This window comes from Monodon monoceros, unplaced genomic scaffold (assembly GCF_005190385.1).
Source record: "Monodon monoceros isolate NGI ecotype Baffin Bay Population unplaced genomic scaffold, NGI_Narwhal_1 Super_Scaffold_7, whole genome shotgun sequence".
In the NCBI taxonomy this organism is placed as follows: Eukaryota; Metazoa; Chordata; class Mammalia; order Artiodactyla; family Monodontidae; genus Monodon; species Monodon monoceros.
In genome coordinates, this window is record NW_021703784.1 from 97194425 (window position 1) to 97256519 (window position 62095).

Consider the following 62095-nt stretch of genomic DNA (forward strand, 5'->3'; position numbering starts at 1 on the left):
CCACTGCTAAGTGCCTAAGGAGCTGATCAATTCCAAAGCTTGGACCCCAGCCCCCGAATTATGTCAGAGGAGGGGCTGGTGCTTCTCCAACCATGAATGCAATGCAGTGAGTCCTGCTGCCCGCGAGCCACATCAAACAGCTGCAACGGCATCCTTTGGACCCTAGACCCAGGATCCCGTCAAGGGAAAGAGCTGGTACAAACACCCCACCACCCACCCACCACAAAACATGGAGCTGGCAGGTTAGGGTCTGAAGCAAGGTTCTGCTACATCGTACTGTTACTGTCTCCCTTCCCCTGAGGACAACAAAGGAGAAGCTGTGCTTCCCAATCGGGCAGCTCAAAAGCACCTTAGCCCGATGGTGGGAATCGTCCCCCAGAGCGCCCTGCCCAGGATGAATGCGCGTGTGGGACCTGCACATCTGTACGGCCGCCCCCCGTCTCTGATGAATGCTGTTCCAGCAACCTGGGGGGAGTTCTGTTTGGCCATTTGCCTTTGTTGGCACGACAGTGAAGAACTACAGCTATGTGTATCAATACAGCTAAGTCTTAGGAACAATGCTGAGCAAATGAAGTCAAAGAAAGCAAGTTGAATGATTTCATTTATACAAAGTTCAAAGATAAAAAGAAAAAAAAAAGGAAGAAAAATATATAGTGGGCTTCCCTGGTGGCGCAGCGGTTGAGAGTCCGCCTGCCGATGCAGGGGACACGGGTTCGTGCCCCGGTCCGGGAAGATCCCACGTGCCGCGGAGCGGCTGGGCCCGTGAGCCTTGGCCGCTGAGCCTGCGCGTCCGGAGCCTGTGCTCCGCAATGGGAGAGGCCACAGCAGTGAGAGGCCCGCGTACTGCAAAAAAAAAAAAAAAAAAAAAAAAAGAAAGAAAAATATATAGTGACAAAATTATAGAATCAAAGGAATAATCAACCCCTATTTCAGGGTAGCAGTTTCCTCTGCGGGGGGAGAAAGAGGGATGCATTCCTGGAAGGGCACACAGAGGGCCCCCAATGCTGTCTTTCCTAAGCTGAGTGGTGGATACAAGGGTGGTTATTATCCTTTAAACTGAAAAGATATGTTTTAGACACTTCTGAATGAATGTATCAAAATAAAAAACGAAAAAGCTTCTAAAATGTTGGTTAAAGACCTGTTCCAAATTCTGAAAAACTTCAGATGAGATCTTAGACTTCACGCTGCTGGTTTGAAACCAGCCATCTCCCAACCTGCCTTACGACGACCTGCTGGGCGTTATTCCACCATTCCTGCCCTCCACCCTCCACGCTGTCCGTCTTCCCCTTCTGGCTCTCTCCTCCCTCCTCACTTCAGCAAGGCAGTGGGGCTGCCAGAGCCTCTCCTTCCACAAGCCACCCCTACCCTGGGTCCACCTAGTGAATTTTTACTTCTCCAAAATGTGCCTATGTCGCCTCTCCCCAGATTTACCTTTCATAACAGCTGTACCCCGTCCTCTGCATTGGCACCTCTATGAGAACTCTACAGCCCCACGGTTGTATCACCTGTGTGCTCCCACCTCCCTGCCTAATCACGTTCCACTTCGTGTTATCAGAGCCTTATAAACGTAAGACTTATGAAGGAAGAAGGCCATGTCAGCCCTCACCTTTATAACGCAGGTGTGGAGGGTCACGGACCACCAGGACCCCAGCAGTGTCAGTGGATGCCAGTGCAGACAGGAGCAGGGAAAAAGCAGCCAGCTATGGAGTGCTTCCCATGCTCTGCACACAACAGCCCTGTGCAGTTTTACAGGTGCAGAAGCTGAGACACAAACAAATAAGTCATAGAGAGCTGCAGCTCTGGGATTCAAACCTGGCTTCTGACTCCAGAGCCCACGCCTAACCATAGCACTACATCCTGGAACACCGTGGAGCTGCCCGCTCCTGTCTCAGCTGTTGATGGAGCAGTCAGCTGTCTCTGTAGCCAGACAGCTTAAAATCCCAGCTCTACTACTTATGGTTTCCAGTCTGTGGAACCGGGAAAACAGGGCCCAGCCGTGGTGCTGACAGCTCGGTCCTGGGGCCAGTGTTACTGGGGAGACTAGTGTAACTACAGTGCCCCCAGGTGGCTGCCTTGGTCAGTGCTCCAAGGCCAAGCAAGCTTCAACAGTGGACGGGACAAGGGTGGGTCTGGGGACTGGGTCCTCGGGCATAAACGATCCAGGAATGGATCGTCAAAGGGGTCAAGCTCATGTAGGATGCAATAAGTATTAATTACAAAACTTCATGAGCCTAATAAGGGTCCGGAATAGGTAAGCCCTTTAGAATCTACCAACTGAGCCCTACTTCCAAAAGGTTCACCTGCAAGACAGCTGAGCTGAGATCTGGGGAGACGTGGCAGGGATGACAGCTCTCCATTCCATTCTGGCTGAAATAACGAAGTCTGTCATCCATTCCCCCCCACCCCTCCCCACCCCCGCCTTTTGTTTCTGCGGAGAGACAGAGCCTGGGCTCTGGTCTGAGCTCCAGGTTTGAATCTGTCTGCCCCTCAGCAGCGGTGAATTGAATGCCAGCAATGAGTACACGGTCCTGCCCTCGGGAGATTAAAACCTAGTTATGAGACAAATGCATAAACACCTCCAAGGTAACGTGGTTACAACTATGCCAGAGGCATGAACCCGGGCTGAGTGAGGGCACTCGCCTGGCAGGGCAGGGACCCTGGGGAGAGCAAACAGTGTAGCGGTAGAAGTAAAAGTAGCAGCAGCAGCCGTTAAAATGTGTACGGCGTTCATCACGTCCATCACTGCCCTAAGCACTGCTCACACACTAACCTGCTTACGCCTTACAACGTCCCTAATAAGTGCACTATCCCCGTCTTCCAGATGAAGGCACTGAACAGACGGGAGTTAAATCATCTGACCGAGGCCCCTCACGACTAAGCACCAGAGCTGGGATTCAAAACCCAGAGTCTGTCCCCAGAGTCCCAGAGCCTATCTCCCACCCTGGACTGCAAAGGGACATGAAGCCCCGTGGGGGTGCAGGAAGCTGCCCAGTTGCTGGACAGCTAAAGGCAAGGTTGTTGCAAGCATGAAATGAGAAAATGTATGTAGAGTGTCTGGCACACAGCCCTTCTGCCCGTGAGAGTGGAAAGAGGGCAGGAGAGATGAAAGCACTTCAGAGCCTTACGATCCACATACCAGTCCTTCTAGGGCAGTGGTCTGGAACTGACTGGGGGTGGGGGTGGGACTATAGTCCCTCTGAGATATACTCTAAGCCCCGCCCCCAGTGCACATTTGCATGGATACAACACACGCTTCACACAATCTGAGGGTGCCCTTTCCAACCCACAGGCCCCCCAAGAACCTCTGTCCGTATGTCCCGCAGTTTCCAGTTTTCCTGGAAACGAAGGCAAACCTTAAGAATGCATCTTAGTATCTAGCCAGAAACCATTAGATGGTTTGGTGCTGTGCTGGCCCCAGGACACCCCCAGGGTCCTCAGCCACCCCCACCTTGAATGACGCTGCTCCACCACCTGCAAACAACAGCGGACAGCTCTACAGGTCCATCTTTCACTCAGCAGTTCCCTTCTCCTTTTTGGTCCGGCTTCAGAACTACATGTTGGGTCTTTTCTGAAGAACCATACTCTTCAAATCACAAGAAATACCCCAAATTGGCTGAGGATACATAAAATTACTATCGTCACACATCGAGCCACACCTTCAAATTGGTACTACTTTGGTTGGCAAATGTGGGAAAACTTCCAAACACTGCCTTACCACTCCACTCCTGGAAAGTTACCTGTAAGAACTAACCTAAGTTAGCAAAAGGCTGCATACTTGAAGATGCTCACTGCACACTGTTTAAAAACAGCTAAAACTCTGGGATGTTTTCCAAAAGGCGAGTTCCATGGACACCAGGGGTTACACACACATACACAGAGGCTCTCCTTGTCAAGTATTTATGAGGAAACTGGGTCAAAAAGTTAAATGGTTTCTTTGCTGCCGGAGTTTCAAGGGTTTTACTAGCTAAGAGGCATTCTGACCCTCCTAGAAGACACGGCACGCCCGAACCGACGTGGCCACACGGCACGGACCCAGCGAAGCACACGCGGAGGGCTCTGCTGTGTCAACATGGACTGCTATGCTTTGACCCCACCGCCACCCCAAGGGGACACCCCATTTCTTGGCTCCCCTCCCTGGCACGATTCCTTACCTACCATCACTGCCTCCCACTTTCTCACTTCTCTCGCCCCAACGCTCTACTGGGACCGCTCTTCTCAAGGGTACTGATGATATCCCGGGGCCACACCCAGTGGTGCCACACTCCGGCCACACTGGCCTCCTTCCCCTGCTCCACGCACCTTGACCATTCCATTCCAGCCTTAGGACCTCCCCTCAGTCTGCAACACTCCACCTCCCCTTTAGCTCCCGTCAATCAGGCTTCAACTTAAGTGTCATCTGCAAGAGGCCGTCCCTGACCACCCAAAGCAGCCGCACTGACCACCCTCATTTCCCTAATTAAATAGGGCATTCGCTGACCTTTTGCTTATTTACTGTTTGCTGGCTGTCTCCCCGGGACCAGTTCTATTTCAAATCTTCAAACACCAGAGTTACAGAAACCCTTCTGATTCAAGCTAGTCTGGGACAGATGTTCTGTCACCTCGGACTAAACGACTGAGGAATCCCTCCTGGCGTGCCGGCAGCCCCTCAGCCCTTCCCCCTCCCTTCCAGGTTCGCGTGGGAGCCAACCCCACGAGGCAAGTGACATGAGACCCTATGAACACAAAGTCAAGGCCTGCAGGGACGGGAAGAGTCATTCCGGCAAGTGGCTTGTAGGCTTCTTTTTCTTTTTTATTTCTGTTGTGCAATTGAAAAAAAAAAAAAAGAACGATGGGCATCCTGGTGGTCAGAGTCCTACTTGGTGCCCCTCCCCTTGACTTTCCCTGCTACAGACACACAGAGGAAGGTGGCTGTGTTTGGTGTTTTCTTTTTTTAATGAAAACTAGATCGCTGCTTACAAAAACCTGCCTGAGCCCTTGGCCCAGCCCCTTCACAGTTCCCGTGGCTCAGCCTCACCCCGACTCTGCCCCACGGCTGCTCCCAGCGGGCCCGGAGGCTGCACGGATGAGGGTGGTCCATGCCACCGCGGCTCTCAGCCCGCCGCCCGGACCAGAGGGAAATGATGCGAATGTCCCGCCCCATACACCCCCCACCCCCCAGTAGTCTCTTTTCCCCTGTCCCCACCCCCCACCCCTAACGCTACCCCACTACTGAGATGAGGCCCAGCTCCTGTCAGGAGGGCCGGGGCCTACAGGCTGTAGAACTTGAGGCTCCTGTCCATGCCTGTTGAAGCAATGAACTTGGCGTGGTGCCCAAAGGCCACCCCCGTGGTCAGGCCGCTATGCTCTGTGGGGAGAGACAAGAGACAATGGTGAGGAGGCTTTTCTTCCTCGGGGTCTCAGCACTGACCCCTGATAATTCGCTCCCAACCCATCCAGTCCTCCCCCGTCAGTGTTCCTCATCCTGCGGGCCTCTGCCCGTATGGACCTCCCCGTGGCCTGTCAATCCCCGAGGACAGGGCTCTAGTCTGACCCGCACAGCACTGAGCTCCAGGGCCTCACTCGGTGCTGGCCCACGGCAGGCACTCAGGTTTTTGTGGCTGGGCTGAGTGGAACGCCAGTCTCCCCCACCTAAGCTTTTGGAGCAGCTACAATTCGGCTCTGCTCGGCTCGGTTCAAGTCCGAGAACTGACTGGGAGCTAGGCTGGTTGGTATGTATTTAGTTCTGACTCCCTGTGTGTAACTGGAATAGTCTATCAGCTGGTTCTAGCTCATGGGGTTAACTCCAGGAAACTTGGGCCCCTGGCGCAGGGCAGGGCTGGGGCAGGGGCAGAAGAGGCTGGGCAACCCTCCTCGCCGGGCTCGGGCAGCTCATGGGCATCAGTGCAAATTCCTAGGATCACAGCCGGCCCACCAGCTCCCCACTACAAAGCCACCCTGTGCTTCCAGCCCTCCACTCCACCTAACTCTGCTCCAAACCAAAGCACCAGGGCCCAGTGAAGGTTAAAACTCGTGGGCCACACAGTCAGGCCTGGCCACCTCTGGGACACACACACCGAGTAGAATCTGGGGCGGGAGAAGGTGCTTGTGCCCTGCCCACAACCTGCTAATGAGGACAAGAACTTCATCAACAAAGACAACAGCAGCTGCCGTTCACTCAGCTCCTGAGGGTGCAAGAGGCACCCTGTCACCGCGCAGGCGCCTCCACAGCACCAGCTGGCACAATCCGCAGTGTCAAAACGCCACTGAAAGATGGAGAAACTACAGCTCCAAAAGGGCCAGCCACACACCCGAGGCCACACGACTGTGAGGCTGCCAGCCCTGCTATCCGCTGTCTCAGCATTTCATGCTCGTCTTCTCTAGTACTCAGCACCACACTTGAGTCATCACTGGTGAAGTCCCTCTACATCTGCCTCCCCAAGCTGACCAGAAATTCCGTTAGCGCAAACACTGGGTCTGCCTTATTTATTGCTCTAATCCACCGTGGACTAAGACACAATATTGAATGATACAGCAGCACATCCTTCCTACGTGCCAGACACTGTTCTAAACACATACATTTATGTGTATTGCTATTCCGTATTTATACGTTTATACATTATGTACATTTGTATTTTATATGTTTATATATTTATATAAACTCATCTAAATACATGTATGTATATATAAACTCAGCTAAACCTCACAACAACCCCACTGGGTGTGTATAGTCCTCCCTTGGTATCTGAGGGGTGCTGGTTCCAGGAACTCCTGCAGACACCAAAATCCACAGACGCTCAAGCCCTTTATATAAAATGGTGTAGTATTTGCATATAACCTACACACATTCTCCTACATACTTTAAATCATCTCTAAATAATTTATAATTCCTAACACAACATAAATTCTATGTAAATAGCTGTAAATATAAGATAAATGTTCTGTTAACAGCTGCCAGGGTGTGGCCAATTCGAGTTTTGCTCTATTTTCGACCCACAGTTGGCTGAATCTGTGAAGGATCAGCTGTACTATTATCATTCTCCAGAGAGGTTAAGTAACTTACCCAGTGTCACACAGATTCAAGTGGTAGAGCCAGCATTTAAAGCCAAGCAGTCTGACTCTTTGAGTTCACTGTCTTAGCCATTAAACTCTATTGCCTCCGATAGTGATTAAAAGCGGCCTTGGCAAATGCAAGCCTACCCCTAGAAATTCCTAACACAGTGAGATCTTCCCACTTTCCTCTGGGCCAGGGCACCCAGAGACCTCAGCATCCCAGGGCCAGCCTCTACCTGTAAAGTGAAGAATCTCCGTCCACTGTTTGCAGATGTAGATCTGGACATCCGTGCCCCCAAGGGCCAGGTAAGTTCCGCTCTGGTCAAAGATCAGTGACTTTACCTGCCAGAATCAGGAGAGAGGTCACATGAGAGCAGCAACTATGAGCAACTGGGGATAAACAGAGGCAGTTTAGAGTAATTCAGTGAATAACCAACAAATGAGGAGGAGGGGCGACCAAGAGAGCTGGGGGGAGGGAGGGGGCGCACCTCAAAGTTGTTGTCCAGCTGCAGCGTCTTGAAGTTCTTCAGTTTGCGCAGATCCCAGAGCTTGACAGCGGAGTCGTCAGCCGCCGTAGCCAGGTAGTAGCCGTTCTCGGAGAAGGCGATGCTGGTGATGGGGCCCGAGTGGCCAGGGAAGTTGGCCACGTTGGTGCGCTCCTACAGTTGGGGGGTAGGGAGTACAATGTCACCCACTGGTCAGGGGGAGAAAATGGAGCTCATCCAAGTCCTACTTCTGAGATGTCCTCTTCCGTCCTTCAGGGAGGACAACCAGCAGGAATAGCAGGGGTGGTGCCCAGCCTGGGGCCCCAGACCACACCTACTGTGTCACACACACACACACACACACACACACACAGAGCCACTGTCCACTCCTGGGACACCCCTGGGGCCAGGTGCCATAAACACTTCATCACACTGCACAGTTCCAAGAGCTCCAGCCCTGGGCCGCAGATGGAGGTCACCACGTCCTACCTTCAAGTCCCAGATCTTGATCTGAGAGTCCATGGTTCCTGTCCCGAAAATGAGTCCGTCAGGGTGGAACTGCGCACAGGTGAGGGCTGCGGAGAGGGGAGACGGCCGTGCGTCAGAGCGCACCAGGGGAGGCTAAGACTAAGCGCAGCCAAGGCAGGCTCCTCACTCTTCCCACTGCTCACCGGGCTGGCACCACACCTGCCACTCAGCAGGTACTGGTGGTTAAGTGTGTTTTTAGAACAAATGGGCAAATGACTAAATAAAACATTAAAATACACAAAACATAGCAAATGAAGAGCCCAGCACTTCTGAGGCAACTTACAGCAGCCAGAAGTTTCATCGGTCACCTTGGTGAGCACACGTCCTGTCTGGATGTCAGAGAAGGCCCAGTACTGAAAACACAGAGACAACGGAGCCAGTAAGACAGTGGGTCCCCAGGTTCTGGTGGTCCCTCAGGAAGGCAAAGACTCTAGGCCGGCAGACCCTGGCAAGGCCAGCCCCTCTTGGTAGAGGGAACATTCTCCTTGGGGTTCTGCAGAACCGGCTGTGGTCGGTAAGATGTTCCCTCCTCCCAGGATATCGGAGTTTGGGGACCAGGAGCCTATTTGGGTCCCTGGCTGGGACCACACCTGGTCATCAGAGGAGCTCAGGAGATAGTCACCAGTGGCGTGGAGGCTGAGGCCTGTCACAGCACTCTCATGGGCCCGAACAACCTGTACACAAGAGGCGTTCGGAACAGACCAAATCCTGATAGTGGCATCTGGGGAGGCAGAAAACACCAGCTCCTAAAAGGAACGCAAGGAGACAGATGATCAGAGACAGAGAAGAGATGGACCACAACCATCTTACAAAAGAGGGCTGGGGGGCTTCCCTGGTGGCGCAGTGGTTGAGAGTCCGCCTGCCGATGCATGGGACGCGGGTTCGTGCCCCAGTCCGGGAGGATCCCACATGCCGCGGAGCGGCTGGGCCCGTGAGCCATGGCCGCTGAGCCTGCGCGTCCGGCGCCTGTGCTCCGCAACGGGAGAGGCCACGGCAGTGAGAGGCCCGCGAAGAGGGCTGGGGACAGCCACAGCCCTGCCCTGCCTGGAACCACCCATCCACCCCTACGATGCCTAAGAGGGCCCCAGGGTAAACGCTATTAGAATGGGAAATTAAGCAGCCTTTGGCCAACGGCAGGAGGCCCCGCCATCTAGTGGTAAAAAGGATAACTGCACCAGAGGGAAATTTCCCACAACCCTTTTCCAGGACCAGAGAGAAATGTGGCTAGTGCAATTGAGAAACTGAATTTTAAATTTCAGTTTACTTAAATAGTCTGGGGTGGCACAGGTCTGAACAGTACCAGGCCCGGAAGGGGCTGCAAGGGCATGTTCCAGTGCATCCCACACTTAAGGATTCCGGGGGCAAGTTAATTCCCAGAAAAACTTACGTGGTGTCACCAACCAATTATTTTGGTTAGTTAGGATGTTAAAAACTATAAGGTAAAATCAACTACCATCTTCCATCAATGCACTTGCACGAGAGAAATAACATTAACTTGCAGTAAGCAGGAAAACAGCGCTTCAATTGGAACGTATCTAGTTTAGTGAAAAGCTCACCATGTTATTTTTCTATTTCTAATTTCCTTAAAGGTACAGAGAAAAGACTCTGGGAAGAGCTGATCCATCCAGCCACTTGTTCTACAGTCCCAAACTGTCCTAGACGTAAAAACTCAAATCCCATAATGTCATTAATCTGGTCAAATGAGCTGCTTACCCTCTAAACCAGCAGCTCTCCATCTGTTTTAACCCACACCCCTTGCAGCGGTTAACGTCAAGTTTTCACCCTCAGCCTGGAGGACCCTAGGAATACAGACCCATCTGTCCTCCTCAGATACATGAGGCAAGATTCTGTTGAGCTTTATTTACTACAGTCTGTGTTATAAACACTGTAGGGTTTTTTCCCTTTTCCTAACATAAAACATTTCAACGAATATGCTTTTCAAACTATACAATTCCTTTCTCCCCCCCACGGTTTGAAGGCCACGCTTCAGGAGCTCTGACGCAGAGCAGAGGGCAACCCCACGACCCCAAGCCCAGCCCCTAAATGCCAGAGCTGGAGAGTCGGCACTCCTTCTCAGGCCCGTTTCACTTCACCAAGGAGGTAACGGGGTGGGAGTCTGGTCCTGGGCCCCTAAACCACCGAAACAGGGCTCAGGAATGAGGGCTGAGGGTGCTAGGAGAGCCCTTACCTGGGAAGGGTGAAAGACCACGCTGGTGACTTTCTTGGTATGGCCTTTGAGAGTGGCCAGGATTTGCTCAGAACTCTTGTCGAAGACGACGACATTTTTATCTGCCCCACCTGAGGAGGACCAAAATGAGATCCAAAAATGCGTCAGCCCACCCAAGTCCCTCTGCTGAAGAAGGTACTTTTGTCCCCAGGCCCGCTCTCACCAGTGAGGATCTTGTTGGTGTCGGAGGGGCAGAGGTCCAGGGCAAGGATCCCAGGAATGCTAGCACTGTGCAAACCCTGTGCAGAGAGAGCCACATCAAACCCAGTCACGGCCGAATCAAGGCAGGCCACAAAGCCGCCCAACTGCCCCGGCCTCGGCCCCCAGGAACATAAGTGACTCCTGTTCCTCATCCACTGCACTTGGACTTCTGCCTGGATGCAGTCAGTCCCTCATTGGCTACTGGGAAAGCCAGAGCTGGGCAGGAAGAGAAGCCTGACAACTCAGCGGCCAAGACTAGAAATGGGGCAGGGCCAGAGGCCATGCTGACCTGCCCCACCCCAGAAACAGCCTGGGAGGGCCGTGTCTCCAAGTCTGCAGGACTCCGCCACTCACCACGTGGGATGCCACCTGCCGGTATTTGCTGAGCTCTTCCGGCTTCACCAGCTCCTCAGGCACAGTCTTCCCTCTCTGAGAGAAAGAAAAAGCCCCCCAAGAAAAGAGGCAGTGAGTGCAGGACTCGGCCATCCCCCCTCCTCCTAAGGGGCCAGCCACGTCCTCCAGGCCAGCTCCCGCCCCTGGCCCTGGGAGGACTCACCTTCTTCCGCTCTGTGGTTAGCACAGTGGCCTTGTCTTGAAGCTGGGGAAGAGAGAGGGGAATAGGCTCAACGTGAGACAAATTATTTTGCCAGGAAAACAACACGGTGAATGCTGGTCACATCTACGCTTCACGAGCATCACCAAGAACTCATCACCTGCCAAGCTCTGTGCTAAAGGCTTCTGCGCATGATCTCTGTTTACTTTCATTCCAACCTTATGAAGTGGGTGCTGATGACCCTATTTCACAGAGTAGGAAACTGAGCCTCAGAGAAGTGAAGTCACTTGCCCAAGGCCACAGAGGCAATAAATGGCACGGTTCCCAGACCACGCCTGCGCCACTAAGATGAGAGCTGAGATGCATGCTGACAACCTGAACGGCTTGGAAAAGACACACACTATCAACTCGTACTAAGGAGGATCCCCTGAGTATAACAGAGCACTGGACTTGGACTCAGGGGCCAGCTCTGCCTCTTGTGAGCTGTGCCTTTGAATCTGAACCTCACATTCTTTACAGATTCTTCATTTGTAAAATGAAAGTGATCACTCCTGTCCTGTCTCCCTCAAAAGGAAAAAAATGAAAACGTGTAACAAGATGTTTTAGTATCTGCAAAGAACCCTAATGAGAGCAACAAACGGTACTTAACAGTAATCAAAACCTTTAAAATGCCCACAAGTCTATAAAGCAGGTACCAATATCCTCACTTTAGAAGGCAAATTAGACACAGGACTGGTTAAGTCAGCCCAGGGTCATAAAGCTTATAACTGGTGACATCAAAACACAAAGCCAGGCAGCCTAGTCGGAGTCTGTGCTCTGTACCACTCGACTTCATCTCCAAATGGATGGGATTTTTATTCATATTGGACTCCAGGCAGACAGTGAAAAGGGAGGACCCATCAGCCTTCCCAACAAGTGAGAGCACGACATACCTTCTGAATAATCTCGGGGGTCATTCCCACCAGCTCGCCCAAATCCATCGGCTCGCCTGCACCCTGAAGAGCAGAAAGGTGAAGGTGAGAGGAGCGCAGAAATGCCAGAGAGCCTTGCAGAGGAGGGCTGTGTGAGCCACCACGCGCGTGTGCGCATACACACACACACACACACACACACACGTGCGCGCGGGCTGCTGGTGAGGCTGGGGGGACACTCACCACAACACTCGGCTGGGAGCTCGGCACAGCCTGGGGCACGATGAGACCAGCCTGCGGTTTCAGGGTAGCCAGAGCTGGGAGAGAAGACAATGTCAGAAACGGGCTATTATAAAACAGGCCCAGCCCAGAGTGGGGCATGGCAGGCGAGAGGCTCTACCTTCTCGGGCAGCAGTGACTTCCTTGGTGAGACGGGCGATGACACGGCAGGCGGCATCGTGCTGGTACAGAGCGTGGGACAGCTCTTGGCGGGTGGTCTGCAGCTGCTGGCGCAGGGTGAAGCTGTGGAGCATGACTGCGTCCTGGGAGAGGGAGATGCCACTGAGGGGGCGGGAAGGCGCAAGGAGCACCCAGCAGAAGAGTCAGCCCTTGATAAGAAGACTAGACCAGTACTGGTGACCCGAGCAAGATCTGAGTGACTCTGAACGCTTTGGGAGATGCCCCCGAGCTCCTACGCACGCCAAACCCTGGGCACACAGACAGGAGTGGGAGCCAACTCTTTCCCATCCCCATCTTCTCTAATTTATCGGCACATCTCAGATGTCGTGCCGTCACCTTGTCAAAGGAAATAAAAATGCTACAGCTGCTATTTATTGATTGCCCTCACTGTGTCAGGCACTACGCCAGACAATCCTCAAGATGTAGTCGTTCATTCACATTTTGGAGCACCTACTATGTACCTGGCGCTGCTCTCAGTGCTGGGGCTCTATTGATGAGTAAAATAAGCCTCTGACATCATGAAGTTTATACTCTAATCTTATTCTAATTCTCCCAAAACCCTGAGAGACGGGCACTAATCCATGTCATACAGTCAGGAAAAGCAGGACTTGGATACGAGCAACTTGCCCAGGGACAAGGCAAGTGGGCAATGGAACAAGCGTGGAGCCCAGATCTGTGTGAGGTCAAGAAGCAGGCTCCTCTTCTGCTCTCACCCTCCCCTCAAAAGAGAAAGTAATGCTCCATCCCTCCCACCCCCACGTCCTAATCCAGTGATTTTTGCGGTATGCGGGCCTCTCACTGTTATGGCCTCTCCTGTTGCGGAGCACAGGCTCCGGACGCGCAGGCTCAGCAGCCATGGCTCACGGGCCCGGCCGCTCCGCGGCACGTGGGATCCTCCCGGACCGGGCCACGAACCCGTGTCCCCTGCATCGGCAGGCGGACTCTCAACCACTGCGCCACCAGGGAAGCCCCAGTGATCCCTTCTTTTCAAGTGGGTAAGATACCAGTTCTTTTCCAGGGCCTTACCCATTCGTCCTGCAAGGCTTTCAGAATGGCTGGTATGCTGGTGGCTGAGGGAGGCTTGGGCCGGATTGGGTGAGCAACTGCCAAGAGAGGGAAGGTGTATGTGAAAACCCATAACCCAGGGTGCTCTACCCCTCCCCCGCTCTTTCCCCTTCAGCCTGCACTAACAGACCACCGTCCCCTCCCTGAGTGCGCAGGCACCCCCTCCCACCCTCCCAGGCTCTGGGCTAGGACGGCCCTGGACTGAGGCAGCCAGCAGGCACCTTTGATATCAATGAGCTGCTCCTCGGACAGAGGCTGGTTGTTGATGGGATCCGTGCCATTCTCTGCAATATACTTCTCAATGAGCCGCCGCTCGTAGACGTGATTAGAGACAGGGGACACACACGGGTGCTCTGGTACTTCATTGGAGACTGCGGAGAAAAGGCAGGCAGTGAGCCTGGGGTGGTGAAAGGGCCACAGGGATGCTCCACCTACTGCTGGCCGCCACAAGACCACACGTCCCTGCACTCCGCTAATAGGAATCAAGACGTGACACCAAGCCAGTTTCGGACTGTACCCACAACATTTTCCAGCCACCTAACCAGCTTCTCCATCAGTCTCCTGACAGGCAGATAGATAGTCAATAAATAATTATTACAGGACTACTAAAGCCAGGCACCTAGAGAGCAGTCAATAGTCCCCGCCCATCTCATTTTTGAACAAAGATGCTTAGGCACCCATTATACCGCAGGACAGAGAGATACACACGAAGCCATTCAAATCTCAAACTAGAGCCTAGATGGATTCTCAAACAAAGAAATTACAAAGCGATGTACCAAGTGCTATGATAACAAAAAGCATTTACATGGTGTTTACTAGGTGCCAAGGGCGACTGTAAACATTCTCCACCGATTAACTCCTCCTCACAACAACCCCCAACAGAGCTATCATTTACACCCCTTGAGGATAGGGGTTATAGCTGGTCTCTGCCTTCCAGAACAATGCACATGCCCAGCGGGCACTCAGTAAACATCTAACCGATGAGCAAATGACAGGAAGGATGGAGCTGGGAAAAACAGAAAAGAGCTTTCTCAAGGTTCAAACAATGAATGTGAAAACACTTTGCACACCGTCATTTCTTTAAGGCGTAAGGTTCCTTTTTCTAGTCACATTTCCTTTCGCTCCTTCTTCCCTTTGTATTGGATTTATGGAGAGGTTCTGAGAAGAGTAAAGGGCTTGAGAGTTAGGAAGCCAAGAGAGAAAAAAATGAGAAACTAATGCCCGGATGAACAATGAGAATGCAAAACATCCGCACGCCTCAAAAAAACACCTAAAGGAAAGACAGGACAAGGCATTTGAAAAGAGCATGGATTCAGGGCCAGAGAGCCTGGCTCCATCATGCAGCTCTGCCACTTACTAGCTGTACTGTTCTACAAAAGCCACATTCTCCTTGAGCCTTACATCCTTATCTGTAAAGCCAGATGTTTATTTCTGCTTTGGAGAATTCTTATGAGGATATAACGAGATCACAGTCTTGCAGGTGCGCCGTAAACCAACAGAGACCTGGCTTCCAGCCCTGTCACTGCCTCTAACCTACTGTGCAACTTCTGCAAATTGCAGAAGTTCTGCCTACCCAAGCGAGGCGCCTCAGACAACAACCAGTGACAAGGCCTTCATTTTGCAGATGGGGAAACTGAGGCCCGCATCCCTGCGCCAGCGGAGGCGGATCCTGCACAAGCCCTAGGGTTTCCTGTTTCCCCTGCACCTGCTCCCCTCTATCCAGGCCTCAGTTCCACTGCGCAAACGAGATGGGTGGCCTCAGTGCTGCCTGCGACAATACGCTTGAGGCGTTATGTAAACTGTGAAGCGCAGCACAAATGCACCTCACACTTAAGAAGGAGGACCCCCGGGCTGACAGGCCGCCGCCCTGTCTCCCGGGAGCCCCATTTTCACCTCCGCCCCAACCCCGGCGTCGCAGCGGCCCGCATATCCTCCCGCTCGGCTCTCCGGCCTCCTGCGACCCGAGATCGGCCGCAGCCGATACTCACTAGAGCAGATCAGGGACATGGCGCCGTCGCTGCGTTCCAAGGCTCTTCACACCGGGCTCCGGGATCAGCTTCCGAGCCTCCGCGGGCCACTTCCGGTTCCCCGCTGCTTCCGGCACAGCCCCGCCAAGCGACGCTCGCTTAGGGCTTCACGTGGGACCGCGGCCGGTCGCGCGCCTCAGCCTCGGGCACTTAACGGAAGCTGCCCTTTCCCAGAATGCAATCGGGCAGGAAAGGGCGCGCCAGGAACTACTCGGCTATTTCCGGGCCCTCTCGGCTCGTTCCGTAAAGCGCTCCCAGGGGCTAGGAAAGGAGATCCGAAACTACATTTCCCATGATGCAGTGGGACTTTAAAGCCAATCAATTCAGCGACACCCTTTTGAGACCGGAGCTGACGGGGACCGTGAGACCGTAGTCTTGCAAAATTCGGTGTATGCGAGAATTTCTTAACGAACTTCTTAAAATGCATCTTCCTGGGGTCTACTTTAGAGAGTAGGCGTTGTCAGTGCGTGCCCCACTTGATTCTCGGGCAAGTGTTTCTCGGAATACGCTTTGAAAGACCCAGTGAAGTAGGCGCAGGTGTAGATGGGTAGAGAAAGTAACACTGGCCAAGAAACTGTTCTGGTCTTGCCTCTACTACCAATTTGCTGTGTGATTTTGGGCAAGTCCTCACCTTCTGCTCATCCACACTGGCCTTTTAAGTCCTCAAACTTACCCACTCTGGCTGGTTCCAGTTATGTTTGCCCAGGACACTTTCCTCAACTCCCTCTCTTCTTTCCCTCTCCTCCCGCTCCAAAGTAAACTCAATCACACCTTAAATGGTACTTCCTCTGGAGCGTCTTTCTTGACCCCTGACTGAATTTTAGTCACGGTGCCCTGTAATTCTCCCCTGAGCCGCTCTGGATAACTATAATCATTTAATTATTTAATTATGTACAAGTATCTGTTTGCTGTCTGGGTTCTCCGCTAGGCCATAAAGTCCGTGATGGCAGAAACCATGATTGTTCCGATCACTGTTGTTTCTCAGAGTCTAACACGGTGCCCAACACAGAGCAGGAACGTTATAACTATTGTTGGTTGAATAACAGGCTGCGTGACAGGCCAGGCATCTTAAGTACTTGGATGTGGTAGGAAATAAAATGGATCCGTTTAGAGGGGACCTTGAACCTGAGGTGGTTAGGCTTGATTGGGTTCACAGCCGGACAGCAGATCAGCTATGGAGTGATAACCACATTTCCAGAAGATTCCTCTGGAAGACATTAACTGGATGGGTTGGAGGGGGAGAGAGAAAGACCCAATAATTCATTTGTTGGACAAATCTATTGAGTATCCACTATGTGCTAGTCAGGCTCTGTACTTGATACTGGGGATAGCACTCTGAGCAAAACCAGAGGTGTCCCTGTGCTGGGGAGCTTATGGCTGTGACAGAAGATGGAGGAAATGGGGAGTCATTTCAAAGCTTCTGAGTTTCAAAACAAGCCCCTCAGGGAATAGAAAGGATTCGGGGCAATTGATTTTGGAGTAACTATTACAGGTGAGAACATGATCTCAGGTTCCTCCCCACTGCCCCCAGTCTCAATCTCCCCACAAAGGAGATAAAGATTACCTAAGGCTGGGAAGGAAAGAGGTGGGGGAATGGGATATATGCATAGCTGTCAGTGGGTTCTTGAGACTGGAACTCTATGCCCTGCTCCCCCAGGCCAAGGCTGCTGCTCCTTGGGAAGCAAAGGTACACATTGGTCAATAACCCAGAAGCTCCATTTCTCAGGAAGATTTAGTTGCAACCTGTGTGGACAACTGACAGAGGATTAACCAGGACAATGCAGCTCAAACAACTAAGAGGATTAGGTGAATTCTTCCCCTCCACCCTTTGGCCCTATGTTAATTTTCCAAAAGGTGTGTACAACCTGTAAAACAAGGGTGGGAAGAACCCTGAACTGTCTAAGAGTGTTCCTACCACTCAGATGGAAAAGAGAGTTGAAAAGAAATTAACTTGTCATAAGAAAAAAAAAAAGTTATATTTCCTGCACAGGAAAATCCAAGTGACATGAGATTGGTAGTCCTACAAATCAAAAACGATCTCACAAGCAAATGTGAAGTTGCAACTGTGAGAAAGGCTGGAAGGTGTTGCCCAGGATGCTACCAGAGCCTGTTCTGGAAGAAAGAGACCCTTAGCCAAGGCAGGAAGTGATGAAGGTCCAGAGGAAGATGGATGTGTCTGAGAAACATCTGAAGGAAAGAAACAATCTGACATGGGGACAGACTGATTGCTACTCATGTGTAGTCTGTGTGCAACAAAGAATGTCACTTATCATCCAGTCCTATAAGGATTAAATCATTAGCCACTATAATCACAGCCCTACAGTACACCCTGAAAGGAATTCAGGACAAAGAACAGGATGAGGCACGCTGTGCTTTGGAAAAATGCACAAAACAGGCCCTTAGATGTAACAGGAGAATTTTTATGACCCCAATTCTTGCATCTTCCTACACTTTAGAAAAGCACTAAAATCGTGAACTGAAACGGACTTCCCTGGTGGTCCAGTGGTTAAGACTCCACGCTCCCAATGCAGGGGGCCTGGGTTCAATCCCTGGTCGGGGAACTAGATCCCTCATGCCGCAACTAAAGATCCCGCATGCCACAACAAAGATCCTGCACACGGCATCCCCTGTGCTGCAACTAAGACCCAGTGCAGCCAAATTAATTAATTAATTAATTAAAATGAAATCCCAAACATTAAAAAAAAAAAAATCATGAACAGAGATATCTGTTCCTCGTGACTGGCAGTAACCTTCTACTGAGATGTTGGATTGTACGTACTCCTTGGCCAAAATCACACATATACTGGCCTCTCTTCCTACCTCTTTGGAGCAGTTCCTCAGAGCTATTGGAGAGGCTGTCTCCCGGGCTCTAGTCCTCAGTAAGACAATGCATAATACTCAACTCACAGCTCTTATGTTGTGCACTTTTTTGTCAGTTGAGTTTTGGTGACCATGAGGTGAGAAACCCAGAGCAGACTTCTCTCCTTTGTGTAAACTCTAGGATCCAGACCCTTGGTACCAGCAAGGGCCCCTTGCGCCCGTCCGCCTCCTTGGTGTGTCCAGATGAATTTATCTGAGTCTCTCCTAAGCTCAGATCTCTCATCTTGGTTGACAATCCTGAGTTTAATTCAGAGGTTGTTAAACTTGGTATGAGGAGCGGGTTATCCTTCAACTTAGGTTCAAGAAGAGGTGCCTTATTCCCCAGTTGAGAGACACTGGGAAGATTTTGCTCAGTTGCTGAAAGACACTGACTGAGGAGTCTTTCAGTGTGATTGGACTGGGTGACTGGGTGGGAGGCTGACCTGATGTCTTTCCTCAAATCAGCTTCATAAACTTTAACAGGGTTTGTCAGAATAGAAGTGAAGATAGCATATGAGAGCTTTCAGCTCCAAAGATAAGAGACATAGCTCTGCCCAGTTGGTTTCAGCTTTCTCAGGCAACTGAGAAATTTATGGGAGAGGGGGAGGTGAGTCCTCATACTGTACTGCAGCCCCATAGGGAAACCCACTCATTAATTTATGTTATTTTTTTTTCTTATAGGTTTTTGGGGTCTTTTTTGTTCTCTGTTGTTCTTGTTGTTTTTATTTTTTTTCTAATTTTGGCCGCACTTTCTAGCATGCGGGATCTTAGTTCCTTGACCAGGGATCGAACCCGTGGCCCCTTCAGTGGAAGCACGGAGTCTTAACCACTGGACCGCCAGGGAAGTCTCCCACTCATTAATTTAAAAAGTCACTCATCCAGGGATGCACACATAAGGATTGGCCATCCGGTGCTCTGAGCACCTGCGGGGGATTTAGATTGCTAGAAGGAGAAACCGAGACAGGTAAAAGAGCTGAAATGACCCTAAGGTGACACCTTAGAGGAATTAAGCTTACAAACAGCACCTGGGCCCACCATACAGTTTTCAGTAGTAATTTTATCCTGACAAACCAACTTTACAAAGTGGGATAGAGTTGCCCAAAAGAAGAAAAGAGGAGCATCAAACAGCCAACCTCCAACTAACACCCCAGTCAGGTTCATGTATTCACAGAACTTACACTTTTGCAAGTACTTACTTAATTGGGACCTAAAGGAAATCCCACCCTGAAATGGCCAAGATGGGGCTCTTTTAACATTCCAAAACTGGTTTTTGCATTGTTAGAGAAATCGGTTTGATAAAACATCTTTTCAAAATTCTGAACCTAACGGAACAAAAGTCCTTCTAGGAGGAGCTTGCATTTCTCTCCCTGTGCCTTTGAGATGTAAATGTTCTACCAGGGCTCTCAGGAACTCTCACCTATCTAGACCATCTCCAATTCCTGAGACTGGAGACGAAAAAATGGAAAAGAGGCCTTTTTAAACTCAAGCAAGTAAACAACTTATTCTCTTATATAAACAAATGAGTTTTATATTGTAATATCCAATTCATGACTAAATTTTAAGTGAAGCTTTGAGATCTCTGGTTGTGTTGTCTACATGTTTGTGTGTATGTTATAGATATGATATGTTTCTACCTGCAGGTGATATTGCCAACATTAATTTGTAAATGAGTTCTATTTAATTGGCTTAAGTGAAATTAAGCACTTATATAAATTCTCAGAAATATAAATAAACTAACCCAAATGGATTTCAGGTTCATATGATCTGGGAAATATTCAGTATTAAATTAATATTTGGTATTAAGTTAGTTTAAGTTTGTTGGTTTAATTAATACTGGTAACTTGGTAACTTGAGATGTCTTTAAAGTAATCAGCATTAAGTGTAATATTTTTATTGTAGGTAGGTTTACTAAAAGTCAAATAAGATCTTATTATCTCTATTACAAAATTTGTCAGCAAGAAAAATAACTTGCCGTAGTAAGATTTTTACAAGTCAATTAAATGTAAATGAGGTAAGAGTTTTTAGATGAACTCTTTAGGAAAAATTACGTTTTATCGTATGTCTTCTTAAAAATAGTTTCTCCAGGTTTTTGGTAACTTGAAACTTTAGAGTTTTGCTAAGTTAAGTTAAAGTTTATTGAATATCTAGAAGTTTATTGACTATCTAGATCCTTTACAAATAAAATAAGATACTGAAACAGTAACATAGGCTTCCCTCTACAGAGAAACTAATAATATTTAGAACTATTAATTGAGACTTTTTTTAATAAGAAAGCACATGTTTTTAGAAATTATAAATAGAGTTAATAAGTTTGCCATTCTACAGAGTGCTAATTAAGAGACAGTTCATAATTGCTTACCTCTTAGCTTTTACTAGAAATTAAGGTTTTTAAAGGTTAAAGAACGTAATTAAAATATATAATTAAAACTTCCAAAAATTAATAAGGAAAATATATTTGTGTGCAAAGGAAAAAGAAGGTTTAGGGAATGGAAATGAATTTTGTTAAGGGAAAAGGAAGTAATTTTGTCCTAAAAAGAAGTTAGAGAGAGAGAGAGAGAGAGAGAGAGAGAAAGGTAAAGCATAGGACAAAATCTGAAGGTATAAAAGAAAGTTATAGAAGGTTATCTAGGAAAAGAGTTTTGTATGTGATAAGGACTGGTGAAGACTGGAATGAATTTAATTGGTTGAATGAGTTTTAATATTAAAAATAAGCTGGTACAAAATTAGAATTTGGTTTTCTCTCTCTGTTAAGAGGGGCAAAGTTTTCTTGGAATATTGATCTGCTTTCGATAGCAGAATGTAAAGTTTCTCTACCTTTTAAACAATCTGTTGCAACTTTTTGTATTTGCCTTTGAAATCTTCTATTGTCACTTGATTAAGTGAATAAATATTGTTTCACAGTGACCGATGATCTTATTTGACCAAGTGTTTTGAAATCTTTTGATATCTTTGACAAACTTCCGTGCGTGCATCATGCGGGATGTTACCAGGGAACTCCCAAAGTTCTTTTGACTTCTAGCTAACTTTGGGATACATCAGAGAATACTAAAACATCTCAAAGAAAGATATTAAACTAACATCTAACATACTATTTCGTATGCTTTGTTTTTTTAAATTTAATTTAATTTTTATACAGCAGGTTCTTATTAGTTATCTATTTTATACATATTAGTGTATATATGTCAATCCCAACTATTTGGTATGTTAAATTACAGGGGAAGCATTGTCAACCTTCTTAGGTTATAGTTTATGGGTAATTGTTATTAACATAAATGTTCTAGAAATTATATGAAATTTCTAAAATTTGAATGTAGATATAATGTTACATTATAACATTAATAATTTTATCAGTCATAATATGTTATCAGTCATAATTCTCGTTATTATTTCAATATTCTATGTCACAAAAATAACTAAATTTCTCTGACAATTGCATCGTAATCAGGTCTTTAACTATGCCTTTTAAAGTCTCTTGTCATTTATAGATAATTACTGTTTTGCTCTGATGCTTTTGCAAAAATGCTTCATTTTCAAGAAGATTCATAGAAAGGACTTTCTGATAAGTACAGGGTTCTGATAACTTTCAGATTATACTGCTGAATTGGGTAAGAAAGTAAAGAATTCGAATGGAAAACCTCATGGCTTCATAAAACTATGAAGTATCAAGATCAACAAGTGTGACTTTTTGTCTGAAATATTATTGACTTTTAATCTTTGTTTTCCAGATATACGCAAACCTTTCCCCTTAAGCTGTGACTTACAGCAATTTGGTAAATTATACCTTTGTAAGCAGAACTGAAACATTTATCTTTTCTCTCTACCTGATCCCTCCAGAATTTGGAAACTCTTAGTATTCTTATTTTCATGGCAATATGGTTATTTGCATAAGTTCAATAAGAATCTACTCTCCTTATAACAGCACACAATTGGAAACATTCATTATACTATCAAGGCTTTGATTGGAATGTCATAATAGAGAGAGATGTGCATAGGCTCAGATATGACCAGACAGTTTTAAGGAACTAAGATTGACTTTATGGAGCCATAAATCCCTTGAAAAAACAGTCTGGTATCTTGTATACAGGGTCCCCAACAGCCTTATCAGGTGAATAAAGAAAGCCACTTCCTGGCAGATGCAAGGACCTCAAGATATTTTGTACCTCAAGAAGAAAGAGATTCACCCAAATTTATAGGTATTCCAAACAGAATCTGATGGCAAGTCCTTGGCATGTCTTTCCTGGCCTTGAGAGGACTTTTAAAGTTCAAATCTGAGATTCCTTATGAAAAGTTCCAACAAAGCCAATTTAAAAGAGCATATATGATCAATTATACTTATGTAAATAATCAGGCCAAGTTTATTGAAACCAGACTCATTTTGCAAGCAAATTAGTCTTAATTTGGCTATATTTGGTAGAGATGAAGGTGGTTTTGGAGATAAGAATTATGTTTCAGTAATACCTTTGTGGATATTAAGTTCTAGTGCTGTTAGTGGTCTTTGAGTTTCGGTATTTACTGCCGAAGACTCACTTCCTAGATGGCTCCTTTTTACTAAGTTGCATTATTGTAAGGTTTAATTGAACTTTTAAAAGGTTGCATGACCTGCAACCAGGAGATTGTGCATACTGGAAAAGACATCATTTAAAGAATTCTCTCCAACCTAGATGAAAGGATCCTTATCAGGTACTCTTAACTAGCTCATGTGCAGTGAAACTGAAGGGAATTGACTCTTGGATTCATTATCTCCCACTTTAAAAAAGGCCTCTGGGGGGCTTCCCTGGTGGCGCAGTGGTTGAGGGTCCGCCTGCCGATGCAGGGGACACGGGTTCGTGCCCCGGTCCGGGAAGATCCCACATGCCGCGGAGTGGCTGGGCCCGTGAGCCATGGCCGCTGAGCCTGTGCGTCCGGAGCCTGTGCTCCACAATGGGAGAGGCCACAACGGTGAGAGGCCCGCGTACCAGAAAAAAAAAAAAAAAAAGGGCCTCTGTACCAGACTGGTCTATAGAGAGGACTGCTGACCTCAACATCAACTTAAAACGACACTCAGAGGAGAAACTACACCCGCACCAGGAAAAAAAGACAACACCAGAAGTAGACAGCTATTCCAAGATGCTGGGCCTGATCAATTACAATGTTTTCTTGGTTTCTACAACCAGTACATAACTCCTATGCAGAGTTTAAAAATCAATCCAGTTGTTGGGTTTATGGTCAATTACCTGTGTCCAGTACTTCTGGTTTACCTTGGTGGATTTCTCCACTCCAAGGCTCTGATTGAATGGCCCTTAGGAAATTTTTTCTAGAAGAAAGAAGTTATAGTTCCGTTCAGGCCACTATTGATATTACTAGATGAGACCCCCTCACTTGGCCAATCAATCATACCTGCTCTGACCCTGGCCATCAAATACAAATTTTTTTTAAAGGTTACTCACTCAAGCTCAATTGGAACAATGAGCTAAATTTCAGTCAAAAACCATAACCTCCTGCTTATTGGGAGAGACTGTCCCTCAATTATGGGATGGATTTTTATGGTTAACACCAGGCTACAGTCGTTTAAGTTTAAAAGCCCCCTTATGTTGGGAACAATTAAATTATACTAAGGATAATAAGATTAATAACATTGGGAAATTGGGCTGAGTACCTTATGAACAATGCCAATTTATCATTACCCTTAAATATAGTGACTGGTATGGAACAGACTGGGTCAGATGACCAGGGGCTGCACCTAATGAAAGCTCTTAGTTTAAATTCCTACTTCAGACTTTATTAATGCTGCTAGCTATACTACTTGTACTCTGCTTATTCTACAAGATTGTTATTTCTTGTATTACCCAATGTGTAATTGAGCCTCCAACAAAAATAATGATGACTAAGCAGCTTGAAACAGTTGACCAAATATATAGTTGTATAAAAAATTTAAATGATGGTAACAGTGTAACTCTAGATATGGGAAGAAGCAACAAGAGAGAATCATTTCCTGAACCATAACAGACTAGTAATACAGGTGGTTCAGATACTTCTATGGCTACAATTAACAGGGTCTAGTCCAGTAATTTCACATTAGGCGGCATATCCACGAAGTCCTCGCCTGACCTAGAAATAAGCCTTACGGGCCCCATGGGACAAATTGGTTATGAAATGCCTCCCAAACCTTGGTTAAATTTATGACCACAGGGGGGCACTGTAAAACAAGGAATGCCACTCACCATCCAGTTCCACAAGGCTACTAGGGACTAGTCTACTACTAGTCCTTAGCCGCTATACTTGCTGACCTACAGTACACCCTGAAAGGAATTCAGGGTGAAGGACAGGATGAGCCACTCTGTGCTTTGAGAAAACAGGCCCTTAGATAGTTAAATATGACAGGAAAATTTTTTATGAACCCAAACTCTTGCATCTTCCCATACTTAGAAAAGCCCTAAAATCATGAACTGAGATACCTGTTCCTCATGGCTAGCAGTAACCTTCTGCTGAGACATATGCTGGATTGCACATACCATTTAGCCAAAGTCACAGATATACTGGCCTCTCCCACTACCTCTTGGGGTCAGTTCCTCAGAGCTATCGAAGGCTGAATTAGACAGCTGATTCAGGGAGGGAGGGGGAAAAACGCTCTATTTTAGAGTGTTGAGTTTCAGGAACTGTTTTAACATCAAAGGGGAGCCTGCCTATGGCAACCAATGTGATAGAAGCATTTGGACAGCTACTTGGATGTTTTTAAAAACATGTTCACCCCCCTTACTTCATTGAATCGCCACACCTACTGTGCATTGAAGAGGTATTTTTAGGACCTTCTAGTACTTTATACAGTTAAAAAACAAAATTCAACCCAGTAAATTTCAAAGATCTAATTAGCTATAAAAGATTCATGAATCAGGCAGCATGCCATCTCTCCAAAGGGCTACAGTAAGGGAAGGGTGTTTAAAGGCAGGACATGGAAGTCATAAACAGAAAAAAGGAGATTATTTTAGGCATAGGTAACGTACCCATGGGGAATGAAAGGCGTCTATATAGCAGATTATCTCATCTTCCTTTGGGGGCAAGAGAGAGCCCATGTGACAGATTGTCTCATTGGTGCTGACCAAAAAATTCCTGACCGACTAGTTAAGACTACATTTCTGGGGGAGGTTGAAAGTTCAGCTAGGTCAGGTATTAATCCCCGGTTTGGGGGCTTGTCCTAGCAATGTGACTCCATTTCGAGCCTGTAGTTTTCTTTCTAACAATAGCAAAGTTGAAACAAGGAGATCCAGAGAGATGAAGTGACCTGCTAGAATCACAAAGCAGACCAAAGATCACTTCATTCCAAATCCCCTTGCGTTCCCCCTCATAATGCTGCCTTTTTATATATATATATAGAAATGGGTCTGGGAGTAGGTTCCCTTCCCTTTCTAAAACTCGGAGAACATTTAGGAGCCATCTGCAGAGTTTGGGTGTGGAAATGCTCTCAGAACGAAAGGATGCATTTTCCCGGTTGTGCGTCTCTTACTGCTCCTCTAACACCCTTTCCCTTTGTGCTTTTTTAGCGCGAAAAGTTTCTCAAAAGACCAGGTGCTCTGAGGCGCCTCTAGAACTACATTTCCCACAATGCCCCAGGAGGCACCACGTAGCTGGAGAACTACATTCCCCGAAATGCCAAGGGGATTTTTAGAGGCGGATAAGCTTCCACTCCAAATCCAAAGATCCAGTTTACCCACGCTATAGCCCAGATATAGTCACCTCTTTCCCCTTTCCTGCCAGAGACTTCCGTTCCCAGCTCGAACTTCCGACCCCATTCTTCTCTCCGTGGGAATGCTTGGGAAAAGAAGGTGATCAGAGGGTAGGGCGCATGCGCTGACCGGCACCAGGTTTGCGCTGTGAGGGAGGCCTGCCGGTCCGTGGGCGCATCCCGCCTCGCGCGTGCGCAGACGATAAACCAACGCCCCAGTATTGAGGCGCAGCTTTAGTGGCGCGGCTTTAGTGGCGCGTTTTAGTGAAGTTGCACGTGAAGAACAGCTGTGGCCGGAGCCCGGTGAGTGCGACCCGAGACCGGGGCTCCGGGGCTGTACCCGGGACTGGGTTGCGGCGGCGGCCGCTACAGGCGGGACCAGGGCGGAGCCGCGAGGCCTGGCGAGCACCAGTAGAGAGGGCTCCGACGGCGCGCGGCGGGGAGATTAACTGGGGACTCGGATCCTCGTTGCTATGCAACAGGGGGCGTCGTTAGTAGGTAACAGGGGAGGCGCGCGTTTCCGGGGAGAAGAGTTCCCAGCGCTGCCCCGAGGACCGATCAAGGCCGGGTGGTTGTCAGGCTGGGGGACGAGGCCAGCGCTGAGCCCCTCGCCTCCAACTCCCGCCCACGGCCCAGCCTCCCGCGGCCCCGCTCCGAGCCCTTTGGGGTACCCCGGATCCCTGGGCCGCGCCGCATCCCTTGCCGGTGACGCCACCCAGCAAGCTTGGCAGGGGACACGCGGTTCGAAATAGCACATGCACGCCACTGACACCCTGTCTCGGGGAGGCTGGGTTCTGGGGAAGGCGTCGTGCGCCTGGGAGGCTGCCCCTTTGCCCGTCGCCCGGCCCCCAAACAGTTGCTGGGCAGCAGCAGCTGTCAGAGGTTTAGCGGGGGGCTGCCCCCACCTGCTGGGACGCTGACTTCATTCTTCTCAGGGGCAGCTTCACCCGGTCTAGCAGCTTCCTTTCCACGCAGCTGTGCTTTTCGGGTGGCCGCTGCATATTTGGATCAACTTTAAAATAGCCTCCTCTCCGCACCTCTCCATGGTTCTCCATTGCCACCCTCACCGCTTCTTGGCGGGCTTCTAATACTCATTTAACAAGCATTTATTAGTTATTGTTCTGTGCTAGGCGCTGGAGATTCCAAGAAAAGCTAAGTCTGACGAGGAGGTGCTCGAAGTCTAATGGGGGAGCCAGGCATAGAAACTGGTAAATGATGCTACAATGCAGTGAGTGGTATATTGGCAATTTGTGTACTGCAACGTTCCTATAGATGTTTACAGTTTACAAAGTTCTTGCAGAAACATGTTAACTCCTTGCAGTAACTCTTAACCTTGCTTAACCCCATTTTACATTTGAGGAGACTGAAACTCAGACAGGTTAAGTGATAAGACAGAAGGTAGTGGCTTTTAGTGTGTGGCAGAATTGAGCTTGGGACAGAAGGAAGTCTAGAGTCCTCTGCCCAATGCTGCACTCTGGGGGCTTTGCCCAAAGTAGACTTTTCCCTGTGCTGCTGACCATTTGTGGCAGCTGTCCCGTTATGCATCAGAGATCCCGGGGAGCTCTAAAAACAAAAGCCTGAGCCCCTCTCTGGGGAGGGTCGGAGTAAGGAAGCCCTGGGGTGGGGTGGGGCAGACCCTCTAGCTTAAACCGGCTCAGGCCCTTCTGATGGGCAACCAGAGTCGAGAACCGCTGCTCCAAAGGGGCAAGTCCCTCAATGATGGGGAAATCAGAGCCGGCAGAGGGTACTAAGTCAGCTGCTCCTCCTGCCACGTTGTGATTCATAGCGCAAGAGGAAGCTACCGGGAGGAAGGAGCCTTGGCAGGGGGTGTGGGGACCGCCCCCCACCCCGCCCTCTTAGCAAACCACAGCTAAACATATGTGGCTCCTCACTACCATAGTTCAGTTTCCCCGGCTCAGCCCGTCCCTTCCTGAGCCCCGTTGCAGCTGCCTGAACAAAAGTGGCAGGTCTAGTCCCAATTTTTTGCTGTCCTCATACGTCTCGCTGTAGAGCCATGACGTGTGAGCCCAGCAGGTGGGTCATCTTCTGGTGGGTGGCCTCCTCGTGGGAGTCTGGATAGTTAGTCCTCTAACTTTGTGATTGTTGATTTGGGGGCAGGACTTTAAGCACCTTGAGGGCAGGGACCATGTCTTACTGAGGCAGAGTGGAGGTGTGGAAGGAGCGAAAGGGCAAGGTTTAGATCCTGGGTTCTGGAGTCAAGTCCCAGTCCCGATGCGTGTACTTTAACAAGTCACTTCATCTCTCCAAGCCATTGTTTTCTGAGTAAAACGTGGAGAGTAGCAGTATCTTACACGATTCTTATAGGAGTTAAATGAGATGGTGAAAGAACAAGCACTTTGTAAATTATAAAGCAACACACACACTATACACACCACACACTATACACACCACACACACTATACACACCACACACACACAGTTTGTTGTGGTTGTTGAGTGCCTGCTATTTTTCTGAGGTCAGGCATTGCAGGAGGTGAAGACGTTTAAGACATCCTTCCTCTCGAGCTCAAGACTGCTTCGGCTCCTGACTACCATGGCTTCTCTTTGTTAAAAGTATTTGATCGGGGCTTCCCTGGTGGCACAGTGGTTGAGAGTCCGCCTGCCGATGCAGGGGACACAGGTTCGTGCCCCGGTCCAGGAGGATCCCACATGCCGCGGAGCGGCTGAGCCCGTGAGCCATGGCCGCTGAGCCTGCGCGTCCGGAGCCTGTGCTCCGCAACGGGAGATGCCACAACAGTGAGAGGCCCGCGTACCGCAAAAAAAAAAAAAAAAAAAGTATTTGATCGGGCTGAAGTGAGGAGGCGTAATGGTGGTGGGTTAGACTCTTGCTGAAGAATGAGAAGGATGTTGTAAAGCAGAAACATACCATTGTAAAGCAATTATACTCCAATAAAAACGTTAAAAAAAAAAAAGAAATGAGAAAGAATCCTGTTAAAGAAAACAATTGGATGAAAGGGACGAGCCGGTAATCTGCTCTCTTATCTGCAAAGGGCACACTCCAGAATCCTGTTAGATTTGGTTTCCGGTGCCCTTTGGAAGGTCAGCTGGCATTGCAATGCCAGCCTCCCCGTGGAGAGTTTATTTCAAGGTCCCCCAGCTCCCCTCGACTGGAGCAAATGGCCGCCTGAAAGTCGAGGCTGGCAAAGGATGCAGACGTCTGCCAAGGGGGCAGCAGCTCATGTCACCCTGACCTTCCAGAAAGGAGGACACGACATCTGATCCCTCCTGGTGGAGGTCCTTGGATATAGAATCCAACCCAATATAGCAACCCTGCTCTTTATGTCCCCAGTGTGGTCATGACCCAGATAGACCAGGAACTGACCTATGCTTTCCTCATCTCTGACCACTGGCAGGCAGGAACCATCTGGTTCTCGATTTGTGCCAAAAAGAGTAGAAGGCTTCCCCGCCTGAGGTCGTTCCCTATGAACTGCATGTTTTGCAGCCCTGCTTTACCTACAGGCCTCAGGAGGGACTTAGAGCAGCTGTTTCTGGGCCAGAAAGTGCCCCGAGTGTGATATTTTTATAACCCCTTCTTGGACCCTGCTCCTTCCCACTAAACAAGAATGGGAATATCTTCTCTTCGCTCTCCTCCATCCTGATGGCTCCAGATTTCTGGCCGACTCCCGTAGTGCCCTGGTAACTACAAAAACTTCAAACACCTGGCTGCTCCTACCTCAGTGACATGGCTTCGCCTCTCTGCTCATCAGGTCTGAATCACAGAAACACCCTGGAACTGCAGGTTCATTTCTGAGCCTGGAAGAGAATGGGATGTGCTGGTGCCATTTGACTTTTCTCAAGCGTGGTGGCAAATAGAAGTTGGAACTGAAAACGTTTTTCTTGGCCGAATCCAGCGTACTTCAGTGAGTCGATACTTGTTGGGTCTTAATTTGCCTACAGTATCACATTACAGATGAGATCAGAGCACAGAGTGGTTAAGTGAATTGTCACCAGTCATTCATGGAGTGGATTGGTAGATGTCAAGTCTATTTTAGCTCATGAATAATCTATTGTAGGACTTTCCAAGTCGCTTCTGAGACTGAAGTTGGAGAGGATACAACGCAGTGCTGTGTGTGAGTGGGTCTGATGTCAGATGCACCTGGATTCAAATCCTGGCTCTCCCGCTTACTACTTATCCTCCCTCAGTTTCTTCATCAGGAAAATGGGGGATAAGAACAATACCTAACTGATGGGTTGTTGTGAGGATTAAACGAGATAGGTGGCGCATGGTTAAATTGCTGTTAATAATATCCTTCCGTAAAAGTTGTGCTTTAACTTCTTGCCTATGTTGGGGCTGGGGAGTTGAGGTCATCTCTGTATCAGTGGGTCTCAACTTTGCACAGTGGAATCCCCTGGGGCGCTTTTGCAGGTGGAAGCCCAGGCCACACCCAGATGGTGACATCAGAAGCTCGGGGCTTGGGGCAGAGGTATCAGAACTTCGTGAAGCTTCCAGGTGATTCCAATGAGCAACCACCCCTTCACTTCTGCGTTTTGGAAGCAGAAGCTTGGGTTTAACTCCTGGCCTTTGTCCTTGGGCAAATGCTTAATTCCTAAGTCTCAGTTTCTTCTCCTCTCTCCCCTTAGCGGCGAGGAGGATAGCGCCCACCTCACGTGATGGTCCTGCAGAGCGAATGTCCTATGTGCAGTGGGTTCTTATTTGAGCACCTAACTGAGCCCGTTTCTTTACATCGTTACATAGCGGTAATCCTATTCGAGTGCTATTTTTTAAGGTTTTTTAAAATATAAATATCATTTTTATCTTAAGTAGATTATAACCTCCTTGAGGACAAAGCTGTATAGTCTTTTTCTTTTTAATAAATTTATTTATTTATTTGTTTGTTTTTATTTTTGGCTGCGTTTGGGTCTTCGTTGCTGCGCGTGGGCTTTCTCTAGTTACGGCGAGCGGGGGCTACTCTGTTGCGGTGCCAGGGCGTCTCATTGTTGTGGCTTCTCTTGTTGCAGAGCACGGGCTCTAGGCGCACGGGCTTCAGTGGTTGTGGCTCGTGGGCTCTAGAGCACAGGCTCAGTACTTGTGGCACACGGGCTTAGTTGCTCCGCGGCATGTGGGATCTTCCCGGACCAGGGCTCGAACCTGTGTCCCCTGCATCGGCAGGTGGATTCTTAACCACTGCGCCACCAGGGAAGCCCAAAACCATATAGTCTTATAATTTTTTTTTCTTATGCCCAAAGCACCTAAGACACAAAGGCAGGCCTTCAGGGTTTTAGAACTGGAATAAGCCTTAGAGAGATCTTCTCATCCACCTTAAGGCATTGACTGATACTTGCTGGCTAGTTAATACGCAAGTGGTAAAGAACGTGAGAGAGGAACCCGTGAATGAGATGGTTGTGCCCGTCTGAGTTCTGCCTTTGTCAGCTAACAGGGAGGGGCGGAGGGGGGTGCTGGGGCCCGTCATGCTCGGGACAGTGGTTTCTCGGCCGGTTCGGGCCCTCCGCTCACCCCGTGCTTCTTCTCTGGCAGACCCAGCCATGGCAGGCTCAGGCAGCACTTCACCACGGGGCAAGCATCTGTTCACAGTCATCCTGATGTTCCTAGCGGCCCTCGTCCTCCTCCACTCAGCGTCATCCCAGTCCCATCGAGACTTCGTGCCACCAGGCCAGCAGAAGAGGGAGGCCCCAGTTGATCTCCTGAGCCAGATAGGTCGATCTGTGCGGGAAACCTTGGATGCCTGGATTGGGCCGGAAACCACGCACCTAGTTTCTGAGGTAAGGAAGGTGTTCCCTGCTGTGGCTACACGCATTGAGGACAGAGGAGCCGTTGTTCATGGAGAGAGCCCCCAGTTCCACAGAATGAAGCCAGACAGCCCCGGCCTTTTGCACTCTCATTGTTTCATTCCTACCCCAGGGCCTTTAGCTCCACCCCCATCTTTGCCTTATTCCTGCCCTTTCTTGCCAGAAAGGTTGGGAAATGAGCCATCTTTATCAACCTACGTCACCGGTGACTATAGAGTCTGGCTTTGGTCTAAATCTGACCTAGAGGCTTAAATTGGCAAAATATCAAGACCTGAGTTCATTCTTTCACCTTCAGAGGTGGCGGTGAGGATGACTCAGGGCTGTTAGGCAGGGCTGTCCCTTCTGCCTAATGGCATCCCAAGCCTGCTGGTGCATACTTTAGATGGGTCGTCCTAAATGGCTGAAACAATCATTTATAAAATGCATAATATAGAAGAGCTGATTGACTTCTTTTTCACTGAAACATCCTAGCCCTCCACCGCTGTTACTTCACACACCTTCATGATTCCCTGGGAGGCTAGGAGGACCCCAGTTTTACAGAGTGACTACTCCAGGGATTGGATGATCACCCCCACATGCCCACGTTCACCTACTACTACTGCCAAAGTATTCCAGCACATCAGTTGAATTAGGGCCCAAGTGTCCTGGGTTCCAGTTCAGACAGGAAGGAGAAATGGCCCGCCGTCCATCCCCATGCACTGGAAGGTGGCTGTGGAAGGGACCCCTCAGCCAGGCTGAGAGGCAGGTGGAGATGTTCGTGGGCAGTGGTGGTGAGACTCAGAAGAGAAGAGCATCAGTAATCACGGACTCAACCCATGCTCTGCTCTTCCCACAGACCTTGGCTCAGGTGATGTGGGCGGTCTCATCGGCCATCTCTGTGGCCTTCTTCACTCTGTCTGGGGTTGCCGCACAGCTGCTGAATGCCTTGGGGCTAGAAGGTGAGTGGCAGAGAATGGTTAGGTCAGCTGGAGCTTAGCCTGTCCCTTCCTGTTTGTGGGAATTTATCTTTTCAGGGTCTAGACTTTTCCCCGGCTGCTCAGCATCTCCCAGATCTCCCCAGAGACGAGCATAAGAGCAGGCTGCTAACTGCCGCCTCATGCTAAGCCATAACATCTCATCTAACTGTCACCCACAGCCCAGAGAGTTACTCCCATTTCATAGATGCAGCAGGCTCAACCAAGGGAAGTAGTCTACCCACAGTCAGCTGGGACCGGAGCTGAGATTTAAGCTCCACGACCCCGTGGGAAAGGAGTTTTCCTTGGCGAGGGGGTTTGGCTCCTCCCGCTTTTGGTTCTTGACCAAACCTCTCCTTTCACGGCACCAGGTTGGCTGATTCTGTGACTCTGTCCCCTTCCAGGAGATCACCTCACCCAGGGCCTGAAGCTCAGCCCTGGCCAAGTCCAGACCTTCCTGCTGTGGGGAGCGGGGGCCCTGGTTGCCTATTGGCTGCTGTCCCTGCTCCTCGGCTTGGTCTTGGCCTTGCTGGGGCGGATCCTGTGGGGCCTGAAGCTTGCCCTCTTCCTGGCCGCTTTTGTGGCCCTGGTGAGGTCAGTGCCCGACCCTTCCACCCGGGCCTTGCTCCTCCTGGCCTTGCTGACGCTCTACGCCCTGCTGAGCCGGCTCACTGGCACCCGGGCCTCGGGGGCCCAGCTGGAGGCCAAGGTGCAGGGGCTGGAGCGCCAGGTGGAAGAGCTGCGCTGGCGGCAGAGGCGAGCGGCCAAGGGGCCCCGGAGTGTGGAGGAGGAGTGAGAAGGACGCCGGACGCTGCCACATTCGTCATACCAAAGAGCCGAGCTGCTTCTGGGTTGCACAGCCCTCCTCCCAGCCCCCTGCCCCTTTCTTGCTCTGTCTCCGAACGCTGTCTCTGCACCAGCCCCCTTAGCGGAGAGAGAGAGAAAGACCACCCCCCCCACTGGTGCTCAGGGGCCCTGTCCTCTGTGGTTCTCTGTCTGGGGTTGGTTCTCCTCACCCTTTCTCTGCTCCCCCCTGTCTCAGCCAGGGGAAGGTGGGGGGCCTCCCACCAGCTTCTGCACCTCCTCTCGGCAGACACCTCTGATCACTGCCAGGGGCCTCCCGTGACTCAGTGGCTGCCTTGCCTTCCTCCGACGCTCTTGCTCTCCTGTCCTTCTCTAGCTCCTCCCCTGCCAAGTCCCCAGCTTCCTTCCTGCTTGTTTTCTCCTTCTGGCCCTGTACTCCAACCAAACCACAGTCCCTCAGGGCATGCTCCTGTCCCCTTCATTGCCCAGCGTGGGGAAGAGGCAGGGCATTTGGGGCCTGAGGGGAAGGGAAGTGGGCCGGGATGTACATTGAATCTGTTACAAGTGCCTTAATCCGAGCCAGCAGGGCCCTCTGCTTGCCCGCTGCCGTACTGTATGTAGGAAACTGCCCTGTAGCTGCTTTGTGTCAAGAGGGAAGTGGTTCCTCTCAGAATCTGGATTTCCCTTCAGCCAGAGCAAAAGATGACTGCTTTGTAGGCTTGTGCCTGCAAGTAGGACCCTGCAGTGGCCATGAGATCCCCTGTGGGGATTTCAGAGACCCTGAAGGAGGAAGGAGGGTTCATCTTCCTGTCTGCACAGCTCGGGCGGTTCTCCATCCCTCTCTCCATCGCTGCCACCAGGGAGTTCGCTGACCAGTCGCCTAGGAGGAGCGCAGAGCAGACAGCAGAGATGCACCTCACAGCCCCTTCCCTTCTCGTGCTCTGGGGCTGCACCCTCCCCACCAGGGCGCTCATGCTTCCTTCCAGGCTTTGGTGGAGGTGGGTGGCCTCCGCTGCCAGGCCCCACATGTGATGTGAAGAGTAGAGAAATGCCCAGTTCTTACTGTTGACGTTGGATATGGAATCACAGCTGCAGTGATTGGTTGGTTTTAAATAAAGTGCACGCTATTTTATTATCTAGTTCCGGATCTGATGTACTTGCTCAAAGTCTGGCTTGCTTTGATTGTTCCCTCTCTCCAGCTAAACCCACTTCTGTGGAGCTGCTCAGCTTTCACGACTTCTCCCTGCAGGTGTCAGGTAGTGCGAAGCCGGGAGAAAGGAAGGGAGTGCGAAAGAAGGCTGGTACCAGTCACCCTTCCCTCCAGGGGTGTGAGGAATGAGGAGGGCACGCGCCCCCATTACCAAACTTGCAGGACTGACCAGCTCTGTGGCAATAGTGTGCTTGTGGGGGAGGGGGAGGAGGGTACCCCGTGCAGCCCTGTGTGCAGGAGTGGCGAAGGCTGGCCCCCAGCCAGAGAGACGCTTGCCTGCCCTCCCTGCTTCCCCGCCAGACAGGAGTTCTGCGCCGCGGTTCTCAACCCGGGGCATAGATTGGATCAGGCATTTCGGGGAGGGGCCTGGGTGTGGTTTTTCCTTTTTAAGCCGCCCAGGAAAGGCTAACGTGCAGCCAGGTGCCCCGCTCTGGACCTCTCCCAACGCTGCCTGGCGGGCAAGGCTGCGCCCAGAGGCCGGACCTGGGAGGCAGGCCTTCCCTCAGCAAAGAGAGCAGCCCTCTCTCTTCATAGACCCACAGGTTTCTCCCAGGGATGGGGCTGCCTGCATCTGGGGCTCTTCCTCAGTCAGAGCAGTTGTCACCTGGCCCTCCTGGCCTCTCTTATCCCCTCTCCACCCCCGAACTCGGTTCTCTACGTCCCGCCCCCCCCTCCCCCCAATTCTGGTTCTGGTTCAAGAGTCAGATGCCTTTATAGGAGAGCTGCTTGTGGGGTGGGGGTGAGGCAGAGGAGGTGCTTTTTCCTCATTGGTCGGGAGCTTCCGAAAGGGAGCGAACCGAACACGTCGTCGTGTCCCTTTTGGCAGAGGCAAATCAGTCCCCGGGGAAGTGGCCTTCTGCCCGACCTCTAGCACAGGGGCGCTTGGGGCTTCGGCATCCGTAGGGCACTAGGACCCGGCAGGGCTGAGGGGCAGCCCGTGAGCCGCGTTCGCTCCCTCCCACCCTCCTGCTCCAGCTCTAGCTCCCGCTCCATTGTCTGGGAACTGCAGCCGCGGGGCGGGCGGGCCCGCGGATTGGGGGGCGGCGGGGACCCAGCCGGCCCGGTCGGGCCGGGAGATGCCGGGAGGACCGCGGCCACCTGAACCGCCCGCCTAGTCCCGCCCTTGAGTGGGAAGGATGAACGTCTGGATGGCGGGGCGCGTGGCAGCGGCTCCCCGGGGGCCCTGCGGCCCCTGTCTCTGCCTGCTGGTGGCCCTCGTCCTGGACGTCGTGAGAGGTCAGCGGGAGGGGAGGGGCGGGGCGGGGCGAGGGGCAGCCGGGCCCGAGCAGAGGCCGAGCGCGAGGGATGCTCGGGAGCCGGGAACCCGCGAGTTCTGGGACTAAACCCCGAGCCGGGTCGCCCCGCAGCGTGCCCTGAGGGTTGGAGAGGTCTTTCCCCTGGGATCTGGCCCCCAGCCTCGCGCCTCTGGCTTTCCTCACTTGCATAACCTGGCAACTTCCTCCTGACCCAAGGCCAGCGGGGTCCCCGGGCTCTCACCGTCTTCCCCCCATCCTCGCCGTGTCCCCGCACCTTCCACGAGTTTCCCCTCCAGTCGCGACGTCTAACCTGGCTGCCCCCTGTCCCGCACGCACCAGCTCCCTAATCTGCGGTACAGAGAGCTGTAGCCCCGTGGCTCCTGGCCTCCTCCCCGCAACCATCAACGCAGCCCCCACGGAACGGGAAGCAGCCCCTTTGCCCAGGACCTGCGAGATCCGCAGCCGGCTTCCCCCTGCCCCAAGGAGCTCTTTGACCTTGGAATTACTTCATCGGTGCCTTCCTGAGTATGGGGATCACTGGAGGAAGGGGCAGCGCCTCCCCTGTGCCCCTGCGTGGGAGGCCGACGGCCCTTGTCGTGGGCTGAGGCTGCTAGGTGGAGGATGATGCCACAGAGAGCGAGGCGTTCTCTGCCCCCTCCCGCCACCAGAGAGCCGAGCTCTGAGTGATGCGAGTCCGTGGGAGTCAGGCCACAGAGCATCTTGTAATTATCCAGGCAGTGGAGTATGGAGTAGGAGAAGGACCAGAAGCCAGGGCCTGCCCCCAGGGAGCCATAGTCACTCACCTGTTACACTTGGGGGTGGGGGTCGCGGGGAGTGGAGCTTCTCAGCCACATGCTCCTTGCTGGGGAGGGCCCAGAAGGAGGTTGAAACCGTCAAGTCCCCCAGCCCAGCAGTGGGGCTGAGAGTGAACTGGCTCTAGGGCTGCTTTCAGCCACCTGCTCCCCTCCCCAGGGGACCTTGTCACATCTATTATGCAGCGGCAATAATCCCTCCTCCAGACAGCGCACCGCCGTTTACAAAGCCCTCCCCTGTCCACCGTGTCACTAAATGCTCGCTCGTTCTACAGGTGAGGAAACTGAGGCTCCAGGATGTTAAATGACTGACCCAAGGCTAATCGAGGAAGAGTTAGGACGTAAACATAGGTCTCCAGACTCCCAGAACATCCTCTCCAGGGATGGGGGATGCTGGGATGAGTAAGACAAGGCCCCCAGCCGACAGACAGGAAGATAACTAATTCAGGGGTGCAGAAGACTGAGGGGACTGGTGGGAGGGCAAGCAATCAAGGGGGGCTTCCTTAAGAAGGTGACAATGACTCTTGACCCTGGAGGGAGGCGCTGCCCAGCAGAGGAGGAGAGACCCACACTCTAGGGAATGAAGCCCACAGGGTGCACGGTGGGAAAGCAGCCCAGGGTGGAGAGAGGTGGAGGGTGGAGAGGCAGGGTGTGTAATGGTTGGTGCCTGGGCTCTGACTCCCAGCTCCATCACGTTCCTGCTGTGGGACCCCAGGCAAGTCCCTGAACCTCTCAGCTTCATTTTCTACAACCATAAAATGGGATTAATATTAATAGAACCTAGTTCTCAGAGCTATTACAAAACCCGAAAGAGTTAATACATGTAAAGTATTTAAAATAGTAGCCAACATATAGCTTTCTGTCAAAAAATGTTAACTATTATTTTTAGGGCTAACTAATAGTCAGTTGATACAAACCAAATATGGTCTTAGGGGTCCTTTGCCCTTCTGCCTGTTGGTTGAATACTTTGACTCTCTCCCCAAGCTTATGGTTCCCGCCCCCCTCCCCCATTCTAGACTTGCACTCCAATACCCAGCTGGGATGGGGTAGAAGGCAGCAAGTTCGGGAAACCAGTGCAAGGTTGCCATGGTGATGATGCAGAGGGAGGGGGAGTAGATGCCCAGCCAAGTCTGGCCAAGGACCCAGGGGCTGAGAAAGGGTCTCTACTTCTACAAAGCTCACCTCATCACCATCTTTTACTACATAGACCCTGTCTGGGGAGGTCTGTACCCCACAAATGCCTTGGTGTCAGAGGCAGGTAGGTAGGGGGCAGGAATGGGGGAGGAGGAGACATTGGGAAGGTTCTACTGGCGTGAGGAAGGCCTGGGTCTGTGGAAGGCAGAAGAAGGAATGACTCAGAAGCTGGCAGTCAGTCCTGGATGTAGATTCAAATCCTGGTCCCAGTTACCTCATCTGTGAAATGGGGAGACTCCCCCCGACACCCTGGGAGGATGGGACATTTACAACCCTTTTCTTCCTCCATCGCCCACCACTGCTGTGCCCCGGGACAAAGCTGAGTTCAGCCCCTGCCTGCCTTAAAGCTGTCACCATCCCTCCCCCTTCTCCCTCTTCAGTGGACTGTGACCAGGACCCCCTGGACCCAGTCTACCTGCCGGCGGCCCTGGAGCTCCTGGATGCCCCCGAGCACTTCCGTGTGCAGCAGGTGGGCCACTATCCACCTGCCAACTCCTCTCTGGGCTCCCGATCTGAGACCTTTCTGCTGCTGCAGCCCTGGCCCAGGGCCCAGCCACTTCTCCGGGCCTCCTACCCACCCTTCGCCACTCAGCAGGTAAGGAGGGGCCACCAGAGTCTGCTGGGCTAACCGGACTCAGAGCCAAGGTCTGCTGTGTGTCGCTCAGCCCTAGCTGAGCTCCCCATTTTCCAGAGGGGGGAAAAGGAGGCCCATAAAGGCTCTCTCCTGCCAGCCTGAGTTTTTGCTTCTCTTCACCCCTTGCTTTGTTGAGCACCCCCGTTTTTCCTCCAGGTGGTCCCCCCTCGGGTCACTGAGCCACACCAACGACCAGTCCCGTGGGACGTGCGGGCCGTGTCAGTGGAAGCGGCCGTGACTCCAGCGGAGCCCCACGCCCGCGTCCTCTTCCACCTCAAAGGGCAGGATTGGCCCCCGGGGCCTGGCAGCCTGCCTTGTGCCCGGCTCCACGCCACACACCCTGCAGGCACTGCTCACCAAGCCTGCCGCTTCCAGGTGAGCGTGAGGGCCGCACCTGGGCTGGCCCCGCTGCTGTGTCCACCAGAGGGTGGTCCCGGAGAAGGGAAGAGGGGGTCACCACTCCTGGGGGTTTGGAGGCCATGGACCGCCTGACTCCATTCCTGCTCTGCTGGCTTTCGCGGGTCCCTCTTATTTAGGCCCCCTTAAGGAGTTCAGTCCATTGTACGTGACTTTGGGCAAGTAACGTAACCGCTCTGAGGCTCAGTTTCCTCATCAGTAAAATGGGATAATAACAATTTTTACCTCATATTGAGTTGGAATGGAGAACAAATGAGATGGGGGCAAGAATAGCTTTTGGCCCAATGCCTGGCTCGAGAGCAATCCCTCAGTGAGTGCTGTATTATTGTTTGCATTTCTTTTATTATTGGAATTTCTGCTCTTTCGCAGTCTAGCACAGGATTCCACTGGAGAGAGGTGTTCTGTGGGCTGTGGGATTCTGAGAAGCCTGAGGATTCTGAGTGGTCGTCAGGGCCATCCTGGAGCATGATTAGGGGCAGGCGTTGGGGTTGGTTCCCTGTGGAATGAGACTGCTCCCAAAGGTGGAAGAACGGCCAATGGACGCGTTCTGAGACCTAGCCTCAGTCGCGTTGCCAGTTGGCTGTGTCACGTGGCATGCGCCTGTGGCCCGCGCTGGCCCTGCTCTCAGGGACCCCTGCAGCTCTGGGTTTCCCGCCCTGGGTGCTGGGACTCCCCTCCCCCACCACGCTGACCATGGCCGTTGTGTCTTTGCAGCCATCCCTGGGCGCCTGTGTGGTGGAGCTGGAGTTCCCCTCCCACTGGTTCTCCCAGGGTTCGGCCACGCGGGCCGAGCTGGCCTACACACTGGAGCCGGCAGCCGAGGGCCCTGGGGGCTGTGGCCCCGGCAGGGAGGAGGACCCTGGAGAGCAGGCCCTCCCAGTGGGCGACGTGGAGCTGCGCCCCGCGGACCCCCCACAGTACCAAGAGGTGCCCCTGGATGAGGCAGTGACTCTGCGGGTGCCTGACATGCCCGTGCGGCCCGGCCAGCTCTTCAGTGCCACCCTCCTGCTTCAACACAATTTCACAGCCAGCGTCCTGACCCTGCGGTGAGCACCGGGCCCCTGGGGGCGGGTCAGAGGCCGGAACCTCTGCAGGAAGACTGCGCAGGTACCTCTTCCTCTTGGGGTCTTCAGTGGAATCCTTGACCTCTGCAAAACATGGGTCCGCCATACCCACTCCAGGCCAAGCACTGTGATTGCCCTGGCAGCAGGCAGGACCCGGCGATTGGGCACGGCCCTGAACTTGGAATCAGAAGGAGGAAGCTCCCCTCCCCTGGCGCTTCCCTGAGACTCCTTTGTCCAGTGGGCTAACGTTACCCACAGGGCAGTTGCGGCTCCAGGGAGGGGAAACGGGAGAGGGCTTAAAAACTGGAAAGTGCAGTGCCTGGGAGTGGTTAATGCTCGGATGCCCCGCAGAGGTATTTGCCCTAGTCCCATTCATCTGCGTCTTTTCCCTCTTACCACCCTCACTATGGGTCCTTAGCCTTTGGACAGAGCTGGCTCCTCCCCATAGGGAGGCCCTCCTTTTGTGTCCGTTTCTTCAGGAAGTGCCCCACCCCCAGCCATCCCCCACCCCAATCTTTTTTTTTTTTTTTAATTTATTTAATTAATTAATTTATTTTTGGCTGCGTTGGGTCTGCATTGCTGCGCGCGAGCTTTCTCTAGTTGTGGCGAGCGGGGGCTACTCTTCGTTGCGGTGCGCGGGCTTCTCATTGAGGTGGCTTCTCTTGTTGCGGAGCACAGATTCTAGGTGCGCAGGCTTCAGTAGTTGTGGTGCGCAGGCTCAGTAGTTGTGGCTCATGGGGCTCTAGAGTGCAGGCTCAGTAGTTGTGACACACGAGCTTAGTTGCTCCGTGGCAGGCGGGATCTTCCCAGACCAGGGCTCGAACCCGTGTCCCTGCATTGGCAGGCAGATTCTTAACCACTGCGACACCAGGGAAGTCCCCCCTACCCCAATCTTACTACTGCCAAGGTTTTGCAGAGCATGACTTGCCTACCCCATAATCGGGTTTGTGTGTGTCCCATCCCTGTGTCTCACAGGTGCCCGTCGCATCTCCCTGTCTCTCACGCCCTCCTCTCTCACTCGTATCATCGTTAGATCTCCCTAGACACTTAAAATATGCCAAGCCCTGTGTCTCCACTCTGGACCTTCAGCAAAGAGCAAGGCCCCATCCCCCTCTGGCACTAAGGGACCCCTAGTGGTAGGGAAGGGGACTGGATGGGCAGGGACTGGATTATATGCTCTGATGAAGGTACAAAGTGCTGCAGGGGCTGGGCTTAGGGGGATGGAGGCAGGGGAAATTCATCCTGCCACAGGGAGAGCTTTCTAAAGGAAATGGTATCTGTGTTGCTGGAGACTTGAAGAATGAGCAGGTGAAGAAAGGAAGGGCAGACCAGGCTGAAGGTACAGCCTGAGCAAAGGCTTAGAGGCATGAAGGGCATCGTGCCCGTGTACTTTGGGTGCAGCTAAATCTAAGAGTGCGTGGAGAGATGTCACAGCCAAAGAAGAAACTGGACCGGAACCTGGAGGGCCTCGGATGCCAGGCTAAGACTTGACCTTGTGGGCAGTGGGGAGTCATAAGTGGTCTTTGAATGGGGGAGAGCTGTGTGGCAGGACCTGCAATGAGATGAGGTCCTTCTGGGTCAGAGGATGGCGAGGAGGAGATTCACACTGGAGTCCCTTATCTTCCCGCTCTGATCCAGTCCACACTTCAGCACCCCCCTGACAAACTGGACCTGTGTCCCCTTCCCCAGGATCAAGGTAAAGAAGGGGCTGCATGTGACAGCTGCCCGCCCAGCCCAGCCAGCCCTCTGGACTGCCAAGCTGGACCGCTTCAAGGGCTCCAAGCACCATACCACGCTCATCACCTGCCACCAGGACAGGCCCGCGGGGCCAGACTCCAGGTGGGTACTTCCCTCCCACGAAGGGTAGAGCGGGGAGGGATGGTACTAGAGTGCTAGTGGGCAGATCTAGGGGGCCCGAGGGGAGGGGGCTGCCGGCCCCCATATTCCCATGTAGGCAGGCACAAGAGCAGACTCCTTCGAGGAAGCAGCACAACGCAGATATATCTTTTGTTCATTCAGCTACTATTTATCCATCCCCAGGTACGTGCCAGGTACAGTGAGTGTCTGTGAGTCTTAATCCAGGTGATGACAATCTATCCTGGCCGCCCAGTCACAACCCTCACTGCCGCTACCCTGCCTCCCACTACCAGCAAATGGGTCCCTTTTCTCCCGGCCATTAATATTCCCCCAAAAGCCCCGTTGCAGTTCTTAACATTTATGAACTCTTCTTATTCATGCCCTGAGTCTGGGTCAAGGCCATGTGCTTTGTAGCCCCTGTTTGAATCCTAGTTCTGACACTTTTTGGATAAATAACTTGGGCAAGCCAGTTAAACACGCCCCCGCCCTACCCCACCAGAGCCTCTGTTTCCTCACTTGTGAAATGGGAATAATGATGCATCCCTTAGGGTTTGTGAAAATAAGGTACCACCCAGCAAGCGTCTAGGCTGGTTCCGTGAGGTAATTTATTATTCAAGGTGTCAAGTGGCAGTTCTGGGACTGGGAAGTGAATCTTCCTACTTGGTCGAAATTGACATTGGTGCTTCATGCCACCCCAATGGCTGTGGAAGACAGAGGCCTGAGTGCAGGGGGCCCAGGAAGGCAGGAGAGCCAGCAAGCATTCTAGGGGTTGGTAAAGTGGCTCCATGGATCTTGAGTGGATAAGAACTTGGGCTCTGGAGCCAGGATGCTTGGGTTTAATCCCAGCCCTACCACTTTTTGCTGTGTGACCTTGGGCGAGTTACATAACCTCCAGACTTCAGTTTCCTCATCTGTAAAATGGGGATAATCGTAGGACCTACCTCTTGAATACAGGAAGTGCTCACAACAGTGCCTGGCCGCTCTCAAGCACTCAGATTCTCTCTCTTCTGGCCAGCAGCCCCCTTGAACTGTCCGAGTTCCTGTGGGTGGACTTTTTGGTGGAGAATGGCACTAGTGGGGGCGTGGCAGTCACTCGCCCTGTCACATGGCAGCTGGAGTACCCAGGCCAGGCCCCCGAAGCGGAGAAGGACAAAATGGTGTGGGAGATCCTGGTGTCGGAGCGGGACATAAGAGCCCTCGTCCCACTGGCCAAGGTAAGGGGTCCCCAGCTCTTCCCAGCCAGGCTGGGGGCCAAGTGAGGTGAAGAGCTTGGGGCTGAGCTCCTCCTGCACCCCCAGGCTGAGGAGCTGGTGAACACGGCGCCGTTGACTGGAGTGCCGCGGCACGTCCCTGTGCGCCTTGTCACCGTGGACAGTGGCGGAGCTCTGGTGGAGGTGACAGAGCACATCGGCTGCGAGTCAGCCAACACACAGGTCCTGCAGGTGAGTGGCACGTATGCGTTTGTGTACACGTGGCGCACACAGCGTTCCTCCTTCCCCACTCAGGTCCCCAAGAGAACAGCTTCTTCTTGACACCAGTAACCTCATGAGGGGAACCACAGCTTTGGTCCCACCAACTCTCTCCAGAGTCAAGTGGGAGCTGTGCAACCCCCAAACCCCCAACTTAGGCACTTTCACGTTCTTACTGCACTGGCAAATGAACTGATGTGGGAGAGTTAAGAGCATGTACTTTATGGTGGGAAAGTTTTCATTTGAAACCCATCTTTGTTTATCAGCTAGCTGTGTGATTGTGGACACGTCTCAACCTCTCTGAGCCTCCGTTTCCTAAGCTTTAAAATGAGAATCTATTTTAGGGATGTTGTAAGAATTAAAAGCACCCTGAGACAGTATCCAGCAGAGAGCAGGGGCTGCTGTCATAATCATAATACAATATAATCGTTGTCGAACGGCACAAGTAAAGACAACTATTATTATTGTTGCCTCATAATGACCCATGAGGTTAAAAAAAAAGGCAGGGCAACATTCCCCATTTTGAATTCCCCTAAGAGGGGCAGCCCAGGGCCTGCATTTCCTAAATTCTGGCTGCCTGAGTGGAGGTGTCTTTGGCTACCTGTGCCAGCACTTTGCCTCTGTGTCAGTGGTTCCTACCTGAGGGTTCCCGGATGGATAGGTCTGCCTTGCCCTCAGCCTCTGCCTACCCACTCGTACCTGGTGGCTCCGGCACCAAAGCCAGGGGCCAGCACTAACGAGGAGCCAGAGTTGTGGACTCAAACCCTCTGCCAGGGGAAAGATTTTGTCCTGTGCAAATAGCCAGTTCCCCCAACTGAGCCCCAGGTGAACGCAGGGAAGGGCCGTTCCTGCCAGGGGAATGGATCTTGGCCGCGTGGGGAAATCTTAATCTGAGGACACGCATTACAGAAAAATACAGAATGAATTTCAACCGTACCCCTTTCTTATGGTATGGGGGTCAAGAGATGCCCCCCGGTCCATACCTGTCCCGGGTGGCTGAGCCCACCCCCTGTCTTCTGCCCTCCCACAGGTGTCCGAGGCCTGTGACACTGTGTTTGTGGCTGGCAAGGAGAGCCGGGGTGCTCGGGGGGTGCGGGTGGACTTCTGGTGGCGCCGGCTGCGGGCCTCGCTGCGGCTGACCGTGTGGGCCCCGCTGCTGCCCCTGCGCATCGAACTCACCGACACCACCCTCGAGCAGGTCCGAGGCTGGAGGGTACCTGGCCCAGCGGAAGGGTAGGTGGAGCCCTGGGGAAGCTGGCAGGCCTTGGTGAAGTCGCTCTGGGACTGAGGGTGCAGGGGACACAGCCATAAGCCCGAGCTGGGGTCTGAAAAACTGCCCCATTGCCTGCGGTTGCTTCTCCCCGTGCCCGCCCATCATCACCCAGCTTCTGACCGCTGTTTGTGATTGCCGACCTCCACTCCTCTCCTCCTTCCCTGCCTTATTTCTCTATAGTACGTATCACTTTCTAACATACCACGTGATCTGATTAATCTTGTTTGTGGTCTGACTACCCTCCACACTCCTCCCCTAGAATGTAAGCCCTTGAAGGAGGGGATTTTGTCTATTTTGTTCCCTGCTGTGTCCTCAAAGCCTAAGATGGCACTTAGTAAATATTGAGGGGATCCCACCAGAGCGCAAGGACGAGGTGGCCTCAGGCCTCTGGAATCTGAGCTCCCAGGTCCTCCAGAGAGTGAGCACCGTGGGTCTCCCCCATAAGAGAGGGTCTCATCACGCATAACCAGAGTTCCAATTAGGAGTAAGAGGAGGGCGAGAGCGGCTCGATGCATAGGCAAAGGCACCAGTCAGGAATGGGACTGGGGCGCGGCGCCTGCGGGTGGAAGGACCTGACCACGGAGGTGCGGCTGCGAGCGGGGCTTGGGGAACGTGCGCCCACTAGGAGCCGGGGGGCCTCCCTTGGGCGGGGCCCTCGGCCGGCTAGGGGCGGGGCCCGCGCTGACGCCCCGCCCCCGGGCCGCCGCTCCCCGCAGGGTGCTGGAGCCCGAGGAGGCAGGGGCTGAGGAGGCCGAGCGGCGCGTCCGCGGCTGCCGCCTGCAGTACCAGCGCGCCGGCGTGCGCTTCCTCGTCCCTTTCGCGGCCCACCCGCTGGACGGCGGCCGCCGCCTCACCCACCTGCTCGGCCCGGACTGGCTGCTGGACGTGTCCCACCTCGTGGCGCCGCACGCCCGCGTGCAGGACCCGAGTGTCGCCTCGCTGGAGGGAGGCCGCGTCCTGGTGGGCCGGGAGCCCGGCGTCACCTCCATCGAGGTGAGCAGACGGCCTGAAAAGGGTGTAGGTGACTCCCATAATGTTAATGGGCAGGTGTGAAGAGTGTCGGAAGGCCCAGGGTGTACCTGGGGAGGGATGAACCCAGGGGGGTTGGGGATTGGGTCAGCACAGGGCGGCCCGTGTAACGGAGGAAGTCCTCAAAGTATGAAGGGCTGGGGTTGGGTATGTGGGAGCCAGGTCTTGAGGTGCTGCGGGTGGGAAAGCCTGTGTAGATGCTGGGAGCACAAACCAGACCCCTTTGTAAGGGTGCTGGGTTCTCAGAGGGCGGAGGCTGTCTGTGTACGAGGGCCCCCCCCCCACTTCCAACTCCCTCTCACCCTCAGGTGCGCTCCCCGCTGTCTGACTCCATCCTGGGGGAGCAGGTGCTGGCTGTGACGGATGACAAGGTCTCGGTGCTGGAGCTGGGGGTGCAGCCAGTGATGGGCATCTCACTTGCCCTAAGCCGGGGCACTGCCCACCCCGGGGAGGTCACAGCCACGTGCTGGGCACAGTCAGCCCTTCCTGCCCCAAAGCAGGTGACAGCTGGGGGGTCAGGGGGATGAGATCAACATCTCCAGCTGGGGGTTGATAACAGGGGGATGGGAGGTACCTCCACCCTTCACCTTAGGGTTTTCGGGATGAGGACTGACTCCCTGTAAGGTAGTGAGCTCTCTGCGGCTGGAGGTGATCAAGCAGTGACTGGCTGGAGTGTGGCAGTGGGAGGTTATTAGATGGCTCTAACTGAGGACCCTCCCGATGACTCAGACCCCGGGGCTGAGTGGAAGACAGGTGATTGACACATGTCCCCTCTCTCCCTGTGTTTTGTCCCTCTGCCTGTGTCTGTTTTCTCTCTGGTCTCTCCTCCTCCGTGTGGCCTGTCTCTGTGGGAGTGGTCTCTGTGTGCATGCGTGCGTGCCCTGGCGTGTCTCTGCCTGTGTCTGTGTGCCCGACAGGAGGTGGCCCTCTCCCTATGGCTGTCCTTCTCTGACCACACCCTGGCCCCCGCTGAGCTCTACAACCACCGTGACCTGGGACTGTCCGTCTCGGCCGAGGAGCCCGGCGCTGTGCTACCAGCCTATGAGCGGGGCGCCCAACTCGGGGTGGTGGTGAGTGGGGCGGGCGTCAAGGGGCTGCCCCTGCATGTGGCTCTGCACCCGCCTGAGCCCTGCCGCCGGGGCCGCCACCGTGTGCCCCTGGCCTCTGGCACCGCCTGGCTAGGGCTGTCCCCCGCTCCCACCCCAGCCCCTGCCCTCCCATCCAGCCCCGCTCAGAGCTCAGCTGCCCCAGAGGCCAGCGTGGGTGGAGAACGGCGGGCGGCAGGCAGTGTGGGGGGCGGCGGGGATGTGAGGCGCAAGTTTGAGCAGGCAGCAGAGGAGGCCGGGAAGGAGAAGGCAGAAGCTAGGGAGGAGGCGGAAGAAGATGAGGAGATGGTCCCCGCCCCGCAGCGGGTCACCGAACTAGAGCTGGGCATGTACGCCCTGCTGGGCATCTTCTGTCTGGCCATCCTCATCTTCCTGGTCAACGGTGTGGTCTTCATGCTGCGCTACCAGCGCAAGGAGCCCCCCGACAGTGCTGCCGCCCCTGCCGCCCCCCAGCCCCACAACTGGGTCTGGCTGGGCACTGACCAGGAGGACCTGAGCCGCCAGCTGGATCGGCAGTCCCCTGGCCTGCCCAAGGGGGAGGGGGGCTGCCCCTGCGAGAGTGGGGGAGGAGGGGAGGCCCTGACCCTGGCCCAGGCCCCTGCCGGGGGCACTCCCAGCTCCTCGAGCACCCTGGCCAGGAAGGAAGCGGGGGGGCGGCGGAAGCGAGTAGAGTTTGTGACGTTTGCGCCAGCACCCCCAGCCCAGCTGCCCGAGGAGCCCGGGGGGGCCCCTGCCGTGCAGTCCATCCTGGTGGCAGGCGAGGAGGACATCCGTTGGGTGTGTGAGGACATGGGGCTGAAGGACCCCGAGGAGCTGCGCAGCTACATGGAGCGGATCCGGGGCAGCTCCTGACCCTTCCCGGCCTGCCCGGCCCGGCGCCGTTGGCCTCTAGCCTCAGCCACCTGTTCATCCTCTGGTGCTTGTTGATGCGAGTCCCCTGCCTGGTCCCTCGCAAGGACTCCCACCCAGGCCCCCTCTGCCCTGCCCCTTGTCATGGACCATGGTCGTGAGGAAGGGCTCATGGCCCATATTTATGAGAACCATTTCATCCTAATGTTGGGTACAGAATAAACTGAGAAGGAAACCCCAGCTGGGCCTGCGGCTGTCTGTTGGGGGAGAGAGGCAAGCGGGGAGTGGCGGCCGTGTTCAGCCACTGTCCCTCCTGGGACAGCTTTGGGAGGCTGGGCCCTGGGCCACCCTCTCATAGCGACCAGCGATCCCGATATACAGCAAGGCTGTGGCAGCCTGAATGCCGGCCAGCAGGAAGAAATAGAGGTCCATCCGACATTTGTTGATGTTCCCTGGGGAAAGGAGGGGTTGGCATTCGGGTCAGGGCAGGGCTTCCCCAGCGCTGGCAGCTGAAGCCAAAGTGGGCAGCGGGTGGGGTCTGAAAACACAGGGCAGATAGCCCACTAGCATCGGGCTGCCCTGGGTGTCTCCTGTGGCGTCTACAATGCCCTGGTAGCTTGCTGTTCTTTCAGGGGCTTAAAACATAAGTACCACAGAGAGAGGTGACCCTTAGCCAGAATGGCAGAGTTCCGGAAGCAGGAAGGTGCCTTGGAGGTCTCCTGAGTTCACTGATTCCTTTTGGATGGTTAGGGTACCTGAGGCTCAGGACAGGACCACGCTGTGGGCGCTGGGCCAGGTTTGGGCGAGTGCCCTGTACTGAGTCTAGCGTGCCATTTCCATCTGCCTGGGGTCAAAGCACTTGGCAGTTGGCATCACCTTTCCAAGTCGCCCTCCACCCATGTCCCATTCCCGGGGAGGCCCCCCACACTCACCAGAATCCTCCGGGCAGTGCAGCCAGCCCCCCGGCAGTGACAGTAGTGCCACCAGGCTGGAGCCTAACAGCGAGCCCACCCCAGACAGGCAGAAGAAGATGCCCATCATGGCGCCCTGCATGGAACGCGGGGCCTCTGAGTACGCAAACTCCAGGCCTGCAGAGAGGGAGGAAGGACGACCCAAGGGGCTGGTGGAGGAGCAGAGCCTGCTGGGCCACAGCCCTCCCCTCCCCCAGCCAAGCCTCCCTCCTGGCTTCCCCTGGGTGACCCCTTGCCTCTGCCCTGCTCATCCCCCCTGAACACCTCCACCTGGATGCTCCCACACTGCTCTGTCACCCCTCTTCCCCTTCCTCCTGGGCCTCCCATTTCAGTGACAGAAGCCCCGTCCTCATCCTCCCTCTTGCCCACCCTCTCTGCCCACCTTCAGCATCATCAAATCATTTTTTTTTTTTTTTTTTTGCGGTACGCGGGCCTCTCACTGCTGTGGCGTCTCCCATCGCGGAGCACAGGCTCCGGACGCGCAGGCTCAGCGGCCATGGCTCACAGGCCCAGCCGCTCCGCGGCATGTGGGATCTTCCCGGACCGGGGCACGAACCCGTGTCCCCTGCATCGGCAGGCGGACTCTCAACCACTGCGCCACCAGGAAAGCCCCATCATCAAATCATTTTGATTCAACCTCAGAAATCTCCCAGTGTCTCCCCCGCCCCATTCCCTCTGCCCTGGGCCACATGGACAAAGGGAAGACAGAGAGGACCCCCTTTGCCCAGAGGCCTTGGAGAGGGCCTCATGGAGGAGAGGGCAGTTAGACTGGGAACTGAAGAGGAAATGGGAGTTCACTTCCAATCTGGGAAATGGGAAGGCAGAGGGAACAGCAACCGCAAAGTCACAGAGGGTGGGGAACATGGCACCAGGGAGACTGTGGGGACAGGTGGTATGGGGAATGTCTTATTCACCTCTAATCCCCACTGCCTGTCGCAGTGCCTTCCACAAACCAGTGCTGATAAGTCCCCACGGGGTGACTGCAGCCCCGCTCAGAAAACCCTGCCTTCCTCCGTGCAGACAAGCTCCAGAGGCTGTGCCCGTGAGACCTCTGACTTCAAGGCACCACCAGGCAGAGCCCATCACCCATGCGAGAGCAGGGGAGGGGTCCAGGATACCTGGGATGCTGGCAAAAATCTCACTGATCCCGATGAGCAGGTACTGAGGGGTCTGCCACCAGATGGACAGTGGTGCTGCATAATATGTGTTCTGCCCAATCTGCTGGGACACCGTCTGGTTGTGACCGATGTACTCTAAACGCTCCATCTCCAGGACTCCTGGTGGTGGGGAGAGGGGCTACAGTCAGGCCCACTGTAGGCAGCTTAGCCCCATGACAGAGCTTGGCATGTAGTGGGTATTCACTAAGTAGCCAGTCATTGACTAGGCAGCATGTAGGGAAAAGAACACTGGCCCTCCATCCCTTCCCTTTTTGCCTTGGCTGCTAGGAAGCTCAGAACTAGGTTTTGCACTCAATAACCGTAACAGCTCTTGTTAACTGAGAGCCTGTTATAGGCGAGGCATTTAATATGCATTCTTATAAGTAAGAAAGAGAAATTTAGGTTAAGCAATCAGCCCTGAGTCACACAGCTGATAAGTAACTGGGGCTGTATTTGCGCCCCAGCGTGTCTAGTTTCAAAGCCAGCCCTGTTCCCACGATATTATATGACTCCTCTACTGCAGCGTCAAGTATTACAACAGCGTTTCTAACCTGGCTTTCAAGTTTAGTTTATCTCCTTCCCCTTCATTGCTTAGGAGACAGCTGTGCTCTAGTGGAATGAACACCAGATATGGAATTAGGTGACTTGGGTTCCAATCCTGGTCCTGCCACTGGCTAGCTGTGTGATCTTGGGCCGATCACTTAACCTCTCTGAGACCCAGTTCCCTTATGCAAGAAGTAGGAATCAAAATCCCAGGATTATTGTGAGGATGAAATAGGACAAAATGCACTGAAGCATGTAGCTGAAAAAGAATCTAGTTTGGTTTTCATACTTGCAACACAATACTGCTTATTGAGTTTTAATTCCTCTGGCTCCTACTTGTGTTCCAGGCATGGTGCTGGGTGCTTTACTGACTTCATCTTGTTTAATCCTCACAACACTCCTGCTAGACCACATTCCATGAGGGTGGAGTCTGGCCTCTGCACAGGGTCTGAATGAATTACTCTCCCCATTTTAAAGACGAAGCTCAAAGACACTAAGTAACTTCAGGATCATTAAGTCGCAAAGTGAAAAGGGCTGAGGTTTGTGCAGTAGCATGCAAGGCTTCTTTACCAGAGCTTCTTTCTTATGAGAGCCTTCAGATCCTTTTGAAATGGAAGAGGGAAGAGAATAAATAATAGATACTTTTTGAAAAATGTCCCCCAACTGCTAAATGGCTGTGTGTCTTTGGAAAATGCATTCAACACATTTTTTTGAGCACCTATGTGCATTATTCATAGCAGTGAATAAAAAAGAAAAAAAATCCCCTGCCTTCAGAAAGCTTACATCCCACTGGGGAAAATCTTTTTTTCCTCTCTTGGCCTGAGTTCCCTCATCTGTCAAAACGAGGGGAGGCTGGACTCAAGGAGGAGGGTCTCTTTCAGCTCACACCTTCCAGAAGCCAAGACTGGCACCCACGGGTGGAGGGTGTACTTGGCCCAGGCCCACAGCTTCAGCATCAGCCCTGGTGGATCCAGCCTACCCCCAGCCCCAGACAAAGGCCAGCCCCCTCCCCAAGGCCCTCCACTCAGGCCGACATACCTGCCACAATGACCGAGGTGAAACCAAAGAACATCCCCAGCGCCATCTTCTGCAGAGCCGAGGGAAGCAGCTTGCAACGCAGCAGTAAAGGATCGAGCAGGTGGTCCTTCACAGGCACCAGGATCAGCAACACCACGACGTTGGCCAGGAGGAGCCAGGCTTCTGGGATCTGGGAAAGAAGGAACCAAGAGAGGCAGGCTAGCAGAGCAGAAGGAGCTCTGGGCTGCAGTCCGGAGACCTGGACTCCATCCAGACTGTCCCTGGGTGACCCAGAGTCAGTCCTTTCCCCTCCCCTGAATACACGCTCCTCGGCTGTGTAACTAGGGGATGGATTAGATCAGGGATGGCAAATAGGTTCCTTCAACTTCTGTCAGTTGGTAGTGGCTGCCTGGAATGTTCATGGGCTCAGCATGAAAGAATGCCATGATAGATTAGTGATGCCTGCCATGGGCAAGGAAGGGAGGTCTAGTAGCAGGTATGTCATTTATCTGCCAGCTCTGAAAGTCTTTGATTTTAAGAGTCTCTGAAATGCCAAGGAACTGGTTTGGTAAGTCCTGGTGAAAGGCAGAGATCTGAGCGTCCAGGAGTCCCACAGAGGGAGGGAGCAAGGTAGAGTTGAGAATGCCCCGAATGTGCCTGATCTGAGGGCCTGGTGCAAACTGGGCAGTGAGGCCCGCTTCAGAGCAGCAGTGGGTGGGAGTGAAGCTGACCTGAAGTCTTGTATGCACCTGAGCCTTTTGGCAGGATGTCTGGGCCTCCAGGTGCGTTTCCTGTATCCCGAGGATGCCGTGCCGCTGGGGGACGGGAGTGTGGCGGCAGCTTCATTTCCTCCTTTTCTTAGAGGAAGCCCCCAGCCCGGCCTGAAGTGGGGGCTGATCACATGTGTGTCTTTTACCTTGTAGCCACTGCCCTGGGCCCTCAGAGCCGCGGATCTGTTGGCAGGGTAGTCTGGGAAGATGTCCGGGATTTGGAGGTGAAGACCTTGCAGGACATAGGTGGACTGCATCTGCCGAGAGAGCTGGAGGTGAGGCTGGAACAGAGATGGCCGCCTCACCTCCATCCCAGGATGCTCCCAGCTCCAAGGCAGGCATTCCTCCGCAGTAGCACAGGGCAGTTGTCCCCTCGCCCGGCTTCAGGGGGAAAGTGACCTTCCCACCCCCCTCCCTCCCCGGGAGTTTCCTTTGCTCTGTTCCCAGGCCTGAGGGCTGTGCTTGCAGCTTTGCTCCAGAGCCCAGGCCCAGCTGGTCTGGCTCACATTCTTGTCTCCAGGGCCTGGCACGGAGTAAGTGTGGATAAATATTTGTTGACATGGGGAAGATAATGCATGGCTGTCCCCGCAGGGAGCGCTCATCTGACACTGAGGCCAAGCTGAGCCCCACAGGTTGACACAACTGGGGACTGCGTCGGCACTGACCCGCCAGAATGGCCCTGGACAGCAGCAGGGGCAGGCTCCAGGGCTCCCCGCCATACCGGCCGTTATCCCATTAGTTGCTGTGTGAGGGAGGGGGCTCTGGGAGAATCCTGCAGGAGGGCCTGGGGCCAGAGGAGGGCACTTGGGTTGCTCAGGGCAGCAGCTGTTTGCTGACTGGTATGGAAGGATGTCAGTATTCTGACAGCTGGTACGACTAGGGATCAACCATGGACACACATGTCCCATCATAGACACCTGCTGCCTTTGTGCCACCCCCAAGTAGCAGGCTGGCCCTGCATGACCCTCACCCTCTGCAGCTCGCAACAAGGTTCCTGCAGAGCGTGTGTGGACTGGGGATTAGAGGCTGGGGTTAGGCTGCTGCCCACCCTCCACACACCACATACACATTCACCGCAGTAACCTTCCCCTTGGGGAGTGGGCGGGAGGCAGCGGTTTTCAGACCTGGCTAAGCGTCAGCATCACCTGAGAAGTTTATTACACTGGAGACTCCTCCAGCAATTCTCTTTCAGTAGTCTGCGGTGGGACCTAGGAATATGTATTTTTTAAAAGCTCTGCAGGGGATTCTGAGGCGCGGTCAGGGTGGGGAACCGCTGTTGCAAAGCACTCGGGGGACTAAGCTTGCCCCTAACTTGCTGTGGGGCCTCGGGCAACCAACACACCTTCTCTGGGCCTCCGTTGCCAAGTCGGAGAATCTGAATGCTGCAGAACTGTTAGAGCCTCTAGTCTAACAGGAAACTGAGGCCCGGAGAGATGGGGTGACTTATTCAGTCACTGGGCCTCAGACCCGTCTCCAGAGTTCCTTGTGCTCTACCACCCGGAGTGTAATTATTGGGACGGCTTAGCGCCAGGCGCCACCCCAGCTGCTACGTGGTAGCAGTTCACTTTGTGAGCCCGTCCCCCTTTCCACATACCCTGAGCATCTACCATGAGAGATGAGACCAGTGAAAGGCCTGGGGAGCGAGTCCCCACAGAGCGAAAGGGCGGGGGTGCTGACCTGGAAGTATACCATCCAGTAGGGCACCAAGGTCACCATGACGGGCAAGATCTTCACCAGCACCTGGAAGTTGGCGATGTCCTCTTGGGGGGAAGGGCCAGCCTGGGGAGACCTCTGATCAGGCAGCAGCTGGGCGCCTGGAGGGTCTCTGAGGGCCCACAGAGGCAGCAGATAAAATGGCTGCTACCATCACCCGTCACCACCACCATGGCCGCCTTCCCACCTCCCCCATCATCCACTACTTGAATCCCACTCCCCTGTCACCACCTATCACAGACATCATCTCAGAAATCGCCACCCTCATGTCCTCCGCTCCACCATCGGCATCCCTTTTGCCGTCATCACCATCACCAAAGCCATCCCCTCCGTGGAGTTCTCATTCTATCACCATTATTTTTCTGCCACTGTCAATACTATCACTGTCATCCGTGTGGCAGAGTTGGCGATCAAGACCCATTCCATCCTAGAGTTGTGGCCTCGGGTCCTGGGGTAAGTAAGACCAGAGGCTATGGCGAGCAGAGTCTTGGGGGATTTTTTGGCTTGTAGTGTTGGTGTGCCATGGGAGCCAGGGAAGCCCCAGTCCGTGCCTGACTCAGAGAGAGAGGCTGTCACAATTTGAGACACTCCAGTCCCCCCAGTGCGCTCTCCAAGTCCATCCTCCTCAACAGGCAACATGGGAGCCCTCTCCCTACAGAACAAGGGATGGAGAAGTAGGGGTGGAGGGAACATTATCAGGAGACAGGAAAGATCAACCTTTACCCTTTACCCTTTGCCCTTTGTCCTGAGAGGCTTCTAATCCCTACTTGCCCAAGAGCCTTGCCTCATCCTTTGAGATTCCAAAAGGGACGATACCGGTGTGGTGTGACAGCCACCATCAGCTTCTCCCCACCCAGTTTGTGACGTTGCTCTTCCACTAACAGGTGGATTTTAGCTGCCCTGCCCTTGAATCTGAGCTGGGCTGTGACTGCACTGACCAACAGAATGAGGAGGAAGTGATGCTTTGGGACTCCAAACCTCCAAAAGGCCTTCAAGGGACCGACAGCTTCCACTTCTTGCCCTCTGGAACATTCCCTCTTGGAATGCTCCCTCCTCTTGCAGCCCAGATACCTTGCCGGGAGAGGCTCCGGCCACCTGGGGGGCAAGGCCACACGAAGGGGAGCCGAGGTGTCCTCGTTGACAGACAACGTCGACTGCCAGCCGGGAAAGTGAGCCATCTTGGATGTTCTAGCCCTTTCAAGTCCTCAGTGACTGCAGCCCGCCGTGATATCATAAGAAGCAGAACTGTCCGGCTGAGCCCAGTTACCCACAAGATTTTGAGGGGGTAAAAAAAGGTGGTTGCTTAAGCCATTAAGTTCTGGGGTAGTTAGTTAGGCAGCAATGGACCATTCAAACAAAACCTTACAGCAATGCACCAGGTTGGGGGAAAGCATGTTCTGTACCTTTTCCGTCTAGATCCCACTGACAGGAGCTGTAACTGGGTCCAAGGTCTGGAGACAGGTTTGCTTAGCATAAGTAGGCAATTAACTCAGGGAAGAGAGGGGCAAAAGGAAGCCATTGTGCACATGCAAGGCCATTCAGAACCTTCCTCCCTTGAATGCCAGCTAATGGGAAAGGGAGCCAGTTTGGCTGACATCTTAGCCTTTCTTATACCTAACACCCAGGTAGCGTAGACTGCTAGCCCAACAACCTTCACTGGTAGATCATCTTCATAAACACCACTCTACTGCCATGGTTATCGCCATTGCCAGCATTTATCTTCATTGTCGCTAATAACGCCACCATCCCTAGCTTTATCGCCACCATCACTGTCAAGACCACTAACATCCTCATGCTTTCTACAGTCAGTCCACTGCCAATACCCCCCATCGCCCTGACCTCTGTCAGCACCCTCAGTCATGGCGGGCAGCTCTAGCCCACTGGGGAGCTGGTCATCATAAAGGGCTACCACTGGAGCTGACCCAGAATGTCTTTAAACTGGGTCATGTGGCCCCTTCACCCAGAGCCCTCCCCTTACCTGGCAGAGTGTCGGCGCCACCGCCTGGGACAGCAGTTTTGGAGAGCAAGTTTGAGCATGGAGGACACTTGGCTGCCTGTGGGGGGCTTGGTAATGAAGCTGGGGGTGGCGAAGAGGAAGATGAAGAAGGCCAGGCCCACACAGCCCACGATGATGCTGTAGCCCAGCAGGAAGCTGATGTTCTGTTGGATAAAGGCCAGCACCAGCAACGACAGCACGGCACCCACGTTAATGCTCCAATAAAACCAGTTGAAGAAGCGGCGGTTGGCATGGCGGCCAAGATCCATCACCTGCCGGGCAAGGGTGAGAGTGAGGCCCAAGGAGGTGTGAGGGCACCCTGCCGCGTGCCTGCACCCCCTCTGCCACAGAGACACTTCTTGGATCAGTGGGTGGGTGTTCTGGCACTCCCCTCATCCTGATCACTGGATGCATGCTCAACAATACGCGTTGAATGAATGAATAAACCCTTCTCTTGGGAGTCACCTGTTAATGATCGGGACATTGTGACACAGCTGTTTCTTCCTGCCCTTGACACACATTGCTTTTTTCTTTTTGCGGTACGCGGGCCTCTCACTGTTGCGGCCTCTCCCGTTGCGGAGCACAGGCTCCGGACGCGCAGGCTCAGCGGCCATGGCTCACGGGCCCAGCTGCTCCGCGGCACGTGGGATCCTCCCGGACCGGGGCACGAACCCGCGTCCCCTGCATCGGCAGGCGGACTCTCAACCACTGTGCCACCAGGGAAGCCCACACACTGCTTTTATATTGTCACTAACCAGTACACACAACAGATGTCTCTGGTGCCACTTTGTTCATTTCTAGCTGATTTATCCCTTTGTCTTTGAGCAATCCAGACTGGGCGCCACCTTCATAGTCAGAAAAACGCCAGTCAAGGTCTCAGGTCTGGTCCACATTATTAAATATGACTTGTGCATATTACTGAAAGAACAGTTAAAGTCTAATTGAAAATTTCCTCTGCAGTTTGAAGATGCAAATGGAGTTTTCCATTGTGCTCCCACCACAACTTGCCTCCCAGTCAGACAAAGTTGGCATAATCAGGGAAAGCAGAAGTGGTCCCAGACACGGCCCCAGGAGCGGGTTCTGGCCTGATGAAAAAAAAAATTTGGGCCCCCCAGCAAGGGCAGTAGGGCTGAAAATCTTTACCCAGGATTTGGATCAATCTGCAACAGCCAGGCCCCAGGCCCCCTTCCGGTCTGCTGGCTTGGATCAACTGCACTGGCTGCCCGTACCTCTCCTAGACCCTGGTCCCAGATTCTGACTCAGCAGATCTGGGGCAGGGCCCGGGCATCTGTACTTTTTGAAAGCAGTGATGTCTGGAGGTCACCTTTTTAGATAAATGATTCTGTACCCCATCACCGTTTCAATAACTCCCCAAATCTCAGAATCCATTATTCTCCTTCCACCCAGAGATACATATATCCATTAGTTAAGATTTTATCAAGCTTTAATTTCTGTAGTTGCATTAGGAAAAAAGTAACTAGGTACTTTGTTCATTTTCCAAATGTAAACTTTTAGTCCACACAGGTGCACTTAAAACTGCATCCCCTTGGAGATTCTGAGGGGTCCTCTTGGGGATGAGGAGGCAGGGGCCTGTCCGCTCACTGAGAATTCTCACCCACTGAAAATCCTTGCTGTAGGCTTTCAAGCAGAAAATTGAATAAGTCCCATTATGAGCAGGCACTCCATTTATTAATTGGATATAAATGAATATGACAATTGCAACTCTAAGGGGAGGACCAGGCAGCCCGTTCAGGATATAAATGAGCTCTCCCAAAATAAGCAGCCATTTTGTCGAGAATGATGGATGGCCCTTTCTGAAATCAGCAAGTGTGTTAAACACTCAGTTCCTGGGTATGGCTGTCCGCCAGGTGGTGCCACCCCCTCCCACCTGCACTCCCCATCTGACTGCCCCCCCGAATTCTGCAGCAGCCCCCTCGCTGCTCTGGTGTGCCCACTCGTGTTACCCCCATCCACTGCCTACCCTGTCACCAGAGCCATTTTCAAGAACTCAAATCTAATCTAATGGGGCTTCCCTGGTGGCTCAGTGGTTGAGAATCTGCCTGCTAATGCAGGGGACACGGGTTCGAGCCCTGGTCTGGAAAGATCCCACATGCCGCAGAGCAACTAGGCCCGTGAGCCACAACTACTGAGCCTGCGCGTCTGGAGCCTGTGCTCCGCAACAAGAGAGGCCGCGATAGTGAGAGGCCCGCGCACCGCGATGAAGAGTGGCCCCCGCTTGCCACAACTAGAGAAAGCCCTCGCACAGAAACGAAGACCCAACACAGCCAAAAAATAAAAATAAATAAACAAATGTGGGGTTTAAAAAAAAAGAAAAGAATTAAAAAAAAATCTAATCTAATGATTCCATCCCTGTCTCAAATCATTTTAGTGTTTCTGAACTGTCCTAGGGATCAGGCCAGACCCCCAGGCAGCCTTCCAGCCTGGCCTGGCCCCACCCAGAGTCCATGCTACCCAGTGGCCGAGCCTCTGAGAGACCAGTTCTGCCACCAAGAGGAGGGACAGACAGGAGGCAGTAGATGGCTGAGGACCTCTGGAGGTCAGTGAAGTCAAGGGCACCTGGCGGCGGAGTGGGATGTCAATGAAAGAGCAGAATTAAGGGAAGCTGAGAGATTCCCACTGGTAGATATTGGGGGTCTCCTGGTCTGCAGGAAGGTCAGTGGTGGCTGAGAAATGGACGGGGCCGTCCTGGGGGCACTGAATCCCCCATCATCAAAGGAATCCGAACAGGCTGGATGAGTCACTCCTTGGTAAGGACTCCGGAGATTGTGTTGGATGTCGCATTGTGGATGCCAGCTGGATGCAATATTCCTTCCAAAATGTCCCCTTTCTGATTGTAATACATGCAATTAAAGAACATTTTAAAGCGATTAGGAGAAAAGTACTAGTCCAGTGGAACCTGATCACACTACTGTCACAATTTTCTCCGGTTTCCCCCTTTTGTTGACACCTGCTCTTTTCACGTGGCTGCACTCATATTCTGTAGGCAATTTTGCGTTGCTTTTGCTCATTAACACTGTATGTGGTTTTGTTCAAGTCACGTTACATATTTTTAAAAATTACTGTCTAATAGCCCACTGAGTAGAGCTATCAACATATAGCCATGTTATTACACAGTATTTACTCATTCATTTAACAAATATCTATTGAATTTCTCCTATGTGCCATGTTCTGTCCAAAAGTGTACAGAAAAAGGCGCAGAAGTTAAGGTATTGGCCCAGGTGCCTCTGGCTGGTGAGTGGCAGAGCTGGGATCTGAACACGTGGGCCTGACTCAACCTCCGGCACAGCTGGCAGGAAGAGGCTCCCGCCTGCCTCTAGATCCCTACAACACACAAAGATGGGGCCCAAGGTGTGGGGCCTGATGTGCAGCTACCCTAACCTGCTCTTCGACCTGCTGTCTATGAGACCTCAGCCAGGCCGATAAACATCCTGAAGCTCCAGTGTCCTACTCTGTAAAATGGACATAAAAATACTACCTACCTTCTAAGTAGTTAAGAGGACGAAATGAGTTAAAACACGGAAAGTGGCACATAGTCAAAGGCCAACTATGGCTATCACTACTGTGCCATCGTTTTTGTTGTAGGGGTCCGCACCCCCAACCCCACAGCGTCTTTCAAATAAAGAAACTGGGCCCAGAGAGGGGTCACGCTGGCTGGCAGCCAGGGCCTCTTGACTCCCGGGTCCATCGCTTTCCCTCCGCACGCCCCGGGCCTCCCGACGGGGCGGGCCCTCTTGTCACTCACCTGGTCGGCACCGAAAGAGGTGAGGTTGCTCCTGACGGAGCTGGCGGCCAGGGCCAGCAGCAGCAACACCGCGTAGAGGGTGGGGGCGCAGTAGGGGGTGGGCGAGGTGTGCAGGCAGCCGTGCGAGGGGCAGGCGGGCCCCAGTGGCAGGGAGAGCATCTCGCCGCAGAAGGACCTGCGGCCGTCGGGGAAGGCGGTGGCGGCCAGCAGGCCGGAGGCGGCCAGGTAGAGCAGGAGGCTGAGCGCGATGGCGCGGTGGCGGCCCAGGTATACGTCGGCCAGCCAGCCGCCCACGGGCGCCAGCAGGTAGGAGGCGCCCAGGAAGACCAGCGCGGCGCGGGACGCCTGCTCGCCCGCCCAGTGGAAGTCGGCGCTGTTCAGGTAGAGCACCAGGTTGCCCGCGACGCCGAAGAAGGCGGCGCGCTCCAGCATCTCCACGAGCAACACTGCGGCCGCCGCCGCCCGCCACCACCGTCGGGGCTCCCGCGGCCTGCGCTCCAGCAGCGGCCGGCGCTCCCCAGACTCTCGGGGCTCCACTGGGGCGCGCAGCCCGGGCATCCTGGGCCCCCGCTGCGCTTCTCAGACCCCCACCCTGTCCGCAGCCCTCCGGCCCTCCCCCGCGGCCTCCCTCTTCTCTTCTCCTCCCTTCTCTCCTTTCTCACCCCTTTTGGTCCCCCCTTCCTCTCCCTTTTCCCCTCTGCTCCCCTGTCCCCTCTCCCTGTCTTTCTCTACCCCTGGGGCCTCTGGGGCTACCCGGATTCTACTTCCCGCTCCCTAATTCTCTCCTCTCCCCTCCTCCCACCCGTAACTCTTCTTCCTTCCTCCACCCTTCCTCACTGCCGACCCTTCTCTTTCCTCGTCTCTGCCCCTCCCCCTCCTTTCCTGCGGGTCTCTCCGGTTGGTCGTCTTTTCTTAACCGTTGTCCCCTCCCCTGGTGACACCTGGCCCACACTCCGGAGACAAGGGTCCTCCCACAGGGGCTCCCTGTGCCCCCACCGCCCCGCTGTCTCCTCCACTCCTCGCCTTCCCGAGACTGCCTCCCCTGCCGCCCCTCCCAGGCCCTCTCCCTTCGGGCTCAGCCTCTGGCCAGCTCTCTGCTCCTTGAGAAACTCTGGGAGCCCCTAGCTTCCCCCTTCGCTGCTTCTGTGGCCAGGCTGCGTCACATGGTGTTCTGGGGTGTTTAGGAGAAGCGAAAGTCTGGGTCACAGGGACCCTGCCAGGCCAGCTTTCTGAAAACCTCCCTCCCCCCCCATTACCCTCCCCCCACCCCCAGCTCTGCCTACTCTCCTGGAGGCTGGAGGAATGTTTTCCATCTTTCACTTTCGTTTCTCTCCTGGATCCCACTTCTGCTGCATCCTCTTCCGATCACAAACCAAAGTTAGAGTGATGGGACCGGAAGTGCCATATGCATCATTTGGTTCTACCCGCCCACTTCGTGGATGCGGAGACTGAGGCCCAGTGGAGGCGGGGAAGGGAGGTCCGGGGATGACTGGTTCATGGTGGCTGAACTAGGGGTAAACAACTGCTCGGGCTCCTGAGAGACACAGGAAGCTCTCAAATGCAATTCAGATTATGCAAATGCTATCATGAGGAAGGAAGTGGGGGCACCTTCAAGAAGCTTGTGGTGCCATAGAGGGCCCACAAGTAAGTTGAGATTGACAGAGACTGACCTCAGACTAAATCAAAATCAGGCCTTAGCCCTCCCCTCCACAGAGCCCTGTGGTGCGCTTGGATTAAGGGCCAGCCTTCACCCTGACCTAAAAGCCCCATGGCATCTGGCTCCTACCCTCCTCCAACATCACGCAGCCCCACGTCCACTCAGGTCCAGCCGCACTGACCTACTTTCTCTGTTCCTCTCACATGCTGAGCCCCTTCCTGCTTCAGGACCTTGGTCTCTGCTGTTACCTCTGCCAGACAGCTTTTCCTCCACATCTTGGCATGGGTGGCCTTTTCTCTTTATTTAGATTTCAGCTGGAATGTCTCCTCTTCATGGAGACCTTCCCTAGTATTCCATCTAAGCAGTTGCCTACTGGATTCTCAGCATCCTCTCTCTGTTTTAATGTCTTCGGAGCACATAATACTCGTTCAATTACCAGTTATCACCTCCAGTGGAATAGAAGTGTCATTGGATCAAGGAACCTGTTGAACTTTTTTTAAGACTTTATTTTTTTAGAGCAGTTTTAGGTTTATAAGAATATCAGGAGGATGGTACAGAGATTTCTCAAACCCCCCCTGCCCCGCCCCACACATGCATAGCCTCCCCCATTATCAACATCACTCACCAGAATTTTTTTTTTCTACCAAGGGTGAGCCTACATTGACACAACATAATCACCCGAAGTCCATAGCTACCTTAGTGTTCATTCTTGGTGTTGTATGTGTAAGGTCGGATCTTAACAAAAACGGCACCGCGAAACAAAGGAAAG

At 53.0% G+C, this 62095-nt stretch overlaps 4 protein-coding genes across 12 annotated transcripts; 2 read left to right on the plus strand and 2 right to left on the minus strand.

Annotated features, from left to right (window-relative positions):
* Positions 1-4913: 4913 nt before the first annotated feature.
* On the minus strand, positions 4914-15657 carry PRPF19 (pre-mRNA processing factor 19). Its single transcript, XM_029209562.1, has 16 exons — positions 15447-15657; positions 13680-13829; positions 13420-13496; positions 12335-12476; positions 12178-12251; positions 11956-12018; positions 11027-11068; positions 10825-10899; positions 10433-10508; positions 10231-10340; positions 8633-8788; positions 8326-8395; positions 8004-8089; positions 7518-7688; positions 7266-7371; positions 4914-5344 (listed from the first exon to the last, which is right to left on the minus strand). Exons 1-16 carry the CDS (start codon positions 15463-15465, stop codon positions 5247-5249), a joined length of 1515 nt encoding a protein of 504 aa, XP_029065395.1. The 5' UTR covers positions 15466-15657; the 3' UTR covers positions 4914-5246.
* A 10402-nt stretch (positions 15658-26059) lies between these two features.
* Positions 26060-34708, plus strand: TMEM109 (transmembrane protein 109). Of its 8 annotated transcripts, XM_029209236.1 has the most exons (8): positions 26064-26346; positions 29772-29924; positions 30078-30134; positions 30431-30514; positions 30646-30762; positions 31541-31785; positions 32648-32750; positions 33170-34708. In XM_029209236.1, the coding sequence occupies exons 6-8, from the start codon at positions 31549-31551 to the stop codon at positions 33559-33561; spliced, it is 732 nt and encodes a 243-aa protein (XP_029065069.1). In that variant the 5' UTR covers positions 26064-26346; positions 29772-29924; positions 30078-30134; positions 30431-30514; positions 30646-30762; positions 31541-31548; the 3' UTR covers positions 33562-34708. The 8 variants fall into 8 exon arrangements, with proteins under 8 accessions (XP_029065075.1, XP_029065071.1, XP_029065074.1 ...); XM_029209235.1 differs by lacking the exon at positions 30078-30134; XM_029209238.1 differs by lacking the exons at positions 30078-30134; positions 30431-30514 and having other exon boundaries at positions 26063-26346.
* Positions 34709-35744: 1036 nt separating this feature from the next.
* Positions 35745-48156, plus strand: TMEM132A (transmembrane protein 132A). Of its 2 annotated transcripts, XM_029207373.1 has the most exons (11): positions 35745-36015; positions 38422-38636; positions 38832-39050; positions 39807-40138; positions 41846-41995; positions 43032-43227; positions 43312-43455; positions 44513-44715; positions 45472-45748; positions 46093-46284; positions 46702-47979. In XM_029207373.1, the coding sequence occupies exons 1-11, from the start codon at positions 35916-35918 to the stop codon at positions 47740-47742; spliced, it is 3069 nt and encodes a 1022-aa protein (XP_029063206.1). In that variant the 5' UTR covers positions 35745-35915; the 3' UTR covers positions 47743-47979. The 2 variants fall into 2 exon arrangements, with proteins under 2 accessions (XP_029063206.1, XP_029063205.1); XM_029207372.1 differs by lacking the exon at positions 35745-36015 and having other exon boundaries at positions 37977-38636; positions 46702-48156.
* On the minus strand, positions 47895-60321 carry SLC15A3 (solute carrier family 15 member 3). Its single transcript, XM_029207374.1, has 8 exons — positions 59670-60321; positions 55889-56178; positions 53875-54022; positions 52344-52454; positions 51449-51617; positions 49829-49987; positions 48672-48827; positions 47895-48191 (listed from the first exon to the last, which is right to left on the minus strand). The coding sequence occupies exons 1-8, from the start codon at positions 60225-60227 to the stop codon at positions 48037-48039; spliced, it is 1746 nt and encodes a 581-aa protein (XP_029063207.1). The 5' UTR covers positions 60228-60321; the 3' UTR covers positions 47895-48036.
* Positions 60322-62095: the final 1774 nt, after the last annotated feature.

Bases quoted from the DNA above. Each gene is read 5' to 3' on its own strand.
- PRPF19 (XM_029209562.1), bottom strand. The intron at 10,341-10,432 runs GTGAGAGCGGGC...GGTCCTCCTCAG, and splicing joins CACCAACAAGATCCTCACTG to GTGGGGCAGATAAAAATGTC. The intron at 8,789-10,230 runs GTAAGGGCTCTC...CGTTCCTTTTAG, and splicing joins TGGTCTTTCACCCTTCCCAG to GAGCTGGTGTTTTCTGCCTC.
- TMEM109 (XM_029209242.1), top strand. From the start codon at position 31,549: ATGGCAGGCTCAGGCAGCACTTCACCACGGGGCAAGCATCTGTTCACA. The intron at 31,786-32,647 runs GTAAGGAAGGTG...CTCTTCCCACAG, and splicing joins CCACGCACCTAGTTTCTGAG to ACCTTGGCTCAGGTGATGTG. The intron at 32,751-33,169 runs GTGAGTGGCAGA...GTCCCCTTCCAG, and splicing joins GAATGCCTTGGGGCTAGAAG to GAGATCACCTCACCCAGGGC.
- TMEM132A (XM_029207372.1), top strand. From the start codon at position 38,268: ATGGGGAGACTCCCCCCGACACCCTGGGAGGATGGGACATTTACAACC. The intron at 41,996-43,031 runs GTGGGTACTTCC...TCTGGCCAGCAG, and splicing joins CCCGCGGGGCCAGACTCCAG to CCCCCTTGAACTGTCCGAGT. The intron at 44,716-45,471 runs GTAGGTGGAGCC...CGCTCCCCGCAG, and splicing joins GTACCTGGCCCAGCGGAAGG to GGTGCTGGAGCCCGAGGAGG.
- SLC15A3 (XM_029207374.1), bottom strand. From the start codon at position 60,227: ATGCCCGGGCTGCGCGCCCCAGTGGAGCCCCGAGAGTCTGGGGAGCGC. The intron at 54,023-55,888 runs GTAAGGGGAGGG...GTGGGCCCTCAG, and splicing joins TGGCGCCGACACTCTGCCAG to AGACCCTCCAGGCGCCCAGC. The intron at 48,828-49,828 runs GTATCCTGGACC...CCCTCTCTGCAG, and splicing joins GATTTTTGCCAGCATCCCAG to GCCTGGAGTTTGCGTACTCA.